Consider the following 72089-nt stretch of genomic DNA (forward strand, 5'->3'; position numbering starts at 1 on the left):
TGTTTTCCAAAATCATATTGCATACACCTTATGATTATGCTATGTTTCATGCTATTCTCTTGATTATGATATGCCATGATAAGGTATGATTATGTTATGTTCATGCTATACCTTATAGACATGTTTCGGCCATGGATATGTTGATGCTTGATATATAGATTTCGGCCATGGATATGATGATGCCTTGATGTACATGTTCGGCCATAGTTATGATGCTTTGATATACATGTTTCGGCCATGCTTTGATATACCATGATACTTGGTTGTTATGCCATATCTAGCTATGTTTTATGCAATGCACTAGGTATATGTTTCGGCCATGATGATGTTTGATATGCCATGACTAGTGGTGATTATATTATGATGCATGATATGCTTGAATAGAATGCTAGGTTATGCCATGATTAGTTGAGATTATGACTTGTTGATACATTCTTGATTATGTGCTGATTTTTGGTTTTAGTGAGTAGGAAAGGAACTTACTGAGCCATGAGTGCTCATAACTTACATTCCTTGTACCACAGATAAAGGAAAAAGCTGGATGAGTTAAAGGAGCAGCAGGAGGGGCAACGAAAATGTGTGTGACGGTGGCTAGGCAACTAATTAAGAACCTGCTTTAAAACCTTTAAGAACTATGCTTTGGTTTTGTGAAATGTAATACACTATTGGTGACTTGATGTTAAGTTTTTATTGATTTTGTTATCATGTTATGAAATCATGTTAGTGTAGTTCGGTTTGAAATAAGTTAAGAAAAAATAATTTTTTTTAGTCTTCCGCTGTAATACGTACTTAGAGTATCGTAGCCCCGTCCCTTAGGGTTAGCAGGGAGGGCGGGCGTTACAGGTTGGTATCAGAGCCAAAGTTATTGCCAGCTCACTACACACACATCAAGCCTCCTACCTGCCGCTCCAAGTAAGAATGTTTATGTTAAATTTATTTGTTATATGTTTATATTTGATTTTCTTGTCATATGCTTATGCTTTATTTTCTTTACTACATTACTTATGCTTTATTTCCTTATGTTACATTATTTGTCATTATATTCCTTATTTATCCTTATGTTGTTTATGCTTTAGTTCATGTTTTACTTGCTTATGTTTGATGCTTTATTCTATACTTTTAGTTATAAATTAGATTAGGATTACATATTGGTAGGTTAGGAATAATACCATAACAAATAAATAAAAACAAACCAGTACGTTAGATTGGCTAAAATCGATAACCACTTACACTAGTCTATTTCTTTTAGATAAACATGGTTAGGACACGCAATGCCCGAACCGGAGGGACAGTGACTCCACCAGATCTGACGCAGGTAGTCGCAGACCTCCAGCATCAGATCGCAGAACCACAACAGCTAATCACTACCCCACCGGTGAATCGACTACCTGTTGTACCTACAGCCGCACCAGTGCCCCCGGCAGCCCCTACTCCGATGGTCCGACAAGAGGCCTATCTACTTCAGTGGCAAAGGCTTAAGCCGGAAGCATTCTCGGGAAACTGTGAACCATGGGATGCGCAAGCCTGGCTCAAAACCGTGGAGAACATAATGGAACTATTGGATTGGCCTGAACACGAGAAGGTCAAATGCGCGTCGTTCTGTCTTACCGGAGATGCCCGGATGTGGTGGGACAGAGTAAAGGCGAAAAGGCAAATAAACCAAATGCAGTGGACAGATTTTGAGACAGAGTTCTTAGAGTAATTTTTCCATATGCAAGTGACCAACAAGCACTATGACGAGTTCACTGAGTTCCGGCAAGGTGATCTGTCAGTCAATGAAGCCGTCAAGAGGTTCAACCGCTTAGCTCGATTGTGCCCAGAACTAGTCCGTACTGAAAAAGAAAGGGTCCGGTTGATGTTAAAGATGCTCCGACCCGAGATAGCTCTGAACGTAGCCGGCGGAGTTAATAGACCGCAGACTGCAGAGGAGCTGGTCAGCAGCGCCCTGATTACCGAGCACTATCAGGAAGCAATGAATAAGGGCAAGAACCAAGCACTGACCGGAGGACAAAAATCGCACAGTACCAGAACTGACTGGAAAGGAAACTCAGGTGGAAAGAGGAAACAGTGGAATAAAACAAAAGGTGGTCCGGCCAATAAGCAGACTAAGTACCCTCAGTGTGCCACATGTGGGAAGATGCATTCTGGAGTATGTCTTCTGAGCACCAAAAAGTGCTACAACTGCGGAGGGGAAGGTCATTTGGCGAGAAATTGCCCTACTCAGTCTCAAGCACCACCTTCGCAGAACTTCCAGAACAGGAGTGCCCCCGCACAGCTTCACCAGATGCAAGCTGCCATAGCAGGGACTTCAATCAGCCAAGGAAGATTGGAGGCCCCTCCCACTATGACCAATGCCAGAGTCTACTCTCTCGCTCAGGATGATGTGGCGAACGCCTCTACTATCGTCACAGGTCAGATATCTAATTTCAGTTAGTATGCTAGAATTTTATTCAATGCTGAAAGCGAACTAATAAGGGAATCCATCGAGAAACTGAAACATGTTTCATATCCATTAGTTGAAACCATGTCCGGACAACTCTCTACCCTCACCATAACACCGACGTTATTCGAGAACATGTTAGAGAAGCAAACCAGGGACCCGAGCCTTCAAAGAATTAAACAAGAGACCGCAGAAGGAAAGAGTGACGGGTTCCGTATCGCAGACGATGGAATATTATACCTCAGGGATCGATTATGTATTCCAGAGGATCCAGAGTTGCGAAAGAAGATACTGGAAGAAGCCCATACAACGCCTTATGCAATGCACCCGGGTTCCACTAAGATGTACCAGGACCTGAAAAAAAAATTTTGGTGGTCTGGTATGAAAAGAGAAGTACTTGTCTGACGTGCCAAAGGGTAAAAGCTGAACACCAGAGACCCGGCGGATTATTACAACCTGTCCAAATTCCAGAATGGAAATGGGAAGAAATCTCCATGGATTTCATTTCAGGTCTACCCAAGACAACAAACGGGTATGATGCTATATGGGTGATCGCGGACAGACTGACGAAGTCTGCACACTTTTTGGCGATCAAGATGACTTATTCAACTGAACAACTAGCTCAGATATATGTTAAGGAAATCGTCAGATTACATGGTATCCCTAAGACCATTATTTCTGATAGAGATGGACGTTTTGTCTCGCACTTTTGGGAGTGTGTTCAGAAGGCCCTCGGCACGAAGTTGTTGTTTAGCACAGCCTTCCACCCACAGACTGATGGGCAGACTGAAAGAGTAAATCAAATATTGGAGGATATGTTAAGAGCTTGTGCCCTGGACTTCAAGGGGAGCTGGTGCCGATATTTATACCTGGCAGAATTCGCCTACAATAATAGCTACCAAGCTACTATTGAAATGACACCTTACGAAGCTCTATATGGGAGGAAGTGTAGATCTCCTATATGTTGGTATGAAAGTGGTGAAAAGAAGGAAATGGGGTTCCGAACGGAACTTATTGATGACACCACCCAGCTATACAAAAGATCCGTCAACGAATAGAAACTGCTCAGAGTCGACAGAAGAATTATGCCGATAAACGGCGCAGGCCGCTAGAATTCAACATCGGAGACTTGGTATTCCTTAAAGTATCCCTCATGAAAGGGATAATGAGGTTCGGAAAGAGGAGCAAGTTAAGCCCCTGATACGTAGGACCGTACCGGATTTTAGAGAGGGTGGGCCAAGTCGCATATAGACTAGAACTACCTCCAGACATGGCAGCCATTCACAATGTGTTCCATGTATCGATGCTCAAGAAGTGTATTCCCAGCACAGATCAAGTAATTGAGCCGCTGTCGGTACAGGTTCAGGAGGACTTAAGTTACGAAAGTAAACCTATCCAGATTCAGGACCGAGAAATCAAGAGATTAAGGAACAAAGAAATACCCTTAGTAAAGGTCTTGTGGCGGAATCAACGATTCGAAGAAGCCACCTGGGAACGCGAGGACGATATGAAACAAAAGTACCCGGAGCTACTTTAAAGTTCGAGTAATATAAATTGACTCAATGAATGTAATACCCACTAAGCTTGTAAGATAAATATATGAATGTGGGATTTTGCCTCAGAAAATAATAGGAAGTGAGTTGAACCAAAAAGGAAATAAAAAGAAATAAAAATAGGGAGAGGTCAAGGATTGAACCTTGAACCTCTTATATTATATTTCATAGAATTAATGGGTAATAACCAGTTGATAGCAAAGGAGGGAAACTTATGATAAAGATGAGAGTAAAAGCTAGCCAAAAGGAAACAAGAAAAGAGCAAGAGAAAGGCAACTTGTCTTCCTCCCTTCCTCTCCCTCTTCCTCTTTGATTTTGCCGAAAACTTAAAGAGAAATTAAGGGGATTCATTCACCCTTATTTCACCATGAATGATGAGGATAAATAAATAAATAAAAATAAAAATAAAATAGAAAAAAAAACTAAGGGAGAAGGAAAGCAAAAACTAAGTTTGCTACCTCTTCCTCCTTAACTTAAAAGAGAATATGTAAAGAGAAGATTTTATTTCTTTCTCTCATTTCTCTCATTCACCCTCTCCCTCACCGAGAACACCACAGTCCCCTCTCCTCCATCTTCGGCCCCAAAGCCAAGTTTTTCCCTAAGAAAGCCTAAGATACAAGGAGGACTTAGCAAAGGAATCAAGGGAAAGGAACTAGAAGAAGAGACTACTTCTTCTTCACCATACCTTAGATCCACAAGCGAAAAGGAGGTAAGCTTCCCCTCACCTATGGTACAAGGCGTTTTAAGTGTTTTTCGGATTTTATGAAGATTTTAAAACCTAGAAACAAGTTTGAGAAAATTCGGCCAAGAAGGGCTTTCAAAAATCTAATGATGTTTAAACTAGTCTTCACTACATGATAGATTTTTCTATGCTATGTAGAGGGGTTCTTCTTCATGCTTTTATACCTATATGATGCTTGATCAGAGGAGTACTGAACCCTAGAATTTTGGCCAAAAATATTCTTAAGAGGCTAGGGAAATTTATTGTTTTACCCAACTAGTACAAGGTTCTCCCTATGAAATATTAAGGATCACGTATTAGTTTTTCTTCCTTAGAAGATATTTGAAACTAAAAGAAAACCCACTCATATGATTCGGTCAAGAAAGGGTTTAGGGTTAGGAAGACCTTTAAATTTAAATAACCATGCTCATGTGATAGAATACAAAGATCTTAAAGGATTTGTATGCTTGAATATTGCTAGAATTTCATGAACTCCTTCTTAGGGTTTTTCGGCCATGATGAGATGGATAGCTTAGAAAAGCTTAAACAAAATTTTAATATGCTCAAGACCTCTGTACTGTTTAGATATGAAAGTTGTTTAATGCCCTCATGCTTAATTAGGGTGTAGAAAAATTAATTGCATGACATATAACATATATGACCACAAGGGGTCCTAGCTTATTCATGAACCAATTTGTATATATGTTTCTTAGTAACTTTTGCCATGAAACTTACTTAGGTTTTTTCATGCTTTAGGCCACTTAAGAACCTAGCTAAAGAATGGTAGGTTTCGGCCATGAGAAAAAAATAAAAGAAAAAGAGAAAAAGAAACCTAGAAAGCCTAAGACACAATTCATATGTATACTCATTATGCTTGTCTTTACATATGCTATGAAACTCGTATGACTTCATATGTTTTTATGTTATTTGGAGCAAGTTTAAACACTGATGAGTTTCGGCCAAGTAGGGTTTAAATGACCTAGAGGCCTTAGAATTTAAACCAAAGGTGTTAAAATGCTTCTTATGAAAATATGATAACATATTGCTTGTGTCACATGCTTGTATAATTTTTCCATGACCTAAATGGACCATTGTAAGTCTCGGCCATGAAGGTTTAGATACCCTAGGGACCCTAAGACTTAAATTAAATATGCTCATGTCACTCTACATGAAATATGGTAAGTAGAAAGCCAAGGTTCAATTGCTATATGTTGTTTTATGACCTAAAATGATGCTAGGGTATGTTTTCGGCCATAACTATTGTATGATGCCTTGTATGAATTTATACATAAGGTTAGTCCAAGTTCACATGCTTGTATGCTTGTTTGTAGCCCTAATGAGAACTTGTTAAATTTCGGCCATGACATATGTTAAGGGCTTAAAGAACTTAGGAACTAATTCAAATGTGTCAAATGTGTTACCTTGTTCCTTGGTAAAAATGTTATAAATATGATTTAAAGTTGTCCATGTTTTTATGTCATATGGAACCTTGTTTCACACCTTAAGGTTTCGGCCACATAAAATTAGGGACTTGAAGAACTTAGAAACTAAGTTAGTCATGTTTATAATGCTTCCTATGAAAATGTTATGATAATAATTTAGGTGCCACATGCTTGGATGTTGTGTTTAACCTAAATTAAGCTCTAAAGGGGTTTCGGCCACAAGGGTTTAGGAAGTTTAGAACCAAGATGAATATGATACCATGTTTCCTATGATAGGATAATCACAAGATACACCCTTATGCTTAATATGTATGCTTGTGATTTATGACTTATGATATGATATGCATGCTTTTATGATATGATATGCTTTGTGCTAAAAATATGCATGCTTATGTTATGATATGTGGTTAAATTATGCATGCTTTAATGCTATGATTAGTGCTTAAAATATGCATGCTTTCATGATATGCTATGTGGTTAAATCATGCATGCTTGATGATATGCTTTATGCTTAAGATATGCATGTTTTTATGATCTATGCCTAAGTGATGCATATTGTTATGACATGATGTATGCCTAAGTGATTCATGCCTTTTATGATGTGATGTATGCCTAAGTGATGCATACCTTTATGACATGATGTATGCCTAAGTGATGCATACCTTATTATATGATGTATGCCTAAGTGATGCATACTTTTAGGACATGATGTATGCCTAAGTGATGCATACCTTTATGATATGATGTGTGCCTAAGTGATGCATGCTTTTATGATACATGATATGTATGACATATACTTTACTTTATGTGTGAGTGGCTTGTACCAAGGGTGGGCTCCATAAGCGCCCCGGGGACTAAGGACCTCGTTAGGGATGGGCTCCTAAGTGCCCCTAGGACTAAGGGCCTAGTATGTTTGCCTCGTAGGGTTCAAGACTTGCTACCTTGGACCTACAAGGTTGCGCGCAATATGTAAGTGGTACATAGCCGGGATCCCCCCTTATGTTGAGATTTTTTTCAAGTATATATGTAAAAGAAAATGGTTTTAAAGATCATGAGACATACACATGTTTATCGGATACATGTTTTCCAAAATCATATTGCATACACGTTATGATTATGCTATGTTTCATGCTATGCTCTTGATTATGATATGTCATGATAAGGTATGATTATGTTATGTTCATGCTATACCTTATAGACATGTTTCGGCCATGGATATGTTGATGCTTGATATATAGATTTCGGCCATGGATATGATGATGCCTTGATGTACATGTTCGGCCATAGTTATGATGCTTTGATATACATGTTTCGGTCATGCTTTGATATACCATGATACTTGGTTGTTATGCCATGTCTAGCTATGTTTTATGCAATGCACTAGGTATATGTTTCGGCCATGATGATGTTTGATATGCCATGACTAGTGGTGATTATATTATGATGCATGATATGCTTGAATAGAATGCTAGGTTATGCCATGATTAGTTGAGATTATGACTTGTTGATACATTCTTGATTATGTGCTGATTTTTGGTTTTAGTGAGTAGGAAAGGAACTTACTGAGCCATGAGTGCTCATAGCTTACATTTCTTGTACCACAGAAAAAGGAAAAAGCTGGATGAGTTAAAGGAGTAGCAGGAGGGGCAACGAAGATGTGTGTGGCGGTGGCTAGGCAACTAATTAAGAACCTGCTTTAAAACCTTTAAGAACTATGCTTTGGTTTTGTGAAATGTAATACACTATTGGTGACTTGATGTTAAGTTTTTATTGATTTTGTTATCATGTTATGAAACCATGTTAGTGTAGTTCGGTTTGAAATAAGCTAAGAAAAATAATTTTCAAGTCTTCCGCTGTAATACGTACGTAGAGTATCGTAGCCCCGCCCCTTAGGGTTAGCAGGGAGGGCGGGCGTTACTGGTTGGTATCAGAGCCAAAGTTATTGCCAGCTCACTACACACACATCAAGCCTCCTACCTGCCGCTCCAAGTAAGAATGTTTATGTTAAATTTATTTGTTATATGTTTATGTTTGATTTTCTTGTCATATGCTTATGCTTTATTTTCTTTACTACATTACTTATGCTTTATTTCCTTATGTTACATTGTTTGTCATTATATTCCTTATTTTTCCTTATGTTGTTTATGCTTTAGTTCATGTTTTACTTGCTTATGTTTGATGCTTTATTCTATACTTTTAGTTATAAATTAGATTAGGATTACATATTGGTAGGTTAGGAATAATACCATAACAAATAAATAAAAACAAACCAGTACGTTAGATTGGCTAAAATCGATAACCACTTACACTAGTCTATTTCTTTTAGATAAACATGGTTAGGACACGCAATGCCCGAACCGGAGGGACAGTGACTCCACCAGATCCGACGCAGGTAGTCGCAGACCTCCAGCATCAGATCGCAGAACAACAACAGCTGATCACTACCTTAATGGGTCAGCAAGGAAACCCAGTTACCCCACCGGTGAATCCACTACCTGTTGTACCTACAGCCGCACCAGTGCCCCCGGCAGCCCCTACTCCGATGGTCCGACAAGAGGCCTATCTACTTCAGTGGCAAAGGCTTAAGCCGGAAGCATTCTCGGGAAACTGTGAACCATGAGATGCGCAAGTCTGGCTCAAAACCGTGGAGAACATAATGGAACTATTGGATTGGCCTGAACACGAGAAGGTCAAATGCGCGTCGTTCTGTCTTACCGGAGATGCCCGGATGTGGTGGGACAGAGTAAAGGCGAAAAGGCAAATAAACCAAATGCAGTGGACAGATTTTGAGACAGAGTTCTTAGAGGAATTTTTCCATATGCAAGTGACCAACAAGCACTATGACGAGTTCACTGAGTTCCGGCAAGGTGATCTGTCAGTCAATGAAGCCGTCAAGAGGTTCAACCGCTTAGCTCGATTGTGCCCAGAACTGGTCCGTACTGAAAAAGAAAGGGTCCGGTTAATGTTAAAGATGCTCCGACCCGAGATAGCTCTGAACGTAGCCGGCGGAGTTAATAGACCGCAGACTGCAGAGGAGCTAGTCAGCAGCGCCCTGATTACCGAGCACTATCAGGAAGCAATGAATAAGGGCAAGAACCAAGCACTGACCGGAGGACAAAAATCGCACAGTACCAGAACTGACTGGAAAGGAAACTCAAGTGGAAAGAGGAAACAGTGGAATAAAATGAAAGGTGGTCCGGCCAATAAGCAGACCAAGTACCCTCAGTGTGCCACATGTGGGAAGATGCATTCTGGAGTATGTCGTCTGAGCACCAGAAAGTGCTACAACTACGGAGGGGAAGGTCATTTGGCGAGAAATTGCCCTACTCAGTCTCAGGCACTACCTTCGCAGAATTTCCAGAACAGGAGTGCCCCCGCGCAGCTTCACCAGATGCAAGCTGCCATAGAAGGGACTTCAATCAGCCAAGGAAGATTGGAGGCCCCTCCCACTATGACCAATGCCAGAGTCTACTCTCTCGCTCAGGACGGCGTGGTGAACGCCTCTACTGCTGTCACAGGTTAGCTATCTAATTTCAGTTAGTATACTAGAATTTTTATTCGATGCTGAAAGCAAACTGATGAGGGAATCCATCGAGAAACTGAAACATGTCTCGTATCCATTAGTTGAAACCATGTCCGGACAACTCTCTACCCTCACCATAACACCGACGTTATTCGAGAACATGTTAGAGAAGCAAACCAGGGACCCGAGCCTTCAAAGAATTAAACAAGAGACCGCAGAAGGAAAGAATGACGGGTTCCGTATCGCAGACGATGGAATATTATACCTCAGGGATCGATTATGTATTCCAGAGGATCCAGAGTTGTGAAAGAAGATACTAGAAGAAGCCCATACAACGCCTTATGCAATGCACCCGGGTTCCACTAAGATGTACCAGGACCTGAAAAAGAAATTTTGGTGGTCCGGTATGAAAAGAGAAGTGGCTCAGTACGTCAATACTTGTCTGACGTGCCAAAGGGTAAAAGCTGAACACCAGAGACCCGGCGGATTATTACAACTTGTCCAAGTTCCAGAATGGAAATGGGAAGAAATCTCCATGGATTTCATTTCAGGTCTACCCAAGACGACAAACGGGTATGATGCTATATGGGTGATCGTGGACAGACTGACGAAGTCTGCACACTTTTTGGCGATCAAGATGACTTATTCAACTGAACAACTAGCTCAACTATATGTTAAGGAAATCGTCAGATTACATGGTATCCCTAAGACCATTATTTCTGATAGAGACGGACGTTTTGTCTCGCACTTTTGGGAGTGCGTTCAGAAGGCCCTCGGCACAAAGTTGTTGTTTAGCACAGCATTCCACCCACAGACTGATGGGCAGACTGAAAGAGTAAATCAAATATTGGAAGATATGTTAAGAGCTTGTGCCCTGGACTTCAAGGGGAGCTGGTGCCGATATTTATACCTGGCAGAATTCGCCTACAATAATAGCTACCAAGCTACTATTGGAATGACACCTTACGAAGCTCTATATGGGAGGAAGTGTAGATCTCCTATATGCTGGTATGAAAGTGGTGAAAAGAAGGAAATGGGGTTCCGAACGGAACTTATTGATGACACCACCCGAGCTATACAAAAGATCCGTCAACGAATAGAAACTGCTCAGAGTCGGCAGAAGAATTATGCCGATAAACGGCGCAGGCCGCTAGAATTCAATATCGGAGACTTGGTATTCCTTAAAGTATCCCCCATGAAAGGGATAATGAGGTTCGGAAAGAGGAGCAAGTTAAGCCCCCGATACGTAGGACCGTACCGGATTTTAGAGAGGGTGGGCCAAGTCGCATATAGACTAGAACTACCTCCAGACATGGCAGCCATTCACAATGTGTTCCATGTATCGATGCTCAAGAAGTGTATTCCCAGCACAGATCAAGTAATTGAGCCGCTGTCGGTACATGTTCAGGAGGACTTAAGTTACGAAAGTAAACCTATCCAGATTCAGGACCGAGAAATCAAGAGATTAAGGAACAAAGAAATACCCTTAGTAAAGGTCTTGTGGCAGAATCAACGATTCGAAGAAGCCACCTGGGAACGCGAGGACGATATGAAACAAAAGTACCCGGAGCTATTTTAAAGTTCGAGGACGAACTTTTTATGAGGTACGGGGTACTGTAATACCCACTAAGCTTGTAAGATAAATATATGAATGTGGGATTTTGCCTCAGAAAATAATAGGAAGTGAGTTGAACCAAAAAGGAAATAAAAATAGGGAGAGGTCAAGGATTGAACCTTGAACCTCTTATATTATATTTCATAAAATTAATAGGTAATAACCAGTTGGGATAGGAATAATATGTTGATAGCAAAGGAGGGAAACTTATGATAAAGATGAGAGTAAAAGCTAGCCAAAAGGAAACAAGAAAAGAGCAAGAGAAAGGCAACTTGCCTTCCTCCCTTCCTCTCCCTCTTCATCTTTGATTTTGCCGAAAACTTAAAGAGGAATTAAGGGGATTCATTCCCCCTTATTTCACCATGAATGATGAGGATAAATAAATAAATAAAAATAAAAATAAAATAGAAAAAAAAACTAAGGGAGAAGGAAAGCAAAAACTAAGTTTGCTACCTCTTCCTCCTTAACTTAAAAGAGAATATATAAAGAGAAGATTTTAGTTTTTCTTCCTTAGAAGATATTTGAAACTAAAAGAAAACCCACTCATATGATTCGGTCAAGAAATGGTTTAGGGTTAGGAAGACATTTAAATTTACATAACCATGCTCATGTGATAGAATACAAAGATCTTAAAGGATTTGTATGCTTGAATATTGCTAGAATTTCATGAACTCCTTCTTAGGGTTTTTCGGCCATGATGAGATGGATAGCTTAGAAAAGCTTAAACAAAATTTTAATATGCTCAAGACCTCTGTGCTGTTTAGATATGAAAGTTGTTTAATGCCCTCATGCTTAATTAGGGTGTAGAAAAATTAGTTGTATGACATATAACATGTATGACCACAAGGGGTCCTAGCTTATTCATGAACCAATTTGTATATATGTTTCTTAGTAACTTTTGCCATGAAACTTACTTAGGTTTTTTCATGCTTTAGGCCACTTAAAAACCTAGCTAAAGAATGGTAGGTTTCGGCCATAAGAAAAAAATAAAAGAAAAAGAGAAAAAGAAATCTAGAAAGCCTAAGACACAATTCATATGTATACTCATTATCCTTGTCTTTACATATGCTATGAAACTCGTATGACTTCATATGTTTTTATGTTATTTGGAGCAAGTTTAAACACTGATGAGTTTCGGCCAAGTAGGGTTTAAATGACCTAGAGGCCTTAGAATTTAAACCAAAGGTGTTAAAATGCTTCTTATGAAAATATGATAACCTATTGCATGTGTCACATGCTTGTATAATTTTTCCATGACCTAAATGGACCATTGTAAGTCTCGGCCATGAAGGTTTAGATGCCCTAGGGACCCTAAGACTTAAATTAAATATGCTCATGTCACTCTACATGAAATATGATAAGTAGAAACTCAAGGTTCAATTGCTATATGTTGTTTTATGACCTAAAATGATGCTAGGGTATGTTTTCGGCCATAACTATTGTATGATGCCTTGTATGAATTTATACATAAAGTTAGTCCAAGTTCACATGCTTGTATGCTTGTTTGTAGCCCTAATGAGAACTTGTTAAATTTCGGCCATGACATATGTTAAGGGCTTAAAGAACTTAGGAACTAATTCAAATGTGTCAATTGTGTTTACCTTGTTCCTTGGTAAAAATGTTATAAATATGATTTAAAGTTGTCCATGCTTTTATGTCATATGGAACCTTGTTTCACACCTTAAGGTTTCGGCCACATGAAATTAGGGACTTGAAGAACTTAGAAACTAAGTTAATCATGTTTATAATACTTCCTATGAAAATGTTATGATGATAATTTAGGTGCCACATGCTTGGATGTTGTGTTTAACCTAAATTAAGCTCTAAAGGGGTTTCGGCCACAAGGGTTTAGGAAGCTTAGAACCAAGATGAATATGATACCATGTTTCCTATGATAGGATAATCACAAGATACACCCTTATGCTTAATATGTATGCTTGTGATTTATGACTTATGATATGATATGCATGCTTTTATGATATGATATGCTTTGTGCTAAAAATATACATGCTTATGTTATGATATGTGGTTAAATTATGCATGCTTTAATGCTATGTTTAGTGCTTAAAATATGCAAGCTTTCATGATATGCTATGTGGTTAAATCATGCATGCTTGATGATATGTTTTATGCTTAAGATATGCATGTTTTTATGATCTATGCCTAAGTGATGCATATTGTTATGACATGATGTATGCCTAAGTGATGCATGCCTTTTATGATGTGATGTATGCCTAAGTGATGCATAGCTTATGATATGATGTATGCCTAAGTGATGCATACTTTTATGACATGATGTATGCCTAAGTGATGCATACCTTTATGATATGATGTGTGCCTAAGTGATGCATGCTTTTATGATACATGATATGTATGACATGTACTTTACTTTATGTGTGAGTGGCTTGTACCAAGGGTGGGCTCCATAAGTGCCCCGGGGACTAAGGACCTCGTTAGGGATGGGCTCCTAAGTGCCCCTAGGACTAAGGGCCTAGTATGTTTGCCTCGTAGGGTTCAAGACTTGCTACCTTGGACCTACAAGGTTGCGCGCAATATGTAAGTGGTACATAGCCGGGATCCCCCTTATGTTGAGATTACTTTCAAGTATATATATGTAAAAGAAAATGGTTTTAAAGATCATGAGACATACACATGTTTTTCGGATACATGTTTTCCAAAATCATATTGCATACATCTTATGATTATGCTATGTTTCATGCTATGCTCTTGATTATGATATGCCATGATAAGGTATGATTATGTTATGTTCATGCTATACCTTATAGACATATTTCGGCCATGGATATGTTGATGCTTGATATATAGATTTCGGCCATGGGTATGATGATGCCTTGATGTACATGTTCGGCCATAGTTATGATGCTTTGATATACATGTTTCGGCCATGCTTTGATATACCATGATACTTGGTTGTTATGCCATGTCTAGCTATGTTTTATGCAATGCACTAGGTATATGTTTCGGCCATGATGATGTTTGATATGCCATGACTAGTGGTGATTATATTATGATGCATGATATGCTTGAATAGAATGCTAGGTTATGCCATTATTAGTTGAGATTATGACTTGTTGATACATTCTTGATTATGTGCTGATTTTTTGTTTTAGTGAGTAGGAAAGGAACTTACTGAGCCATGAGTGCTCATAGCTTACATTCCTTGTACCACAGATAAAGGAAAAAGCAGGATGAGTTAAAGGAGCAGCAGGAGGGGCAACGAAGATGTGTGTGGCGGTGGCACATGGGTATGCATTGGAGAATGTATACTAAATGACCCGCCATGAAAAAGTATCATGGATCGTTATATGAGTGTCATATACTTTCTCATGTGGCTATTAGTATTACTATTAGTCGTTGGACCTGAAATCACCATGGTTCCCTACATAATGAGTTACATACTATGGATTCGTCAAACGTCACCCGTAACTGGGTGGACTATAAAGGCGATTACTGGGTATGTAACAAATTATGCAGAGGGATGTGAGTGATGTAGATGGGATCTATCCCTCCTATATGACGGGAGAGACATCATTATTCTTGATAGAGTGAGACCACTAAGTGCATGGTCATGCCCAAATGAGTCAATATGAGATGTTGAGCTCATTTGATTGAGTGAGTCTACTTGGAGTTCAAGATTTAGATTGATTAGAGGATGACACGGTGTATGCCTCACATTGATCAATCTAGATGTCTAGGATAGAAGGACACTTGTCATATATTGTGAGGAGTCACAATTAGTAGTCACAAGGTGATGTTGGATCTCAACATTCTTGTAACTTGGGTAGTAATGATGTATTGCTAGATACCGCTCATTACTTATGTTTCTAAATGAGTTTAGGGGCATTGCCAACGTTACAAGAACCTATTGGGTCACACACAAAGAACAAGTGGATGGAGATTAGGTTCATATGATGAACCAAGAGGATTAGATTCATTTGTTGAATCAAATTGGATTAAGAGTAATCCTAATTGGGCTAATTGAGTTGGACTCAAGTTGATTCATGTGTTCAATGAGTCTAATTTAGATTATGACTCATTGAATCAATATAATTAAATGAATTAGATTCATTATATTAAATTGGCTTAAATTAAATGGTTGGATTAGATCAACCATGAGAGAGATTAAGTCAAGTTTGACTTGACTTGAGAGGAAGATGAAGAGTCAAGTTTGACTTGACTTTATGCCACCTCATTGGTGAGTTGGCATTAAGTGGACCAATGATGATGCTCCACATCATCATGGTTATTTAAGTGTAGTGACACCTCATGGGAGTTACCAAGAGTTGTGACCTTTGGTATCCCATGGAGGTTACAAACCACTTAATTAGATGAAAAGAGTTTCATTTTGCAAGTGTAACTCTCATTCAAGTGATCTTCCTCCTCCTAAGCTCTCTTCTTGCTCCTTCTCTTCTCTTGGTCATGGGTTTCAAGCAAGGGAGAAGAAAGGAGAGTAAATCTAATCCAAGAAGAAAGGTTAGTGAAAGTCACATAGAGATTTTAGAGGAGTGTGTTCTCTTCTTTACCTTTCTTCTTCTTCCAATCCTACCCGAGAGCCCTAGAGAGTGCTAGCACACTTGTGGTTCTCTCTTCTCCATCCTTGAGTGTTAGAGAACACTTCTTATTCGTGTGGATATCACTAGAGAGTTGTCTACATTGACAACTTCGAGATCCGGCATACCGTTGGACGAGCGGGATTTGCGAGGGCACGCTTCAAAGGTATAAAATGTTTTTCCTTTGTAGATCTACTGTAGATCATAGTTTGAAACTCATATTCGTATTTTCAAAAGTTTTTCTTCGCACTAGATCCAGTGGCATGGGTGATTCGGGGTTTCCGCGACGCGAAAAATAATTTTCGCGGCCCGAAAAACCCAACACGCATGGATCTGATCCCTTATGCTTCAGCCATAGGATCTATCATGTACATCATGTTATGTACTCATCCTGATGTCTCGTATGCTTTGAGCATGACGAGCAGATACCAGTCAGATCCAGGTGAAAGTCACTGAATAGCGGTCAAGAATATTCTTGAGTACTTAAGAAGGACTAAAGAATATTTCTTGATATATGGAGGCAATGATGAGCTAGCTGTAAAGGGTTACAGTGATGCCAGCTTCCAGACTGATCAAGATGATTATCGATCGCAGTCAGGGTTCGTGTTTTACATAAATGGTGGTGCTGTGAGCTGGAAGAGTTCGAAGCAGGACACAGTCGCTGATTCTACAACAGAGGCCGAGTATATTGCTGCATCATAAGCAACAAAGGAGGCAATTTGGATCCGCAAATTCATCTCTGAACTTGGGGTAGTTCCTAGTATCGCTGACCCTATTGAGCTCTATTGTGACAACAATAAAGCTATAGCACAGGCTAAGGAACCTCGCTCACATCAGCGAACAAAACACATACTACGGCGTTTCCATCTCATTCGAGAGATTATCGAGAGAGAAGATGTGAAGATTTGCAGAGTACCTACAGAGGCTAACATCGCAGATCCCTTGACCAAGTCTTTGGCACAGAGAAAACATGATGGTCACACTAGGTCATTGGGGCTTAGAGCCTACACTGATTGACACTAGTGCTAGTGGGAGATTGTTAGTTAGAGCCCTAGAGCCAATCATTTGATGATTGTTGTATGGACTCATTGTATTATATTCTTGTATATTAATAAAGGCATTTGTTTTGATTATTATACTTACTTGTATTGATGTCAAATAACTAAGTATAGTAGCGTCCTTGAGTAGAAGGTTCTTACCTATATCAATCAATTGGTTGAATCGATAGTGAGATGATATAGGGAACACTACTCTTAATCATTTCTAGTCGAGTATTAAAATTCAAGGACAATGTTAATGCAACGAGACAAGCATGTAGGTCAACTCGATGACTTGATCTCACAAGTCATGGATATGGAGACATCAAGTTGACACATGGGTATGCATTGGAGAATGTATACTGAATGACCCGCCATGAGAAAGTATCATGGATCGTTATATGAGTGTCATATACTTTCTCATGTGGCTATTAGTATGACTACTAGTCCTTAGACCTAAAGTCACCATGGATCCCTACATAAGGAGTTACGTACTTTGGCTTCGTCAAACATCACCCGTAACTGGGTGAACTATAAAGGTGATTACTGGGTATGTAACGAATTATGCAGAGGGATGTGAGTGATGTAGATGGGATCTATCCCTCCTATATGACGGGTGCAACATCGATATTCTTGATAGAGTGAGACCACGAAGTGCATGGCCATACCCAAATGAGTCAATATTAGATATTGAGCTCATTTGATTGAGTGAGTCTACTTGGAGTTCAAGATTTAGATTGATTAGAGGATGACACGGTTTATGTCTCATATTGATCAATCTAGATGTCTAGGATAGAAGGACACTTGTCATATATTGTGAGGAGTCACAATTACTAGTCACAAGGTGATGTTGGATCTCAACATTCTTATAATTTGGATAGTAATGATGTGTTGCTAGATACCGCTCATTACTTATTCTTCTAAATGGGTTTAGGAGAATTGCCAACGTTATAAGAATCTATAGGGTCACACACAAAGGACAATTAGATGGAGATTAGGTTCATATGATGAACCAAGAGGATTAGATTCATGTGATGAATCAAATTGGATTAAGAGTAATCCTAATTGGGCTAATTGAGTTGGACTCAATTTGATTCATGTGTTCAATGAGTCTAATTTAGATTATGACTGATTGAATCAATTTAATTAAATGAATTAGATCCATTATATTAAATTGGCTTGAATCAAATGGTTGGATTTGATCAACCATGGGAGTTATAATGTCAAATTTGACTTGACTTGAGAGGAAGAGGAAGAGTCAAGTTTGACTTGACTATTTGTCACCTCATTTGTGAGTTGGCATTAGGAGGACTAATGATGATGTGCCACATCATCCTAATTGGCACATGTGTGTACCACCTCATGGAGGTTACAAATCTCCTCTTTAATGACCTCCACATTAAATGAGAAGGGGGTTACAAGCCATTATGTGGCCGGCCACGTTATGCTCTTGTGTGAGTTTTCATTTTATGTGTAACTCTCATCTTCTTCCTTGCTCTCATTCTCCTCTCCCTCTCCTCCTCCTTGGCCAAACCACATAAGGTGCTAGCACACCTTCGTTTGGTCTTCTCCACCTAGTTTGTTCATGTGGATACTTCTAGAGGATCGTACGCTTGACGATCTCGAGATCCGACGAACCGTTGGACAAGCGGGATTGCGAAGGGCATCGCGTCGAGGGTAAATTCCTTCTCCTAGTGTAGAACTAGGCTTTAGTAAACTCGTACATGAAATTTTGTTTTATAAATTTCGCACGGATCCGGTGGCATGGGAGATTCGGGGTTTCCGCAACGCGAAAATGTGATTTTTGCTGCCCGAAAATCCCAACAAATCATATGCATGTTAACAACAAAATCTGGAGAACAATATCATCTTGTAACATATCAAACATGTGGACATTCTAGAGTCCATAACGTGACTTGATATCTACCCCTTGAAACATAATACATGCTTTTTTAACTAGAGCATAAAGTGTCCAATATGAAACTAACATGGATATTATTCTCTAGAGTTCATGATAACTAACAAAGTTTCATGCAATAGGAAATAGTATAAGTTCACATGCAAAAGTCTAAAACATATATAAGTCTTGAAAACATAGACAGATCACTTCCACCATGCCACTGTCACACACGCACTTGCCCTTCCTGCTACTCCCCTTAGTTTATCCATTCTTTACCCTTTTCTGCAGTACAAGAAAATTAAACTATAAGCACATAGGCTTAGTAAGATCCCTTTCCTACTCACAAAACCATGAATCATAACGTGAAAGGAAAAGAACATAAAAACATGGACAATAAACATTGCATGTGAGAGCATAAGCATAAAGTAATAGCATGTTCATCTAGGCATTTTAGACATAGCTCAAGGGAGTATGGAAACATAGTGTATGAAAGCATAAAGAAAATTATATAGCATGTTCATATAGGCATTTTAGGCATCACTCAAGAGAGTATAAAAAACATAGTATATAAGAGCATAAAGAAAAACATATAGCATGTTCATATAGGCATTTTAGACATCACTCAAGAGAGTATGAAAACATAGTATATAAGAGCATAAAGAAAACCATAAAGCATGCTTATAGGCATGATGTTCTTTTGAAAACTTATGATAATGCATATATGCAAGATGTTCCTTTGAAAACATATATTACATAGGTACTTAAACATAATCTCAACATGAGGGCCCGACTTTGAACCACATACATAAATTTACGCGCATCCTAAATAAATCCGAGGTAGCTAATCTCGAACCTATTAGGAACTAGGCCCATTTCTTTGACCATCAACATAGGGGCAACTTAGGAGCTCATCCCTTACTGGGCCCATTTCATTGACCATCGACCTAGGGGCAACTTAGGAGCCCATCCCATGGACCATTCTTAGGGTCCAGTACAAGCCAATACAAAAGTCAAATAGCATGTTCTTGTCATATCATAAAGCATAGCATGTTCTTGTCATGTCATAAGGTATATCATGTTCTTGTCATATCATGGAGCATAGCATGTTCTTGTCATATCATGAAGAGTGCTCTTGATCGCAACTTATAGGAAAGCAACTCTTATAGCATATCATCATACATATGTCTTGCATAAACATAACATGGTAATCATGAAGTTCACATTTCATATAGCATATCATAGAGAGTCATTATCATGCATAGTTGGAATCCTCTTTTTTTTTTCTTAGAACTTTCTACAAACCCTAATCATGACTTGACCGAAACTTGCAAGGGTTATGGTCTTGAATCTTAAGCAACATTTTAAACAAGGAAAGCATCACATTAGTAACACATGGTACTTATCATAACATAGGAATCTTTAGCAACATAAACCCTAGTTTTCTTGGTTTTGGCCGAAACCTACATGTCATGGTTCTAGGTTTTTCAAGCAACATTTAAACATGGCTCAATTATCTAATGTTTCATGATACATAGCACCACATGCGTGATTTTTAGCAAACACAAACCCTGTTGGTTGCTACTCGGAAACCTATAGGTTCCACTGTACAAAAATTTTGTACAAAGGTCTGAACCTTTTCCTAGCTACCATGTGTTCTTTTAAATTAAATTTTGGATCGCCTGCGGAACTTAACACGTTTGATCCAAAACTTAATCTATTTGTTCTTTTAGGTTTTGACTTGGATCTCCTGCGGAACTTAACACATTCGACCCAAATCACCTTAAGTTATTAATTCCATTAAATATTAATTTCCATAATCGGTTCCCAGTACTGACGTGGCGAGGCACATAACCTTCTTGGATATGGGAGCAACCACCACCGACTAGACAAAACCTTTTATAAAAATCTAATATTTAATTTCCTAAAATAACTTTAGGTTAACCGAAGAGAATAATCAAATCACAAGGAAAAGAAAAAATAAAAGAACACAACATCGAAAAACATATTCGAAATTCTAGAACGTAAGCCTCTTGTATTTGGTATTATTTCCATAAATAACTAGTATGATGCGGAAAGAAAAATTACTAGTTATACCTTGTAGAAAACCTCTTGATCTTCTACCGTATTCCTCTTCTATTGGACGTCGTGTGGGCAACGATCTTCCAAGATGAGAAACCACCAACCACCTTCTTCTTCTCCTAGCTAGGTTTGGCCACAATCAAGAAGCTTCACCAAGGAAGAAGATCAAACACCAACCAAACTCCAAGAGATGCTAGCTTTCTCTCTTCTTCTTCTCCAAGTAGTATCCGCCACCACAAGAGCTCCAATGGAAGAGAGAGGTTCGCCACCACAAGAGGAAGAGAGGGAGATGATGATGGCCGGCCACAAGAAAAAAGGGAGAAAATAATAGAGATTGTGTCTCGAAGGCACCTCACCCCTTCTTTTATATTCCTTGGCCTAGGCAAATTAGGAAATTTAATTACAATAAAATTTCCTTAATTTCCTTGACATGATTTAATTAAGAAAAATAAAATAAAATTTCCCCAATTAAATTCAAGTGGTCGGCCATATCATGAAGAACAAATTGGACAAGTTTCAATCAACAATTAAAACTTCCTAATTTGTTTCCGAAAATTTTAAAAAATAAAATTTCTCTTCAAAAATCTCTTCATGGTTGATAAAAGGAAATTTCTATAATTTTAATTTTATCAATATGTGAATAATTTTAAAGAGAAAATAAAATATCTCATCAATCTACAAATAAGGAAAGAGATCTAATCTCTTTCTTTAATCTTTTGTAGATCTTTTTTAAGAGAGATATTTTAATTTTAATTCTCTTTAATAAATTATTTCTTCCACATAATAAAAACTAAAATTAAAATTCCTTTATAATTTAATTTGGCCGGCCCCCACTAGCTTGGGTTCAAGCTAGGGCCTACCACCCATACCTAGACCGGCCCTAGCTTGTTCCCAAGCTAGCTTGGCCCGCCCCATTGAGTATAGAAGGTGGGTATAGGTGGGTATAGTACTCTATAAATAAGAGGCTACGATAGGGACCGAGAGGAGGAATTGGTTTTGGTCTCCCGATAAAATTAAGCATCCCGTGTTCGCCACGAACACACAACTTAATTTTATCAATAATAATTCATTCCACTAGAGAATTATTATTGAACTACCGCACCAATCCCAAATTACATTTTTGGGCTCCTTCTTATTATGAGTGTGTTAGTCTCCCTGTGTTTAAGATATCGAATGTCCACTAATTAAGTGAGTTACTGACAAATCATTTAATTAATATCTAAGTCCAAGAGTAGTACCACTCAACCTTATCGTCATGTCGGACTAAGTCCACCTGCAGGGTTTAACATGACAATCCTTATGAGCTCCTCTTGGGGACATTATCAATCTAGTATCTCTAGGACACAGTTTCCTTCTATAATCAACAACACACACTATAAGTGATATCATTTCCCAACTTATCGGGCTTATTGATTCATCGAACTAAATCTCACCCATTGATAAATTAAAGAAATAAATATCAAATATATGTGCTTGTTATTATATTAGGATTAAGATCACATACTTCCATAATAACCGAGGACTTTGTTCCTTTATAAAGTCAGTATAAAAGAAACAAACTCAAATGGTCCTAATCAATACACTCTGAGTGTACTATTGTAATTATATAGTCAAGATAAACTAATATCTAATTACACTACGACCTTCTAATGGTTTGTTCCTTTCTATTTTAGTCGTGAGCTACTGTTTATAATTTATAAGGTACTGATACCATCATCTTCTGCATGTGACACCACATACTATGTTATCTACAATATAAATTATATGAACAACTACAAACAAATGTAGACAATTTGACCAAATGTGATTCTTTATTCATAATGAATGTTTACAAAGCTTAGGCTTTCAGTATACACTCCAACAATCTCCCACTTATACTAATGACTAAGCTGTCATATCTTCTACCATACATTTGATTCTCATTCCCTCCACATGCCGATCGAAAGCTTTCGCCGGAAGGGCCTTAGTGAAAGGATCTGCTAGGTTATCCGCTGATGTAATCTTGGCGATGACAACTTCTCCTCGCTTCACGATATCTCGACGTGGTACTTGCCTTATATGTTTACTCCTTTGGGCTCGTGGTTCCTTCGAGTTCAGAATCAGCATACTATTATCACAATAAATTGTGATGATTTGGGCAAACCAGAATCACATCTATGTCCATTAGAAAGTTCCCGAGCCATACCGCTTTAACCGCCTCAGAGCTGCTACATACTCGACTTCCATGGTTGAGTCCAAACGATTTCGCTTAACACTCCTCCATGAAATGGCTCCACCTCCTAAAGTAAACACATAGCCCGATGTAGACTTATGTTGTCCCTATCCGATTGAAAATCAATCCGTGTAACCCAGGAGCGGATCGTCCGCTTGGTAAACTAGCATATAATCTCTAGTCCTTCTCGTGTACTTTAATATATGCTTTACCGCACAATGTCCTTGTCAGGTTACTCGATATTCACGCCACGCCTACCAAGAAAATGTATATCGTGTCTCGTGATAGATTGCATACATTAGGCTTCCTACACCAAGCATAAGGAACTGCTTCATCTCCTCTATCTCTTTCGACGCCTTCGAGACATCCTTTAGATAGAGCTACTTCATGTCTACAAGGTAAAAACCTTTCGAATCCTGCGTACTAAAACGAGCAAGGAATGTATCTATATACGAAGCTCAGGGATGACACAACATTCTTTTCGCGATCCCTTATCACTTTGATCCCAAGAATGTGTGCACACTCTTCTAAGTCCTTCATATCAAATTGTTTGGACAACCATACCCTTACGCGATAATACCTTAACATTGTTGCCAATTAACAAAATATCATCTACGATAGTACAAGAAATACCACCACGCTTACACTTCTTGTATACACAAGACTCATCCTAACACTGAATAAATCCATAGATCGGATTACTTCATTAAACCGATATTCCAAGACATTGAAGCTTGCTTCACTCCATAAATGGACTGAGCTTGCACACTAGATGCTCTTTGCTTTTTCAATGAACCCTTCCGGTTGCATATGGATGTTCTCTTCAAGACTTCCATTAAGGAAAGTCGTCTTGACATCCATTTGCCAAATCTCATAATCCATATGAGCGAATGGATAAGAGTATCCGGATAGACTTAAGCATGACTACCGGTGAAAAGGTTTCTCATAATCGATTCCTCTTTCCGAGTGTACCCTTTCGCAACAAGCCTAGCTTTGAAGGTTTCTACCTTCCGTCGTTCCTCTTTTCCTTTTGTAGATCCACTTGCATCCAACGGCTTTTACACCATCGTGGTTCTACAAGCTCCCGACCTTATTAGAGTACATAGACTATTTCGAATTCATTGCCTTTTGCCAAGATGCCGCATCTATATCTTGGAGTGCTTCGTCATATGTTCGTGGATCAGGTTCATGTTTACCCGGGATCAAGTCCGAAGACTCTCCCAAAACATGAATCTCTCAGTCGCCTCACAACCCTCCCACTACGACGAGGCACTGTCTGTGGTTGTGTATCATGTGTGACACGTGTTGCGGTCTCTTGTGGTACTTCATCTTGTACTGTTGGTACTGAAGTAGACGTGTCCTCTCAAGTTCTTCTAAAACAACTTTACTACTGGGCTTGTGATCCATTATATAGTCTTCTTATAAAACTGGCATTGGTGCTAACAATGACCTTCCGTCTTTAGACTATAAAATAAACCTCCTTTCGTCTGGGATATCCCACAAACACGCGAACTTTTATACGAGATTCTAACTTATCAAGATCTCGATTTTAGCACGTGTCTGGACTACCCCAACCGAATATGTCTTAGACTGGGTTTTCACCCATTCCACAATTCTACGGGAGTAGAAGAAACCGATTTAGAAGGTACTAAGTTCGAACGATACGTTTCCAGAGCATATCCCCAAAATGAATTTAGTAATTCCGAATAACTCATCATTGATCTAACCATCTCCATAAGAGTCCTATTCCTTCGTTCCGCTACACCATTCTGTTGGGGTGTTCCAGGTGCAGACAATTGGGATTGAATCCCGACTTCTGATAAGTAATTCCTAAACTCTCCTAAGAGGTATTCGCCACCACGATCAGATCGTAGTGTCTTGATACTTTTACCTAATCGTTTTTCCACATCAGTCTTGCATTCTTTGAACTTATCAAAACACTCGGACTTGCGGCGCATTAGGTAAATATATCCGTATCTTGAATAATCATCTATGAAAGAGACAAAATATTCAAAACCTCCTCTTGCCTGGACAGACATAGGACCACACAAATCAGAGTGAACCAATTCTAACACTTCTTTGACTCTATACCCCTTGGCCTTGAACGGCCTCTTGGTCATTTTACCTTCTAAGCAAGATTCATAAGTTGAAAAATTTTCCAACTCAAATGAACACAAAAGTCCATCGGCTATAAGCCTCTGAATCCTACTTAAGTTAATATGACCAAGCCTTAGATGCCAAAGATATGCTTGGTTCATTTCTGAAGGTTCTTTTCTCTTATTAGAATTAGAAGATGAGTTATAAATTTCCATGTTTTGCTTTGTGGAAGAAATTGGATTTAAAGTATACAAATTGCCAACTAATGCACCAGAATAGATAATCACTTTATTTCTTTTAATAACTACATCGTTACCAAAGGAAACTGAATATCCATCTAAAAATAATTTAGAAACTGAAATTAAATTCTTTCTAAAACTGGGTACATAAAGACAATTTCTTAAAATCAAATTTCTATTTCTACTAAAAGATAAGTAGACGTCTCCCACTGCAACAGCTGCCACCACTGTATTACCCATGTAAACGGTAATCTCTCCTTCATATAGTCGCTTTCTCGAACCCCGCAGAATTGCAGACATGATCGGTGGCTCCGATTCACACACCAGTCTTGGTAGATAACACCGCTAAACATGTTTCACCAACTAGAGCATGAGATATACCATTGTTTTGGTTCCTACGAGGATAGTCCACTTTCCAATAGATGAAGCATTTTCCCTTCGACTTCTTCACTCCAACTTTTAACCCGTACACTGAGATTTATTCACTTTCTTTCGAATCATCTGCTTTCTTCTTCTTTCCTCTCTTGTAAGGTAACCATTTTCAAAGATAGTGAATTTAAGCATCGTGATTGAAATAATCCTTCTTGAAGTTACAAGAGTTCCGCTTAATGAATAAATCCTCTTATTCATATTATAGTTCAAGCGGAAACTAAGTAGCGTTTGGAGAATCATATCGATCCGGGTTTCCCATCAATTTCTCCTCCAAGGATCTGTATCTCGTTCGGATAAGCCATCATCTTTAGGATACGATCCTCACAGGAGTACCCTCTCGCTGGTGGCCGCCATTATCTTTCTCATGGCTTCTTGCCTAGAGCCCTATCCCGACGACTAAAGAGTTCCTCGAGATTGTTCATAATATCATAGGTTGTTGGTAAATCTGATCGATGTTGAATACATTCGACATCAAGCCAAATGTAACACCGCCGCCATCTCATCCGCTTACCCATTTCCTATGATATTCAATCTCCTCTTGGGTAGATTCACCAAGAGGTGCTTCAGGGCACTGCTCAACCAGATAAATTTATAGCTTTCAGAGATAAGAACAATGTCTAAGTTTCTTTTAAATCTATGTAATTAGGTCCAGTAAGTCTATTCTATCAAGTATGATGGACAATGGGTTGAAAGTCATTCTAAGAATCACAAATAACTTTTGGTCGAACTCTAAATTTAGAATAATATCGATTCCTCAAACAATACTATTTTAAATTAACCAACACTCATAACACCGTGAATTTTGTATGTCACGTTAGTGTGGACGATACAAATTCAACATTCGTAAAAGGAGGGTTTTAACCCATCGATTATATTATCTTGTCAACCTAACTTTGACAAATAAAATTAATAGTTGGTATTATTCGTCACACAAATAATAGCGGTGACTCCGATGGGGAGGATATCGATGTGTCAAGTGTATACCATTACTTGACACCAAGTCCATTAATAAGATTATGCCCTTCCGGTGGGGAAGATCACACGCCTTAATTAACTTCCTATAGTCATCCAAAATGGAAGTCTGCTCTAGTGATCCGCAAACAAGCTTATCCGATATGGAGGAAGGCACTCGGAGCCGCGCAAGCTTGTTTGCATCACTTACAAACCAAGTAATGGAGACCACGGGATTTACTTAAAAATCCTCTCCCACTTAGTTATTTATAAATGAGAATTTTAACTATGTTAGCCTACTAAACTTGTAAACTAACACGCATATATATAGGACAATATAAAAGCAATAAATAGAAAATCTAATTTTCAACTATTATGGCTTTTATCTCTAGTTGTCCTCCGTGTGTTGTCATCCCAAGTCGCCGCCATATTTGGCCACCGCTACCGGGTCTAGCTGTCGCATCCATCTTGCTCCTTGTTCCGCTGCGCCTCTGGTCCTTAGAAGGTTCCACGCTTTGCAAGATTCGCTACATAGAATTTTACATTTTGATCCTATATTCCATAAAAGGAATGTACATGTATCTAGATCAAAAATAAAATCCTAATAAAACTAAATACAGCTCCTGCTGTATTTTAATACAATCATGCACACACATATAAATGCCCTTGACATGTCCAAGGGTCCAATCACACACATAATAACTAAAAGCCATAATAGTTGGATCCTGCATCCACAAACTTAGCACATCCTACTATTAACCTGCCTAAATTATGTATGACATGTGCTTAATTAACCTAATTGTAACGCCCCGGCCCGGGCGGGCCCCACCGAACCGAACCGGGAACGCCACCACAGTTGCCCATCGGGTTGACGACTAGCTCCACAGACCACCGGAGGTCCTTTCAGCGTGATTTGTCCTCACTCGCACGCACCCTGGAAAACTTCCCAGGAGGTCACCCATCCTCAGATTTCTCCAAGCCAAGCACGCTTAACTTTGGAGTTCTTAAGTTTGGGCTTCCGAAAAGGAAGGTGCACCTTGGTGATATGGATAGTACAATCTAACCTTTTAAGTCATATTTAACCAGAATCTCAAAACTAAGGTATTACAATCACCCCCACTTAAAGACACAACGTCCTCGTTGTGTAACCAAGAATCACACCACAAACAAATCCCAGAATCTCCCTCGCTAGGTAGTGCCCTGGGTGCTCCTGCCACAGGCGCACTCACGGTCGCAAGGTTGCTCTGATACCACTAAATTGTCACGCCCCAGAGGAGTCTCTGTCCGAAGAAATTTCGGCAGCATCTCCCCTGTACGGCGGACAAATCTGAAACTTTTCTACAAGCACTATATACCTCAGCCACATGCGGCTGGAATAATACAATAAAAGAAAGCAAACACCACGCAGTTAATAATAAAGCAGCCCACTCGGCTGTACCAAAAACCAAAACACAAAACTGCTAGCCGGCTAGGCTTACACAACCAATAACAAATGCAAAACACCACATAACAACATCAACTCTCCAAAAATAAACCAGAGTACAGAGCTAAACAAACTGATACATAAAACAAGCAAAACATACGTGAAACCGATAAGTCTTCTGATGTGACGTGGGGACCAGCAGACAGGATGCTCCAAGCGACACCATAAATAACCTGGTAAAGATAGTGTCAACGGGGTGAGTTCAACAACTCAGTGAATACCAATGGATATGAGTAGTAAGATATATCTAATAGAACAAACATGGAATACAACTTCCTAATCATATATAGGAATACGCAGTCGAAGGTAATCGAGGAAGTCAGATCACCAGAACTCCTATCCGCATAAAAAGAAGTCGCAAACCGAAGTGTCAATAATCCGATATGCGCAGTCAAAAGTACGATTCAACCAAACGCAAAGAACCAAACGCAGAAACACAATCATAAAATATAAACGATCAACGATATGATGCAACGACGCGGCCTCGTCACCCCGACGCTACTACCATCTCACACATAAACGGTGAGACCGAGCGGGGGTAGGGACAACCAGACACTGTCGTCCATCGCTCTCCGATATGACCGAGCGGACGGGATCTTTGAGTACTCCGCCCCGCGACCCCAAATCATAAACGGGAGCTCAACGCCTCAACTCCCGACATCACGACGGAGGAATCCTCGCTTAACACGCCAGGTCACACTACCCACGAATGACCAACGTAGCTAAACAAAGTCCTCGCCAGAACACATACGCCTCGAATCGACCACTAACCCACGAGTGGTGGTGCAGATCCACGAATCGCGATGTGCTCAACAACAACGGAGTCGATTATCGACAAGATGCAATCACGATGCATGACACTAAGCATGGCAAAAACCGATCAACATAACCATATCCATACATACAAAATGGGTATATAAAAGCGATGGTCACATACCAAGATCTAGAGTACACAGTCGATAGAATATCAATAACCCTACGTCCCGAACATAATAAGTATGGAATATCCCGATCAAGAAAAATCCATATATACATAATGTGGGTACCACAGGATCAGTAGGTCAAATCCACGGATCTAGGGCATACAGGTCCTCTATGGTATAAGAACCTAGATCCTAAACATATCTCCTTCCATAACATATGTACCAACAATATGCATATATCAAGAATCAAGGTCTAGGTACACGAATCATATATGATATACAAATAGAGGTACACAAGTCGGTCACAGATAAAACCTAAGTATCAGATAATCTCGATACACATGACCGAAACCAAAAGTCCGTAACCTAGTCCTAACCTCAGTAAAACATGGTATGTCACTTATTCTAGAAACTAAGATACTCATGGTAATACAAAACTCATGGCAATAAATCATATGATATAAGCACGGATACGTCACAGGCGATAAACCTAACATGCTATGGATATCAAACAATGACATACCAAAGACAAACATGTTCATTGCTTGTAGTTATAAAATACTATGCATATCTAAAGACAATATCATAAAAAGATAAGTCAAGAGGTACCCGCCTCCAATATAGATCGAATCGAATCCAACGTCCAAATCTCGAATCATAGTCCTGTAACAACAAGATATATGGATTTAGCTAATTACATATAAATTAATTAGCTAAATCATATCCCCGAGAAACTAACCTAAATCCAAATCCAATTATATATATATCAATTCATACCTAAAACAACATGTATCAAGAGCGTGCCAACTCAATCCATACACCAAATCCTTACCTTACTTCTTAGCTTAATCCTCGGCCCAAAAAGAATTGCTGCCGGAAAGGAGAGGCTACTGGAAGAATGTAACTGCTGCTGGAAACACAACAGCTCTTGTCGAACACCTCTTCACTGCCCAGATCCAAAAAGGAAACAATATGATGCTTCAACCAATTGCTAATGCAAACTAACATATAGACCAAGAGTCTAACAATTCTTCAGAAGCAAACACGGATCAATGCACTAGCACTATATGCTTAGAATGGCAGAATTTGACATAATGCACTTTGATTCCCAGTTGCCTTCCTGTTGGTAGACAATATGAACAGATGAGTGTATACAGTGACTCAATTTGGAAAAATCTCTACCTTTTGGTCCCGATGGAAGCTTGAGACTACTCTCTTCCGGTGACGACGATGCCAAGCAGTGGCTGCATCAGAAGCCAGTAAGCATGCAGGAGACGGCTAGAGCACAGGGTATGGTCGGCACTGTAGAGAAGCGACGGTAAAGGTGTCAGCGTTGCTCCCTTCGGCCTCATGTGGTGGCGCCGTCCGGTGGGCTCGGAATCTAGGGCACACGGAAGGAGAGGCCGGAGAGGGCAGCGACAGTGGCGTCGTCGGCGTCGGAAGAGGAGAGGGTGGCAGTGGGTTTGCGGCGCCGGTTGGGCGACGGCGGCGCCGTAGGGCACGGATCGGTGAGGAAAAAAAAAAAAAAGGGGCGCGGGTTTAGGGAAAGGAAAAAGCGTTTAGGGAAAATAAGAAAAACAAAGAAAATGTATTTATAATAAAACTTTTCCTCACTTAAACGGGTATCCTCAACAGGCTTTATTCGTACCCATAAATTCGTCCCCTCAAAACCCAGCGTACGTGCTCCGAAAAATTTCCAGAAAATTCCTAAAAATTCTGGAAAATTCCCCTATCGTTATCCGACATTTTTTCCGATATTTTACATTCTCCCCCACTAATAAAAATTTGGTCCCCAAATTTCATTATCTACCATCAGCAAGTATCAACAACAGATATAAAGCATAAATGCTGAACGGTAAACAAATCACATACCTCAAGTGAAAAGATGGGGTATCGTGCTCGCATAATATCCTCGAGCTCCCAAGTTGCCTCCTCGTCTATATGATGCTGTCATCCGACTTAAACCAGCCGAATAGTCTTGTTTCGCAACTAACGCTCCTTCCGGTCCAAAATCCGTACCTGAATCTCCTCATAAGTGACGTCATGAACGCCTACTCTGGACGGTGGTAGTATCAGCTGGTAAGCTACTGCTCCAAACCTCTCCAAGCTCTGGAAAGGTCCAATATATCGCACAGCTAGTTTACCTCTGAGGTCAAATCTCTTCACCTCTATCGTGGGTGAAACTCGTAGAAATACATGATCGCAAATGGAGAACTCTAAGAGTCTCCGACTCCGGTCAGCACAACTCTTCCGGCGCCTTACGCCCGACATTCTCCGCCTGCACGGACTAACTCGCCTCGCCGGGCTCCCATGAGGTCCCAACAATCGGCCTCCCCAACCTCATCCGAGAGGGTGGGTCCGACAAGGCCTACCATACAACATTTCAACAGTGGCATTTGGATAGTCGAACGCAAACCATCACAGGTTAACTCACCAATGGCAAACGATCCTCCCAACCGCCTCCAAAATCCATTACACAAGACCTCAAGAAGTCCTCTTGAGTCCGAATGGTCCACGTGACTATCCATCCGTCTCGAGGACGGAAAATCAGATCAAACAGAGTCGTGCCCAAAGCTCGCGCAGACTCAAAAACGAGACGTGATTCGGTCTCTATTCGAAATGATAGTCAAAGAAACACCATGTAATCGATGATCTCCCTGAAAACAGATCTACCAATCGATCCAGAAATCTGTTCTCCAATTAGCTAAAACGTGCGCGATTTGGGTAATCGATCAAAGATTACCCAAATCGCGTCATGGTCTCGTCGTGTCCTCGGCAAACTCACCACAAAGTCCATAGTAATATATTCTCATTTCCACTCGGAAATAGGAATCATCGAAATAAATCGATAGATCTCGGTGCTCAGCCTTCTCTTGCTGACATACAAGACATCTAGCTACAAAATCCGCGATGTCTCCATTCATGTCGCTCCACCAAAAGAAACACCTCAAATCTTAGTACACACGAGTACCGCCTGGGTGGACAGAAATCATGAACGATGAGCCTCCTAAGTAACTCCTATAAGACCGGATGAGACTGAAGTACGCATAATCGCCTCGGAAGTGTATAACACCCTCCTCGTCTCGTGTGAACTCGGCTCGCACCCGGCTATCCGCCGCAATAACCCGCAACATCGATCGAAATTTCGGCTGTAAATAAACTGCAAATACTGATCAGCAGCCTAGGGCTCTCGAATCCTCGTCCTGATCGACGACTAAGCAACCATGGTAACAAGAATACCTTGCTCAGTCTGTGACCACAACTCGGTGGCAAGCTAAAGTCCCTCTGGACTTCCTGCTAAGTGCATCGGCAACCACATTAGCTTTTCCTGGGTGATAGCTAATGGTACAATCAAAATCCTTCAGAAACTCCATCCATCTTCCCTGTCGGAGATTAGATTCCTTTCTAAGTGAACAAATATTTGAGACTCTTATGGTCCGTGAGAATCTCGAATGTAACACCGTATAGATAAGGCTGCCAAATCTTCAAGGCACAAAAATAATGACGGCCAGCCACAAGTCATATACTGGGTAGTTCTACTCATGCTCCTACAACTGTCGAGAAGCATAGGAGACTACTCTATCGTGCTGCATCAGAACAGTGCTCAAACCCTGAATAGGTGCGTCGGTGTAGAGGACATATCTGTCCTCTCCAGAAAGGTAAACCAAAATCGGAGCCGACACTAGTCTCCGCCTCAGCTCCTAAAAGCTGGTCTCGTAATCCTCGAACCACGTAAACTTCACGCTTTTCCTGGTCAAGCGTGAAACCCAACGAATCATTTGTCATATCGATCCAAACCAAGGAAGTTGCGAGTCTCCTTTATAGACTACAACTACTCCCAACGATAACAACCTCTATCTCCTGTGTAACCACGGTATACTCCTACTAGTGACCGTGTGTCTCAAACATCTCACAGAAGACAACCAAAATATGCACTACTGATCTTCATATGTAGATGTTTTCGTCGAAACATCTCTAGAACTATGCAAAATGGTGTGCGTGTCTCACCGCGGATCCGAAATAGATCACAACATCGTCAACAAGACAATGGAAACCGATCCAAACATCCTGGAAATACTAAAATCATCAAATCTCTGAAAACATCTAAGGCTCCGCAATCTCTAATGGTAACACTAAGACACATCATGTCTGTATCACAGGCATTCCTAACCATAAGATCCTCAACAATAAATCAGGAATCCGATCACCCACAATATAAATCACCTAGGAAAAGATCCTCCAGTGTGGGAGCAACGCTCTACCACAAGAAATCCTCCATATGTGGGAGTAACACTCCACTACAAATAATCCGAAATATGTATCTATAATCAATACGGGAGAATACTCCGCCACAAGCGATCCGTAATATGTGGAAGCTATAACGATCCATAACACGTGGGAGCTACACTCTACCACAACAATACATAAGTGCCCAAAGCACCTAACTATCTAGCTAGAGACTGCACGAGATCCTCTACCACAGATCACTGTGGGTACGCCTAGGGTATAACCACCCAGTAAGCAAATCAAATCTATAGTCAACTCTATCATCCTCCTAGTGGGTCGGTCACCCACTAATGAGAGAATTAGTTGACAAGGTAATACAACCAATATCATAATGTAGACATTTAATATTCTACATTTTACATAGGTAGAATCATCATGATGCTACCAACCATACATCTGACACACGTGCACACACAACATATGTATGATCGACATAATCCTCCAATTAGTACACACCAAAAATACTCACATCATAGGTATAAATCACCGTGATACCTCCAACAATGTATACCGAACCCGTGTGCATATATCATCGTAGGTAAAATCAACAATACCCCTCAAACAATACTCACATGACAAATATACACATATGCCAAGAGTATAATCAACATATACTTCCAATAAGACATACTAAACCCAGGTGCATTCACAAATCACACATAATCAACAAGATACCTCCAATATGTCAATCAGACACGTACAGCTAACTAAGAAGCTATAATCCATAAGGAACATACAATAACCATATCTAGATGTGAATACTCACACTTCCTGCAAATGAACTAACCATCAGAGAACTCCTATAACTCATTACAATCATATGTACACGAAACAAAGCTAGGGATAATCAACATATTTGACCCAATCAACCTGACATTCTGAAACGGTAGGGTCACCTTCTAAGTTATCCCACTAGATACATACAGTCAAAAATTAAAGTCCACATGGAATAGGATACATCGATCCTCTATAGACTGACACAAATCGACAATGGTATACTACTAATTCAGTCTTTTCCCACGTCAGTAACAGTCATGTACTCCAATGTGCTCATAATATCCAACTAAGTACGAAAAATCAAAAGATTCGAGTCTCTAAAAATAGAGTATAATTGTCCTCTACTGATCAAACCAACAAAACTAAATCAATCATCTTCTAACTAATCAAGAATACCTTAATCCTCCACAAGCAACTAAGGTATATCAATATACGACTACCCAAATCAATAAGTGTAAATCAGACTCCTACTAACTGATCTAACAAGAGTAAATCAATATTTACTGATGAAATTACTAAGATAACATGATATACTACTGGCTAGGTCAACATAAATAGGTAAATACTATCCACTACATAACTAATAAAGAGGCTGGTATTTGCCTCAATCTGCTAACCAAATAGTAGTAACAGAAGCTAAAGCTACTAGGGTATAATATGTAAAATCACCAAAGCTTATAATCCTTAATCTCTATTAAGGTCAATCACGATCAGTGGCTAACCCATCACATATAATATATGCTACAACAACCAGACAGGTACTAGTAAAGAGTGCTAATACATGTCATAGACTGTAATAATGAACAGGGCATAAACTAATCAAAAAGGTAGGATAACATATACCAACATACCTCCTATAGCTTGGAGATGTCCCTTCTGCCAAGTCCCAAAATCCAAAAAGTCACATCGAGAAGACTAAAACATGAAATCCGAAACACGAGAAATAAAACTCGTAAGCCGATCTCTGATACCAAATAAATTGATATCAGATAAATCTCGAAAATCCAAAACACATAGCAAGTATCGTATACCTGCTCTGATACCATATGTAACGCCCCGGCCCGGGCGGGCCCCACCGAACCGAACCGGGAACGCCACCACAGTTGCCCATCGGGTTGACGACTAGCTCCACAGACCACCGGAGGTCCTTTCAGCGTGATTTGTCCTCACTCGCACGCACCCTGGAAAACTTCCCAGGAGGTCACCCATCCTCAGATTTCTCCAAGTCAAGCACGCTTAACTTTGGAGTTCTTAAGTTTGGGCTTCCGAAAAGGAAGGTGCACATTGGTGATATGGATAGTACAATCTAACCTTTTAAGTCATATTTAACCAGAATCTCAAAACTAGGGTATTACACTAATACCAAATACACAGAGGCAAAACCCTAACTCTGATACCAATTGTTGGTTGCTACTCGGAAACCTATAGGTTCCACTGTACAAAAATTTTGTACAAAGGTCTGAACCTTTTCCTAGCTACCATGTGTTCTTTTAAATTAAATTTTGGATCGCCTACGGAACTTAACACGTTTGATCCAAAACTTAATCTATTTGTTCTTTTAGGTTTTGACTTGGATCTCCTGCGGAACTTAACACGTTCGACCCAAATCACCTTAAGTTATTAATTCCATTAAATATTAATTTCCATAATGGGTTCCCAGTACTGACGTGGCGAGACACATGGCCTTCTTGGATATGGGAGCAACCACCACCGACTAGACAAAACCTTTTATAGAAATCTAATATTTAATTTCCTAAAATAACTTTAGGTTAACCGAAGAGAACAATCAAATCACAAGGAAAAGAAAAAACAAAAGAACACAACATCGAAAAACATATTCAAAATTCTAGAACGTACTTGTATTTGGTATTATTTCCATAAATAACTAGTATGATGCTGAAAGAAAAATTACTAGTTATACCTCTTAGAAAACCTCTTGATCTTCTACCGATTCCTCTTCTAACCTCGGATGGGCAACGATCTTCCAAGATGAGAAACCACCAAACCACCTTCTTCTTCTCTCCTAGGTTCGGCCACAATCAAGAAGCTTCACCAAGGAAGAAGATCAAACACCAACCAAGCTCCAAGAGACGCTAGCTTTCTCTCCTTCTTCTTCTTCTCCAAGTAGTATCCGCCACCACAAGAGCTCCAACGGAAGAGAAAGGTTCGGCCACCACAAGAGGAAGAGAGGGAGATGATGATGGCTTACCACAACACCAAGGAAAAGAGAGAGAGAAATAATAGAGATCATGTCTCATGAAGGCACCTCACCCCTTCTTTTATATTCCTTGGTAAATTAGGAAATTTAATTACAATAAAATTTCCTTAATTTCTTGACATGATTTAATTAAGAAAATAAAATAAAATTTCCCAATTAAATTCAAGTGGCGGCCATATCATGAAGAACAAATCGGACAAGTTTCAATCAACAATTAAAACTTCCTAATTTGTTTCCAAAATTTTAAAAATAAAATTTCTCTAAAATCTCTTCATGGTTGATAAAGGAAATTTCTATAATTTTAATTTTATCAACACGTGAATAATTTTAAAGAGAAAATAAAATATCTCATCAATCTACAAATAAGGAAAGAGATCTAATCTCTTCCTTTAATCTTTGTAGATCATTTTAAGAGAGATATTTTAATTTTAATTCTCTTTAATAAATTATTTCTTCCACATAATAAAAACTAAAATTAAAATTCCTTTATATTTAATTGTCGCCCCACTAGCTGGGTCTGCTAGGCCTACCACCCAATTTATACTAGGCCTACTTAGCTCGTTCCCAAGCTAGCTCGCCTACTGTGAGTATGAATGGGTATAGTGGGTATAGTACTCTATAAATAAGAGGCTACGATAGGGACCGAGAGGAGGAATTGGTTTTGGTCTCCCGATAAAATTAAGCATCCCGTGTTCGCCCCGAACACACAACTTAATTTTATCAATAATAATTCATTACACTAGAGAATTATTATTGAACTACCGCACCAATCTCAAATTACATTTTTGGGCTCCTTCTTATTATGAGTGTGTTAATCTCCCTGTGTTTAGGATATCGAATGTACACTAATTAAGTGAGTTACTGACAACTCATTTAATTAATATCTAAGTCCAAGAGAAGTATCACTCAACCTTATCGTCATGTCGGACTAAGTCCACCTGCAGGGTTTAACATGACAATCCTTATGAGCTCCTCTTGGGGATATTATCAACCTAGTATCTCTAGGACACAGTTTCCTTCTATAATCAACAACACACACTATAAGTGATATCATTTTCCAACTTATCGGGCTTATTGATCCATCGAACTAAATCTCACCCATTGATAAATTAAAGAAATAAATATCAAATATATGTGCTTGTTATTATATTAGGATTAAGATCACATACTTCCATAATAACCGAGGTCTTTGTTCCTTTATAAAGTCAGTATAAAAGAAACGACCTCAAATGGTCCTACTCAATACACTCTGAGTGTACTAGTGTAATTATATAGTCAAGATAAACTAATACCTAATTACACTACGACCTTCTAATGGTTTGTTCCTTTCCATTTTAGTCGTGAGCTACTGTTTATAATTTATAAGGTACTGATAACATCATCTTCTGCATGTGACACCACATACTATGTTATCTACAATATAAATTATATGAACAACTACAAAAAAATGTAGACAATTTGACCAAATGTGATTCTTTATTCATAATGAATGTTTACAAAGCTTAGGCTTTCAGTATACACTCCAACAAACCCTAGTTCCTTGGTTTGGCCGAAACCTATATGTCATGGCTCTAGGTCTTTAAGCAACATAAGCATGAAGAACTTAAACCACATCATATGGAAGATCATACATCATAAGAAATCATGAACAAGCATAGTTAGGTTTCAAAATTTTTCTCTAAACCTTTTTATCTATTCTTGGTCGAAACCTACATGTCATGGTTCTAGCTTTTCAAGTAACATATGGCATGAAAACTTAAACTAACATCATCTAGGAGATCATACATCATAAGAAGTCATAAACAAGCATAGCTATGTTTCAAAACTTTTCTCTAAACCTTTTTATCTATTCTTGGCCGAAACCTACATGTCATGGTTCTAGCTTTTCAAGTAACATATGGCATGAAAACTTAAACTAACATCATTTAGGAGATTATACATCATAAGAAATCATGAACAAGCATAGTTAGGTTTTAAAACTTTTCTCTAAACCTATTATCTATCCTTGGCCAAAACCTAAAGGAGATGTTTCTAACTTTTCAAGTAACATATAGCATGAAAACTTAAACTAACATCATTTAGGAGATCATACTTCATAAGAAATCATGAACAGGCATAGTTAGGTTTCAAAACTTTTCTCTAAACCTATTATCTATCCTTGGCTGAAACCCTAAGGAGATGTTTCTAACTTTTCAAGTAACATATAGCATGAAAACTTAAACTAACATCATTTAGGAGATCGTACTTCATAAGAAATCATGAACAAGCATAGTTAGGTTTCAAAACTTTTCTCTAAACCTTTTATCTATCCTTGGCCGAAACCTAAAGGAGGTGTTTCTACACTTCTTAGGCAACAAGTAGCATGAAACTTTTAACAACCATAGATAATCTCTTATCCTTATCTTGGCCGAAACCTAAAGGCAAGACCCTAGGTTTTTCAAGTAACATTTAAACATAGAAGCAAACGTAAGCTACTTGTACTGCAGGTGAGGGGAATACTTACATCCTTTCGCTTGGTTTACTAAGGAAGAGTACCCTTGCTTGAGAAGTTTTTCTAGGAAGAAGGCTCTTAGCTTGATTTCGGCAATGAGGGAAGAAAAGCTTGAATTTTCGGTGGAGGAAGGAGAAGGAGGAAGGAAGAAGAAAAAAAAATGAAATTTTCCTTTCCTTTCTCTTATTTATGCTAAATGAAGGAAGAAGGCAAAACCATCTTTTCATTGGGAAGGAAGAAGGAAACTCAAACTTTTCCTTCTAAGTGAAGGGACCTTCACTTTCACCACCCTTAACTACAATCTCCCTTCTCTTTCTAACAGCACACCCCTGCTAGGGATACTGGTTATCACCTACAACCACTTACCAAGAGGTTCAAGGTTCAAACCTTGGTCATGCCTCTTTTTGATTCTTTTTGCTCTTTATTTTTGAAAAGTCTACATAAAGCCTATTTTAATCATGCAATAATTTATATAAAATTACTAGGGATCCTATGGGTGTTACACCCTGCTACTCGCAACTCCAACTACCACCAACTGCAAGTGGCCGAGTGCGGCACGATAAGACAAGCGACATCATCTCTAGCTACCTCTCTATCGAGTGGCCGAGGATGCAGCCCTGGTCAACGACTCTCTCGACCGCAAGGGAGAATTGGTCATTGACATGTCTGCCATGATATGATGCACCAAATGTAACAGTCATCATATATATATATATATATATATAAACAAGAATCAGGTATGCTACATGAAGTCAGCATGCTCAACACAAAACAGAACTAAACAACAATCAAAACATGCAAACATGGTATCCAGTATCTACTAAATATAATAGATGACAACAAGAGATTATATGGATATAGAAATGAATAACTCAAAGGTTTGAATGGAAGTATCAAGTGCAAGAAAATAAGAGTGGAGTCAAGGTAAAACGGTCCTTATCCAAAAATAGCTCATGCACCAAGTTCAAAGAACTAAAGAGACAAAGTAAGAAGTATCCGCCTTTATACGTAGACCGTGCTAATTAATCCCACATCGAGATGCTTGTCTCGAATCAAAATCCTGCAAATCACATGATGTACAGTTTAGCTAATCATGTTATACATCAACTAACTAAACCTAGTTCCCAAAACTGATAAGGTCACTCTCCATCACAATGATTATTAATCAACACTAATCGTCGGTTTACCTCGATTAATCCAACCAATAAATTCTTAATTAAAATCCACACCATCTAAATATATCCCAAGAGGAACCAGAATCACTAAAGGTAGAGACTGAATCACAGAATTTAAACTAGCATTTAAGGAAACTAACGTATACAAGCCTAACCCATAATTAGCAAAGTAGAGAATGGATTACAGAAGTTGGAGAAATAACCTATCCCATAACAGAGCATCAATTCAGATTAGAGTAGCAATTAATACTATAAGCAGCAAGCCCTAACTACCCTTACCTAGTATTCCTCATGCAGAATTACAACATACTAAGGAAGTATAAATGACCCACCAAATCTACACCAACACCAAATCCATCAAGAAGAAACCGAACAAAAAGACAAGTCCAATTGTAAACCCTAAATCCAGTGCGGGACCTAGAAGCATCACCAATGAAAGCAAAAGCATCAAGGAAGAAATCAATCGCAATTCATTCAACTCCTCCACCAAATTGAAATCAGAATTCATTTCAACAAGGAAATCCTGTGCGTGACCCGGCTCTATCCTAAACTCCCAACCTGATTCCAGAAATCTAAAGGAAATTTCACGATACGGAGAAATCAAACCCCTCACCATTCTTCAAGATAGATCATCCTCAGCTTAGAACCACACAAAACCGATGACATCCCATTAAATCTGTGCAAATTCCCCAAAAATTTATAAAACTCGAGCAAAAGAAACCCTAGCGTCGAATAGGGCAACACCTGAATCCTTATGCTAGCTTACCAAATGAAACACTCATCCATACCTACGAGGGAGAGATCGTCGGCGTGATGGCTCGAGGGAGAAGAGATCACCAGCTGTGCGGGGCTCGTGCGAGGAGGAGAGGGAAGGTCTGCTACCCGTAGCTCGTGGCCGAAGGATGCTGGTGGAGCTAGGGCTCGCTGGGGTCGGCGTCGAGTAGAGGTGGTCGGCGGCGTCTGTGGTGGAGACAGCAAGGGAACAACTCGGAAAGTAGAGGGTCGGCGGCTCTGCTGCTCGCGTGCGGAGGAGAGCCGGCGGTGTGTGGGATCTCACTCGAGGGAGAGGGAGAGGGAGGTGCAGCGGTGGAGACAGTCATGCGGAGGCAGCGGTCACGCGGAGAGGAGGGCAGTCGGCGGGTGAACGGGGAACTAGGGCACGGGTAAAATAGAAAAGAGTGGAATTATAAACTTAGTTATTTTTTTATTAAGCCCTAGATTAGTTCTCAATCAACTCCCACCTCCAGGTATTCCAAACAAACTTTTCTCGGACCCATTAATGCATCACATCTAAATACGTCATACGAGCTCCAATTAAATCCTAGAAAATTTTAAAAAAAATTTCTAAAAAATCCCTTAAAGCTATTAGCCTAGTAAACCTTATTATTTAATTATTATTTGATTTGATATTTTACAAATAGCTACTATCTTATGATAGTTAGCTTTGAAAAAAGATTGGACATTTCATCATAAGGACCTCTTTTCCTTAGTTTACCTAACTATACTTGGACTTTTAGGATAAATATTAATTTTAGGAGGAGCTAGTTTCAAAATTCTGTTTCATCTTTCTTGGATTCTTTTTGAAATTTTTTCTTTTTCTTTCGAAAATGTTTACAATTATTTAGACTTTTAAAAATTAGTTTTGAAAATTTGTTTTAAATTTTTACTTCATAAAAATTCAAAAGGGCTTTCGAAAATTCTTTCAAAATATGAACCTTAGTAAAAAAAAATTCATATATTTTAAACGTGTTCAATATTATTAACACTTAGCAAACTTTTCAAGACATATAAAAATGTTCAAAATTACTTTTTGAAAATTCTTCAATATTTTAAAAATTCATTTTTATTTTTGAATCTTTTAAATGTGTTCAAAAGGGCTTTTGAAAATTCTATCAAAGAAATTTTTGAACCTTAGAAAACTTCTTTTATAATTTTAGAACTTTAATTATTAAAAAATTCTGTAAAACTTAAATTTCTATGCCTTGAATATTTAATTTACAAACAAAAAGATTAACTATATTCCTTCTATACTTTACGATCTTTTAGGTTTTCCTAATTCGCACTTCCTTTTACTTGGTTCTTATGTCTTCCCTTATTTTTGATGTGTGTCAAAGGGGGAGAAATAGTGAATTCAGGGGGAGTTGTTTGACTCAAGGGGAGAAAAGCCAAATTGTTTGTTTATTTATTTGTTGCATATTTTTAACTTAACTTTGAATCTTGGTTGCCAAACATCAAAAAGGGGGAGATTGTTGGTGCAAGTTGCACCAAAATCAAACCTGAGTTTTGATGTTGTCAAAGGTTCAAGTTAAGTCTTGTTATGATCTAACAAGTTGACTGAGTGTGCAGGATGTTTACTCAATCGAGAAAGACCTAGTTGAAGACTAGGCAGAAGAAATCTTAGCAGATCGTGGAACCCAGGTGCAAGTCCAAGAAGGTCTAGGGGACCTGAAGCTTGGCAGTGTGATCGAGAGGTCTGGAGGACCTAAGATCAAGGGAAAAGTCATGGCGAGTCGATCAAGGCTGAGTGAAAAGTCCAAACTAGATCTGGAGGTTCAAAGTTTGGCAAGTAGGTTGAGGTAAACAAACTGGAGGAGCGATAGTGAGGTCGGGTTCCTGAAGGGAACAACCTTTGGTCGCTGAGCCAACTGAAGAAACCGGGAAGCTTTCAAAGTTGAGATCAAGACAGTTCTACTGTCTTACACTTTATTCCTGCTTTATATTATTGCTCTAACATCTGTTTTGCTGGAAAGTTTTTTCGTAACACTGTGCTGTAGGTTTGATTGGATCAGTCAACTGAACCAGTGGTTCGGTCGACCGAACAAAGCAAACTCAAAGCAGTAATTCAATTCAGAACAGATTAGACCAGAATCCAGTCAAAGCATGATCGGTCGACCGAAAAGTAAAATTGGTCGACCGAACCAGGGTGACTCAACAAAGGACAGATCATCAGCAGCGATCAGCAAGAAAGGAAAAAAAAGGCTTATCGGTCGACCGAACCAGAGGACCGGTCGACCGATCCAATCAATATTAATGCTGCAATAAATAAAGATCTCGGCTGATTTCAACGAACAAGGAAAAAGCTTGTTCGGTCGACCAAAAGGCATGATCGGTCGACCAAACCATTGAAGGCCAGTTAATGCAGAATATCGAGCCAGCGTCAAACTCCAACTGGAAGGGATCGGAGCTGGTTCGGTCGACCGAACAGAGGGATCGGTCGACCGAACATCCATCATACCTATAAATTGAGGCTCGAAGTCAGAGGCCGTAGAGAATTTTCTGATCAACTCTTGTGCTCTTCTGCAAGCTACTCACGATACACGTCGTCATCAAGTTTGCAAGCGACTTCATCCAATAGTGTCGACCAAGCTACGATTTACTACTTTTATTGTCAGTATATATTTTTTAGTACTATACTTAATTTCTGTAAGATAGTAGGAGTGTTACTATCTTACATATTTGTAATTGTACGATTCACTTCTTTCTTAGGATTTCGGAAAGAAGGATTATAGTGCTTTGCCCATCATTGCAGTCAATGACCGCGGGCCTTCGAGTAGGAGTCGAGCTAGGCTCCGAACGAAGTAAACGCTTTTGTCTCTCTTTATTTTCCACTGCTTAATTCTGACTTTAAAAGATAAAGAATAGTTTTAAAAAGACACGATATTCACCCCCCCTCTATCGCACTACTCGATCTATCAGAAAATTGCCAACTTCCTAAAGAATGCTTGTAGAATTTTTAGTTTAACATGCTTGATAGACTTAAAGCTTGCCAAAATCTTACATAAAGCTTGCAAAAATCTTACAGAAAGCTTGCAGAATATTTGCAAAGAAAGCTTGCAGAATAGACTTAATATTCTGCCATTCATCACAATGTCGATGACCGAACCCATAATGACTTAGCATGAATTAAGGGCAACAAACTGAAGACAAAAAAGTACTCCAATGTATCTGAGCTACTATTTAATTGTTGCCCATGTAATTTTTTAACTACTGCTGATGTGGCTTGAGCCAAGTAGGAAAAAAATGATCTAGAGTGTACGAACTGGAGCATCTCCCACCTAAGTGACTAGTCACCAATGATAATTAGATTGTGTACAAAATAGAACTTATCCATACTAGAGTGTCATTGTGTTAATTAGAACTGGAGCATCTACATCCAAGCAACTAGCCACTAGGATTGATAAGAAGCCACTAATAAGTAGTAGTGAAAATTAATAAGCTGGAGAAACTATTGCTCACAAATCAAATATATTTTACTAGGAAGTCAAAAGGATACCACTAACTGGAGCAGTTTAAAGAAAAAGTAATATTGAAGACTCTCACTGCAAGATAAAGAAAAAGTAATTATAAACTATGTCCAGCGAAGTGTAGTAGGGGTTTAGACAAATAAGAGTATTCCTAAATGAACTTTCACCAATAGCTTTTAGTCCAGCGAACTGTATAATAGCATCAAACCTGCAAAAATAAACAAAATGATGTCATGCAATGTTAAAAAGGATATCCAAACAAAATCGGAAGTAGACAGTTAAATGACAACAAAATAATAAGCAACAAAGGTCTAAATCACAGTGTTTTAGGCTTGGCAGCCTCAGCATGCAATGGCAAACAAACATCAGCATGCAACGCCAAACAAAGGTCTACATCACAGTGTATTAAAGAACCATAAATAACTATTCAAACAAATAATAAGAACCTTCACCATGCAACGCTAAACAAACATCCACACAGTTAGCAGGATTTGGTCACTCGCATTAACTAAACCATTCAGTTTCTTGAAGCAATATCTAGTGTTCTAGTATAATTTAATATTTTATTTACCGGCAATTACATCTCACGGGAGCACATCTCTTTTAAAAAGCAGTTGAACATTATACTAATACTAGAAATAAAGATATATACTAAATTAACAACTTTAGCAATTTTGAGCTGGAAGATGAATCTGAGGTATGTAACTCCTATGGTCAGTTTATGTAATTCAGTTAATGAATTATAAGAAATGTATTGATTGACCAAGAAGACTCTTTATCACAGATTAAACTGAGAATAACAAATAAGGGTAGATTGCATCTCAAAGCTGAAAATGGATTCCAAAGAAGCAAAAAGTTGCTTCTTGCTAAAGATAATGAACTTACATAAACTTTAGCTAAAATAAGGTAATGAACTTACATGAACTTGAACGCACCTACTCATAAATATGATCTTGTATACATTCTGCCAACTCCGATCACACCTCATCAATTTCTTCTCGAGAATACTCTGCTCGTGTGAACTGTGAACATTAATGAGAAAAAAAAATCAACATTACCTTTGAAAATTTTAAATAGTTTATTTCAAATAATTTGAGACATAAGCAAGTAAACATTACTATAGATCATAGTGAATCTCTTTCGATAATTTCAACTTCTTCAACAATTTGTCACATAAATCGCATCACATAGTAACCACATTGTTTGGAATCTTGTTGTCGAGGAGCCTATGGTAATTAGAAACAAATTATTAATGATAAACATACACATTAAAATATATGTTATATATAATTACACATACCTTTACTATTACCAACATAGCCTTTGGTCTACCTTTCCTTCCCTTGTTTGAATTAAACAATCTTAAGGCCCTTCATACGTTAATGATTTTTTTATATATGAGTTTTGTATTGACATAAATGCTTAATAAAAAAGAAATATGAACTCACATTTCCACTATATATTTCCAATCCTCATCATGAATGCGGTGCCTTAGAGAATCCAACAAATAAATAACTTCATTGTAAGGGTCAATGACAGTGAGAATCCAATGGAAACTATGCATCAAACACATAATTAGTGCATATAATTCAATAACTTATCAAAAGACAACAATTGAAAGTGATGTTTTAATTCTTACTTACCAGATATTACATGGCACCAATACTAGTTGATCTACAGATGCACCACTTAGCCTGCCTGCCAAATGACTTGCCCTTTGGTTTAGCCTTTCAAGCTTACCTTTTTTGTCATGTGCAGTGTTTGCCATATATGGGATTTTATGTGGATTCACAAATCTGAATTTCTCTTTCTTGTTATCTTTCAGCATTTTTTTATAAGGATGTCTGCCATTGCAAACATAATAAAACGAAGAGGTAGATTGAAAAATGAAAGTTATTCACAAAATGGATGATTATCATATATTACAATAACCCTGCTAAAATTATATTTAAATTGCTAAATCTAAACACTTACCATATGTAGCCAACTACACAATTGGCTGAAAGGGGCTCCAAATGATACAAAGGAATGATGTCCTCAAGGTGCAGAACAAGTTCATAATCATCATCAAACACGTCATAATCTAAACTCACTGATATATATCTGCCATCATCTAAAGCACGCTTACTATAACAATATAACATATGTAATGCTCTTGGGGCACTTGTTGACAAAGTATGTTTCTTTTTTGGTTCTTCAAGCTTCTTCCTTTGAGGCTTTTAATAATTTCAAATGATGACAGTTAGATAGAATGATTAATAAAAAAAGTGACAATTTAATTTGAAATAAAATCTAACAAATGGTTCCTACAGCATCACCAATTACTTCAGATTCACTTGGAATTGGATATGGCAAAGGTGCTTATTTTTATACTGTTTCATCAATGGAGACTCGCATGCAATTATTAGGAAATGGAACACCATGGAGCATTTTATCAGATACATTGCCACAAACAATTGTACCATGTGCAACAATATTTGTGCTAGATTCCAATGTCAATGCAACTGGTTTTCCCTAAAATGTAAAAGTTGTAGGTCACAAAATCTATAGGTCACAATTAATATAAATGCAACTAGTGTTATACCTGCAAAGCATCAGCTTGGCACAAAATTTGTAGGTCATCATCATCGTTCTTCATGTCATCTTCAATCATGGGTTGCAACTTTACTAAGCAACTGCCTTTTTCATCAATCGAATTGTCGCTTGCACCCTTTTTATCCACCATTCCTTCAAGGTTTTGTATACGTGCATCTTGTTCTAAAATTTTCTTCCTCGCCTCCATCAGCTCCCTTTTATGCTCAGTGATTACATCAGCATGCTTCCATGTTCTACTAGAATTGAAATATATTGTTGGAGTGATATGACCTCCAATACCCCTCATACGACCATTATATTCTTCAGTGTAAAGTGCTTTGGTAAGTATATCCTCTTTGGTTCCTTCAATTTTCAACTTACCCTCCCTCTTTTGTTGAATGTAACCATCTTGTCAGGCACATTAAAAACCATTATTACTAAAACAGTTATCAGTTCAATAAAATTGGTACTTTTATGTATTGTTATTTTTCTTACAATCTGTTGTACTTTTTTTTATCAAATCCTCTCCTACAAAGCCATCTTCTTTGGTGACTCGTCCTTTCTTCCACATAATAGCTCTATTAATGTCATCATCATCACATAATTTAGTAGCCTACAACAAGAAAATTCCAATAACACTTAAATGCATAAAATTAGTCATTAAATGAAACACACTCGCAGGAATTGGTCATCAAATTGCAGCACTAGAACAATCAGGAATGTGATCAGGATTAGAGCCAACTGAAGCAGCACATCTCGTAGAGGTACAATAATTAAATGAAATGGGAAATCAAGGAAAAGCTTTAAGGCATGGGGTACCAAATGTATCACTAACTATCAACAACTTGCAGCAACAAGCCAGCCCGCTGCATACTCAGTTTCAGACTCAGGTGCTGAGTATGCGGTACCAAAGGTGGTTTGCTCCTGCATAGAACTTGCGTCTACTGCATAGAACTTGCGTCTAAGCAACAACATTGATAGTGAAATGCCACCAAATTGTAGGGAATATGGGAAAATAGTAAGACACAATCAGTGATCCCACTAGCACAGTGAAAATTCAAATAATTTTATGTGAATAAATTGGAGGGTTCATAAGAAAATATGCTAAAAAGATACTTACTATTTCTTCCGCAAATCGTGCATATCCTTTATGTGAAAGTCGATGAGGATACATGTGTTGTTTTCTTCTTTCTTTTTGTTGATCACTTAGTTTCTAGTTAGTGAGGATACATGTGTTGTTAAACTTGAATATAAATAAACTAGTTTTAAAAGAATAAATTACAAATCTTACCATGAAGTCGTTAGACATGCGACTAATCACAAATGACCTCCAAGTATCTCTTCTAATACCATCGTCAGTAGGAGGCTCATCCAACTCCTCAGGTTTATCAAGCTTACTTAAAATGAACATCTTAGTGAGATAACTTTTGTATTGATGCCACTTATTGTTTGCTGATTTCAAACAATCATTCTTCCACTTTGGGTCATCATTGTACATCAACTGTAAATCACAAAAATGGAAATATGTTTAAAAAAATTAATACAAACAGTCAATATATTATAAAAATCGATAAAACATGCTAATTTACTTACATTAACTGATTCCCAGATCAGTTCTTTAACATCACTTGGAAGATATTTCCAAGTCTTGTAACTAATTTGAACCTTTTCTTGAGCCATCACACCAATATAACTTTGCATTGCAATAGCTGCTTCTCCTATTGGCTATCCAAGTTTATTAAATGCAACATCCTTTCTAACTCCTTGAATCCTTTGCTTAGCTAGCTTATCTAGGTGTGTACGACCTCTAGATATTCTTGTTGTTTGGGTGTTTGTAGAATCCAACTCTATGTTACCATCCCAACTCTCGGTAGTGGCTGGAGTTGCAATTTTTTCCTTACCCTTACCTTTTTTTGCAGGCTTTCTAGAGGCTTCCATAGAGTCCACACCTTCTGCTGATCACAACAACATTATAAAAATAATCATAGAAAAAGTAAATAGACAAAGTGATAAAACATGCTAATTTACTTACATTAACTGATTCCCAGATCAGTTCTTTAACATCACTTGGAACATATTTCCAAGTCTTGTAACTAATTTGAACCTTTTCTCGAGCCAGCACACCAATATAACTTTGCATTGCAATAGCTACTTCTCCTATTGGCTATCCAAGTTTATTGAATGCAACATCCTTTCTAACTCCTTGAATCCTTTGCTTAGCTAGCTTATCTAGGTGTGTACGACCTCTAGACATTCTTGTGGTTTGGGTGTTTGTAGAATCCAACTCTATGTTACCATCCCAACTCTTGGTAGTGACTGGAGTTGCAATTTTTTCCTTATCTTTTTTTGCAGGCTTTCTAGAGGCTTCCATGGAGTCCACACCTTCTGCTGATCACAACAACATTATAAAAATAATCATAGAAAAAGTAAATAGACAAAGTGATAAAACATGCTAATTTACTTATATTAACTGATTCCCATATAAGTTCTTTAACATCACTTGGTGTTGGGTTTTTCGGGCCACGAAAATCGCTTTTTCGCGTCGCGGAAACCCCGAATTACCCTAGCCAACAGATCTCGTGCGAAGAAAAATTTGAAAACATACGAGTACGAGTTACAAAACTTCTAGATCTACATGATGAAGATCTTTACCCTTGTTGCGTATCCCGCTCGTCCTCGGTACGCCGGATCTCGAAGTTGTCAATGTAGACAACTCTCTACACGTATCCACACGAACACACTAGGTGGAGGTGACCAAAAACCAAGGTGTGCTAGCACCTATGTGGTTCGGCCAAGGAAGGAGGAGAGGGAGAGCTTGAGAGGAAGAAGATACAAAATTCCACACTTGAATGAATAATCAAATCAATTCACACCCCATTCAAAATGTGGCCGGCCACCTTTCTCATGTGTAACTCCCCTCATTAATGCATTAAGTTGTCATCAAGGAGAGAATGTAACCTCCATGAGGTGACACTCACTAGTAACTCCCATGAGGTGGCAACCATGATGATGATGTGGAGTAACATCATTAGTCCACATCAATGCCAACTCACCAATGAGGTGGCATAAAGTCAAGTCAAACTAGACTTTTAATCTTCCTCTCAAGTCAAGTCAAACTTGACCAAATCTCTTCCATGGTTGATCTAATCTAACCATTTGATTCAAGCCAATTTAATATATAATGAATCTAATTCATTAAATTAAATTGATTTAATGAGTCATAATCTAAATTAGACTCATTGAACACATGAATCAACTTGAGTCCAACTCAAGTTAGCCCAATTAGGATTACTCTTAATCCAATTTGATTCATCAAATGAATCTAATCCTCTTGGTTCATCATATGAACCTAATCTCCATCTAATTGTCCTTAGTGTGTGACCCTATAAGTTCTTGTAACGTTGGTAATGCCCTAAACCCATTTAGGAGCATAAGTAATGAGCGGTATATAGCAACACATCATTACTACCCAAGTTACTAGAATGTCGAGATCCGACATCACCTTGTGACTACTAATTGTGACTCCTCACAAAATATGACAAGTGTCCTTCTATCCTAGACATCCAGATTGATCAATGTGAGACATAGACCGTGTCATCCTCTGACCAATCTAAATCTTGAACTCCAAGTAGACTCACTATATCAAATGAGCTCAATATCCCATATTGACTCATTTGGGCATGGCCATACACTTCGTGGTCTCACTCTATCAAGAATACCGATGTCTCTCCTGTCATATAGGAGGGATAGATCCCATCTACATCACTCACATCCCTCCACATAATTTGTTACATACCCAGTATTCGCCTTTATAGTCCACCCAGTTACGGGTGACGTTTGACGAAACTAAAGTACATAACTCCTTATGTAGGGATCCATGGTGACTTCAGGTCTAAGGACTAGTAGTCATACTAATAGCCACATGAGAAAGTATATGATACTCATATAACGATCCATGATACTTTCTCATGGCGGGTCATTCAGTATACATTCTCCAATGCATACCCATGTGTCAACTTGATATCTCTATATCCATGACTTGTGAGATCAAGTTATCTAGTTGACCTACATGCTAGTCTTATTGCATTAACATTGTTCCTGAATGTTCATACTCGACTAGGAATGATTAAGAGCAGTGTTCCCTATATCATCTCACTATCGATTCAACTAATCGATTGATATAGGTAAGAACCTTCTACTCAAGGACGTTATTATACTTAGTTTATTTGGCACCAATACAAGTAAGTATAATAACCAAAAACAAATGCCTTTATTTATATAGAATATGATGCAATAAGTCCAAAATACAATCATCAAATGATTGGCTCTAGGGCTCTAGCTAACAATCTCCCACTAGCACTAGTGACAATCAGTGTAGGCTCTAAGCCCCAATGACCTAGTGTGACCATCATGCTTCCTCTGTGCCAAAGCCTTGGTCAAGGGATCTGCGATGTTAGCCTCTGGGTACTCTGAAATCTTCACATCTCCTCTCTCGATGATCTCTCGAATGAGATGGAAGCGCCGTAGTATGTGTTTGGTCCGCTGGTGTGAGCGAGGTTCCTTCGCCTGTGCTATAGCTCCATTGTTGTCACAATAGAGCTCAATGGGATCAGCTATGCTAGGAACCACCCCAAGTTCAATGATGAACTTGCGGATCCAAACTGCCTCCTTTGCTGCCTCTGATGCAGCAATATACTCGGCTTCTGTTGTAGAACTCTTCCAGCTAACAGCACCACCATTTATGCAGAACACGAACCCTGACTGTGATCTATAATCGTCCTTCTTGGTCTGGAAGCTAGCATCACTGTAACCCTTTACAGCTAGCTCATCATTGCCTCCATATATCAAGAAATATTCTTTAGTACTTCTTAAGTACTTAAGAATATTCTTGACCGCTATTCAGTGACTTTCACCTGGATCTGACTGGTATCTGCTCGTCATGCTCAAAGCATACGAGACATCAGGACGAGTACATAGCATAGCGTACATGATAGAGCCTATGACTGAGGCATAAGGGATCTGATCCATGCGGTCTATCTCCTCTCTAGAAGAGGGACCTTGAGTCTTCGAAAGACTCACGCCATGTGACATCGGTAGAAATCCCTTCTTGGAGTTCTGCATGACAAACCGAAGGAGTACCTTGTCAATATATGTACTCTGACTTAGGCCAAGCAATCTCTTAGATCTATCTCTATAGATCTGTATCCCTAAAATGCGGGATGCCTCACCTAAGTCCTTCATTGAGAAGCAACTCCCTAGCCAGGTCTTGACAGACTAAAGCATAGGGATGTCCTTCCCAATGAGTAGTATGTCATCCACATACAATATGAGGAAGACAACCATATCCCCTACAACCTTCTTGTAGACACAAGGCTCATCTTCGTTCTTGATGAAACCAAACTGTTTGATTGCATCATCGAATCGAAGATTCCAACTCCAAGAAGCTTGCTTTAGTCCATAAATGGACCTACGCAGCTTGCATACTCTGCTAGTATGCTTTGGATCTACAAAACCCTCAGGTTGTGTCATGTACACATCCTCGAGTAGGTTTCCATTCAGAAATGTGGTTTTGACGTCCATCTGCCAGATCTCGTAATCGTGGTAAGCTGCAATAGCAAGCATGATCCGAATGGACTTAAACATCGCTACTGGAGAAAAAGTTTCATCATAGTCAATACCATGAATCTGCTTGAAACCTTTAGCTACCAAGTGACCCTTATAGATAAGTCCACCCATGTTAGTCTTTCTCTTAAAGACCCACTTACACCCAATGTGTTTTACCCCTTCAGGTGGATCAACCAAAGTCCATACTTGGTTGGTGTACATGGATTCCATTTCGGATCTCATGGCCTCTAGCCATTTCTTGGAATCTGGTCTCATCACAGCTTCCTGATAGGTGATAGGCTCATCCTCTATGAGCATAACGTCTTCATGGTCAAACAAGAGAAATGAGTATCTCTCAGGCTGACGACGTACCCTATCAGACCTACGAAGAGGTATGTCTACTTGAACTGGTTGTTGTTCCTCAACTCCTTGTGGAACAACATCATCCACAACACTTTGTGGTTCCAGTTCAATTTCCATCGAGGCATCAGTGCTATTGTTCGCATCTTAAACTTCTTCAAGATCGAACGCGCTCCCACTAGTCTTTCTAGAAACAAAGTCCCTTTCTAGAAAGACCCCAGTCTTTGCCACAACTACCTTGTGTTGACTGGGAATGTAGAAGTAATATCCCTTAGTTTCCTTGGGATATCCAATGAAAAATCACTTGTCGGATTTGGGTCCTAATTTGTCTGAGACTTGACGTCGAACGTAAGCCTCACAACCCCAAATCCTCATGAAAGACACCTGGGCATCTCTCCCAGTCCATATCCTATATGGTGTCTTTATCACGGCCTTGGATGGAACTCGGTTGAGTATAAAAGCTGCCGTGTCTAGAGCATAGCCCAAAATTATGTCGGAAGATCTGTGTGACTCATCATAGATCATACCATATCTAATAGGGTACGATTCCTCTTTTTAAATACACCATTCCACTGTGGTGTTCAAGGAGGAGTGAGTTGGGATAGAATCCCACACTCAACTAGATAGTCACGGAACTCATGGCTAAGGTATTGTCCACCTCGATCGGATAGAAGTATCTTAATACTCTTGCCAAGCTGGTTCTGTACTTCATTCTTGAATTTTTGAACTTTTCAAAGGATTCAGACTTATGTGTCATCAAGTACACATAACCATATCTACTGAAGTCATCAGTAAATGTGATGAAGTATCTATAACCGCCTCTAGCAGCAACATTGAAAGGGCCACATACATCACTATGTATGAGTCCTAACAAACCAGTTGCTCTCTCGCTGTGCCCACTAAAGGGAGTCTTGGTCTTCTTGCCTCATAGGCATGACTCGCATATCTCATATGATTCAAGATCAAATGAGTCCAACAAATCATCCTTATAGAGCTGGGATAAGCGCTTGTCATTTATATGACCTAAGCGACAGTGCCAGAGGTAGGTTTGGTTCATGTCATTTTACTTGAACCTCTTGGTATTTACGTTATAGATAGGGCTCTCTAGGTCTAGAATATAGAGTCCGTTTATCAGAGGTGCACTATAATAGAACATATCGTTTAAATACACTGAACAACATTTATTCTTAATAGTAAACGAGAAACCTTTCTTGTCCAAACAAGAAACTGATATAATGTTCTTAGTTAATGCAGACACATAACAACAATCGACTAACCCTAGTACAAGCCCAGAGGGCAGAGATAGACAGTAAGTCCCTACAACAACAGCAGCAACCCGTGCTCCATTGCCTACTCGCAGGTCCACCTCGCCCTTTGTCAATGCCCTGCTATTTCTCAGTGCCTGCACATCAGTACAAATGTGAGAAGCACATCCAGTATCTAATACCCATGATGTAGAAATAGATAGATTGACTTCTATAACATATATACCTAAAGTTGAAGTCTCACTTCGCTTCTTCTTAAGATCCTCCAAGTATACCTTGTAGTTCCTCTTCCAGTGCCCGGTCTGACCGCAGTGGAAGCAGGTAGCATCCTTGGCGACCCCTCCTTTAGGCTTCAGTGCCTTGCCTTTGCCCTTGGCTTGGGACTTTCCCTTGCCTTTGGGCTTGCCCTTGCCCTTATGTTTCTGAACCATCAGAACAGTGTTGGGCTTAGCCTTCTTAAGGTTTAGCTCAGCAGTTCTTAACATGCTAAGCAGCTCGGGCAGTGGCTTGTCAATTTCATTCATATTGTAGTTTAGAACGAATTGACTGTAGCTATCCAGCAAGGATTGCAAGATTAGGTCAGTAGCCAGCTCTTGGCCAAGAGGGAACCCCAACCTTTGTAGGTTCTCTATGTACCCAATCATTTTGAGTACATATGGGCCTACGGGAGCCCCGTCTGACATCTTGCACTGAAACAGTGCCCTTGAGATCTCAAATCTCTCATGCCTCGCTTGTCCTTGATATAGCTGACGAAGATGTTCAACATATCGTAAGCGCCCATTAACTCGTGTTGCTTCTGAAGCTCAGAGTTCATGGTCGCGAGCATTAGACAAGACACATCTAATGCGTCATCTTGATGCTTCTTGAAAGTATCTCGATTAGCTCGCGGGGCAGTGGCAGGAGGAGCCTCCGGAATGGGCTGCTCCAGAACGTACAGTTTACGTTCTTGGGTGAGAACTATTCTCAGGTTCCTGTACCAGTCCAGGAAATTTGCTCCGTTGAGCTTGCCCTTCTTAAGGACAGATCGCAGGGAGAATGTGTTCGTATTCGACGTCATGGTAATCTACAACAGAAATAAAAGCAGAAATAAATATCATATTCTTAATCATTTAATTAGGCCTTTAACTAAATGATGCTCCCACTGAATTCTATAATTCATGTGGGACAAGATCCACATCATACTAACCCTTGAGTTAGCTTTGGCTAATATGCCCAAGACTTAGTATGATCGGTAGGTAACGATTACCAATTACATCTCTATGCAACTCTTGTTTATAGAATCAAAATATGCATTTATATTAAAACTCAAGTTAGCTTTGGCTAATACGCCCGAGAGTTAATATATATGTGATTTTGACCTAACTTTCCAACCGTTGGAAGAATGCCTATAGTTACACTCGATCCAACCGAGTTAACTAGGAATACTCAATCTAATTGAGTTGTACTCACCCATGCGTTGATAGGCGGGACCAAGATTGTCCCTCCGTACCCAACCAAGATAGTATGTGTTGCTCTGCTTTTGCAGATTCAACAACTACATGCGATCGAGGTAGTGGTAGGTATCACGGCATGGTAGGCATTACGAGTTGATGTGATTTAGATCTAATCTAAACGATGATGCATATCAAATACTTGATTTAGATCTAATCTAATCGTGGGGTGCATCATGTGCACGATTTAGATCTAATCTAATCGCTAGGCACTAATTAATTACTTAATTAAACATGCATCACATACACAAGTAATTAGTTAAATTTTGTGATTATGTCATGGCCCCTACTACGATCTTCTCAAGCCAATGAGAAGATCGGATGGTCAACCTAAGGTCAACTTCTCAAGCGCCTTCCTTTTGACCACCTTGTGCTGCTCGCGTCTTCCTCGTAACTCCGTCTTGAGTGGACCTTCCACCGCTCCAATTTTGTACATTACAATTTTGAAACTCGAGTTATATTCAAGTCTAAATCTAATTTACAACAAGAATATAATCAAGGAAGGCACGACGCACAGGTCGCGAATAAAAATAAAATAAAATAAAATACAGCACACACATCACATAACGGCACGCAGGTCGTATTATGAATTACAACACATTTCCAAATCTAATTTGGGTCGTTTGGGCCATGACTATCACAAAATTAATATATAATTCAAAATTATATATTTCTGTAATTTTTCATAATTTTACAGATTTTATGAATAAATTTTTCCCGGCGGTCCCGATTAGCGATTTCGGGCGCAATCGCGGAGCAAATCCCCTTGCGGGGTTAGGGGCAGTACCCCTACCCGCGATCTAACCATCGCGAGTTGCTCCTAAGCGATCCAAGAGCGCCTTATCCCGCTGTCCCAAAAAGATTTGGGTCAAAACGATGCCGTTTCAGAAAAAACTTCTCGGTAGTCGAAGCCTACAAGTGTATAAACACTTGTGCTTCGCTTCTACGAGAAAAATTACTCTTAAAACTATAAAAACCATAAATTTACAGAAATGTACAGAAGCTTTAATTTTTCATAAAAATCAAATTAAACTCATATAAGCTTCGCATGTGGCTCTGATACCACTGTTGGGTTTTTCGGGCCGCGAAAACCGCTTTTTCGCGTCACGGAAACCCCGAATCACCCTAGCCAACAGATCTCGTGCGAAGAAAAATTCGAAAACATATGAGTACGAGTTACAAAACTTCTAGATCTACATGATGAAGATCTTTACCCTTGTTGCGTGCCCTTTTGCGTATCCCGCTCGTCCTCGGTACGCCGGATCTCGAAGTTGTCAATGTAGACAACTCTCTACACGTATCCACACGAACACACTAGGTGGAGGTGACCAAAAACCAAGGTGTGCTAGCACCTATGTGGTTCGGCCAAGGAAGGAGGAGAGGGAGAGCTTGAGAGGAAGAAGATACAAAATTCCACACTAGAATGAATAATCAAATCAATTCACACCCCATTCAAAATGTGGCCGGCCACCTTTCTCATGTGTAACTCCCCTCATTAATGCATTAAGTTGTCATCAAGGAGAGAATGTAACCTCCATGAGGTGACACTCACTAGTAACTCCCATGAGGTGGCAACCATGATGATGATGTGGAGTAACATCATTAGTCCACATCAATGCCAACTCACCAATGAGGTGGCATAAAGTCAAGTCAAACTAGACTTTTAATCTTCCTCTCAAGTCAAGTCAAACTTGACCAAATCTCTTCCATGGTTGATCTAATCTAACCATTTGATTCAAGCTAATTTAATATATAATGAATCTAATTCATTAAATTAAATTGATTTAATGAGTCATAATCTAAATTAGACTCATTGAACACATGAATCAACTTGAGTCCAACTCAAGTTAGCCCAATTAGGATTACTCTTAATCCAATTTGATTCATCAAATGAATCTAATCCTCTTGGTTCATCATATGAACCTAATCTCCATCTAATTGTCCTTAGTGTGTGACCCTATAAGTTCTTGTAACATTGGCAATGCCCTAAACCCATTTAGGAGCATAAGTAATGAGCGGTATCTAGCAACACATCATTACTACCCAAGTTACAAGAATGTCGAGATCCGACATCACCTTGTGACTACTAATTGTGACTCCTCACAAAATATGACAAGTGTCCTTCTATCCTAGACATCTAGATTGATCAATGTGAGGCATAGACCGTGTCATCCTCTGACCAATCTAAATCTTGAACTCCAAGTAGACTCACTATATCAAATGAGCTCAATATCCCATATTGACTCATTTGGGCATGGCCATGCACTTCGTGGCCTCACTCTATCAAGAATACCGATGTCTCTCCTGTCATATAGGAGGGATAGATCCCATCTACATCACTCACATCCCTCCACATAATTTGTTACATACCCAGTATTCGCCTTTATAGTCCACCCAGTTACGGGTGACGTTTGAAGAAACTAAAGTACATAACTCCTTATGTAGGGATCCATGGTGACTTCAGGTCTAAGGATTAGTAGTCATACTAATAGCCACATGAGAAAGTATATGACACTCATATAACGATCCATGATACTTTCTCATGGCGGGTCATTCAGTATACATTCTCCAATGCATACCCATGTGTCAACTTGATATCTCTATATCCATGACTTGTGAGATCAAGTCATCTAGTTGACCTACATGCTAGTCTTATTGCGTTAACATTGTCCCTGAATGTTAATACTCGACTAGGAATGATTAAGAGCAGTGTTCCCTATATCATCTCACTATCGATTCAACTAATCGATTGATATAGGTAAGAACCTTCTACTCAAGGACGTTATTATACTTAGTTTATTTGGCACCAATACAAGTAAGTATAATAACCAAAAACAAATGCCTTTATTTATATAGAATATGATACAATAAGTCTAAAATACAATCATTAAATGATTGGCTCTAGGGCTCTAGCTAACACTTGGAACATATTTCCAAGTCTTGTAACTAATTTGAACCTTTTCTCGAGCCAGCACACCAATATAACTTTGCATTGTAATAGCTACTTCTCCTATTGGCTGTCAAAGTTTATTGAATGCAACATCCTTTCTAACTCCTTGAATCCTCTGCTTAGCTAGCTTATCTAGGTGTGTACGACCTCTAGACATTCTTTTGTTTTGGGTGTTTGTAGAATCCAATTCTGTGTTAACATCCCAACTCTCGGTAGTGGCTGGAGTTGCAAATTTTTCCTTACCCTTACCTTTTTTTGCAGGCTTAAAAGAGGCTTCCATGGAGTGCACACCTTCTGCTGATCACAACAACATTATAAAAATAATCATAGAAAAAGTAAATAGACAAAGTGATAAAAACTAACAACATATCAATATTGTCCACAACATGAGAAACAAAACATTTCATTATTGTCCACAACATATCATTCTTCAAAGGTAAATAACATATCAATTTAAATTATTTACAAACTTATCTTGAAAAGTAAAAAGTTTAGCAGTTAAATATTGTCAACTCAATTCCCATCACAGTCATCCCGAATGCATGGTGGTTCATTATCATCTTCTGCGTCAACATCCATTGGTGGTAACCCTCTGCTAAAACATTTATACTGGATTGCAGTTTCTTCAAACTCTGTACCATTTATGTATTCAAAGTACTCTCTGCTTGGAGTTGCAAGTACAACACTCCATAAAGGATCTTCTTGATCTTGGATGTAAAATACTTGCTTTGCTTAACTAGAGTCGGATTTGAATCCAATTCGATTGAAGTTTACCAATGTGAAACCAAGATTATCAACTTTAATACCATTATTATTCTCCACTCAATTACATTTGAACATTGGAATTTGAAATTTGGTGTAATCAACTACTCATATTTCTTCTATAACTCCATAAAAAACCATATCTGACACAATATGTTTTTTACCCTTTGCACTAGCAACTTGCATTATCTTTGCGACTAAGCTAACTCCGGAGTTTTGTACAACTCGTATATCATCACGCTCTTTTGTAACATAAGTAACCCCATCAATCAAATAACTAGAGTACTTTAAGATTTGCTTGTTAGGTCCGCGCACTATCCATTTCAATCTTTCTGATACTTGATGAGTGGAATGGTCTACACGTGCAACCTATATTTTTTATGTGATAAATTGTTAATTATGCATAAATATGATAATGAATGTATGCCAATACGTAATACTAAAGGAACTTACACGATCATGTAACCAAGTAGTAAGCGTTCGGTTATGCTCATCTTGTAACCACTTCTTGGACTTAGCCCTTTGACGAAATCTTGCATTCAAATATGCCATGTGTTCCCTAATAAAATTATTAGGAATAAATAAACCAATAGAATGTAAGCTAACCAAATGAAAGTATTAATAAGTTGGAAAAATTACTCGATATAGAAATCAATCTCCGCATCATTTGCCAATACGTAACGATGTGCTTGCTGCAACTCATCGTGACTAGTGGAGTGCACCACAACATCCAATAATGGCTTAGTAAGTTCAATTTGTCGATGACTTAATTGTATCGCAATTGTGTGCACACTACAAAGAAAATCTGAGCAAAATTCAATAGCCTCTTCAACAATATAACATTCAGCTATACACCCTTCAAGCCAATTACAATTTTTCACATAACCTTTCAAAATCTTCATGTATTTTTCAAATGGGTACATGTACCTATACCAAACTGGTCCACATAATTTCACCTCTCGTACAAGATGAGCAGTTAAATGAATCATTATATCAAAAAATGATGGGGGAAAATACTTTTCAAGTAAACATAATATCGTCACAATCTCTCTTTGCATATCATCCAACTTTGAGACATCTATCACTTTATTGCATAAACCATTGAGAAGAAACACAATCGAGTGATAGTGTGTCTGACATGTTTGGGCAAGACACGACGGATGACCATTGGAAGCAATTGTTGCATTAAAGTATGGTTGTCATGTGACTTAAGGCCAATAAGTTTTAAATTTTTCATCGACATAAGATTTTTAAAATTAGATAAGTAACATGTCGAAAGTTGTATTCCAAACAAAGAATTCAAAATCTTTCTTTTCTCATCCTTACTAAGTGTATAACAGGCTGCTAGCAAAAATGTTCTCTTCTCCCCCATCCTTGGTGCCAAATCTATCCTCACATTCATTTCCAAAAGGTATAATCTTGATGCTACTCCATCCATTGTTTTTCCTGAAATATCAAGTAACGTACCGATGAGACTTTCACAGACATTCTTTTCAATATGCATCACATCAAGAACATGTCGAGCGTGTAGATGTTTCCAATACTGAAGTTCAAAGAATATTGATTTCTTTTTCCAGCATGATTTTACATCATTCTTCTTTGACTGAATATTCCCACTGATTTTTCCCCAATGACAATTAATTCTTTCAAAAACTTCGTCGTCACTCAATGGTTTTGGTGTAGGGGTAAATTCTCTATTGTGAATTCCAAACTAATACCACAAGGAACAAATTTTGCATTGTTCTTGAATAATATCATCTAAAAGGCAATTCAAATAATGATTGTAGAACAGTGAAATGACAGGCAGAATCAAATTACAATGGAAGACGATCCTAAACTGAAAAAAATATCCTACTTAAGAGATAATTTATACAAGTCTCAGCTTTTCATTGTTAGAAGGGCAATAAAGGATAGAAAAGAACATCAAAAAAAGGTTGATCCTAATGAATGGAATTGTGAACAAAATTTCATTTCGCGATGGAATCATCTCCACCTCGTTTATAAATAGTTTTGTCTCCAAGAAGGAGACTTTCAGATTATTTATAAAAACAAAGAAACCCTCGGGTAATGCACCTTACAGAATCATCCGGAGAGTGCTCCCCTCAAGTCAAAATCAGACAAAGAAACAATAAACTAGAAAATCAAAAGAACCAAAGTGACAGAACAATTAGATCCTCTGCATTCTACCGGAAATCAAAGAGCTGGAACAAACAACACCATAGAAAAATAATCTCATACTCTAAAATCCTGCCAGCTGCGGAATCCCTGCGGAAAAGAATCTGTTGGAGATTGAGCGCAGAAGAAGAGCCCAAAGGCGGGAGGGGAGGGAGGAGAGGGAGGGGAAGAGGTAGGTGCGGTGGGATCGATCTGTCATGGTCGATCGCCTCAGCATGGGATCAACCGCTTGAGAGGAGGAGTTGGATGGAGAAGGTCGGTGTGAGATTTAGATGAGAACTAGGGTGTGAGAGGAGGAGTTGGGAGAAGGGTTCAGGAGGGTGGGCGTGTGAAACTATGGTTTTCGGCTCCTTACTTGATCCAACGGTTTATATTAATCTAGATTTAGATAAGGACTTGGCAATAGACAACACTTTTTAAAAAACATTGTCTTTGACCCATAAAAATCACTAATATACAATGGTTTTAAAAAAAGCGTTGTCAATTAATATGAAAATAAAGAAATACACAACGGTTTTCACTAAAAGCATTGTTAAAAAAAAAGACAACGCTTTTTTTAAAAAACGTTGTCTTTTAAGTGTTGTAGAATCCTAATTTTCTTGTAGTGACCATCAAAATGGTACTAGGCTTTGACTTCTTAAGGTTGATTTCAGCAGTTCTCAACATGCTAAACATCTCAGGCAGTGGTTTGTCAATTTCATTTATGTTGTAGTTCATGACAAATTGACTATAGCTATCGGGCAATGATTGCAAGATAAGATCAATGGCTAATTCTTGGCCTAGTGGAAATCACAATCGCTGTAGGTTTTCTACATACCCAATCATTTTAAGTACATATGGCCCTACGGGACTTCCTTCTTGCATTATGCATTGAAACAACACTTTAGAGATCTCAAATCTCTCATGCTTTGCTTGTCCTTGATATAGTTGTCTAAGGTGTTCAACCATAACATAAACATCCATGTTCTCATATTCCTTCTAAAGCTCAGAGTTCATGGTGGCGAGCATAAGGCATGATACATCTAATGTATCATCTTGATGCTTTTTGTAAGCATCACCTATCAGTTCTTGTGGCAGTAGCGGGGGTGCTTCAGGAATAGGCTGCTCAAGGATGTACAATTTCCGTTCTTGCTTAAGAATAATTCTCAAGTTTCAGTAACAGTCGAGAAAGTTAGCTCCATTGAGCTTGTCCTTATCAAGGACAGATCGTAGAGAGAGAGTGTTCGACATATTTGATGACATAGTAATCTACAACAACATAATGCAGGACTTAGTATCATATATCGATCATTTAATTAGGCCATTAATTAAATGATTTTCCCACAAAATTATAAATCTTGGTAGGAGTGAGTCATGGTTGTGGTTTTACTCACACTACTAGCTTCAAATCCGATCACAATAACATTCATGTGCGACAAGATCCATATTATACCTCATCTTGAGTTAGCTTTGGTTAATCATCCAAGACTCGTATAATGTAGGTAGGCATCATATACCAATTTCATCAAATACAACTCTTGTATAGCTAGATGAACAATACTATTTGTTCATTTGCCCATCTTATGAAATTCATATTATAGCTCATCTTGAGTTAGCTTTGGCTAATTGCCTAAGATTAGTACAATTTGAATTCCATCTTATGGGATGTACCTATAAGCTCTCAATCTAAATGAGAAAACTTAGTTTAGTCATACCAAAGTTTAATACTCACTTCTAGCTCGATCAATTGTAGTTAGGTTTAACAAAGTAAAGTGACTCAATTTATCTTGCTAGAGTGCGACAGGATAATTGTGATGTCTGACGATTAAACTTGGGTTCGACTTAACTAAGTTGTCTCATTTATATTGAGTGCTTAGAGGCATATCCCATAAGATGGAATTCAAATTGTACTAATCTTGGGTGATTAGCTAAAGATAACTCAAGATGAGCTATAATACGAATTTCATAAGATGGGCAAATGAACAAATAGTATTGTTCATCTAGCTATACAAGAGTTGCATTTGATGTAATTGGTATATGACGCCTACCTACATTATACGAGTCTTGGGCGATTAGCCAAAGCTAACTCAAGATGAGGTATAATATGGATCTTGTCCCACATGAATGTTATTGTGATCACTAAACACACTTATGTGCAGCAAAAACCATCTAGTTCCTCCAAGAGATCCATGCGAATGGAAAGAAAAATATACTAATTTTTCTAAATGAGCATGAAAAAGGTTATACCTTTGGTGCACGCACACAGACTCCAGACAGCTTGGATTACAGTACGATCACACATTCACACCTCTATGGTATCCACACGAACAAGTCTTGCCTTCATTTGTCTCACAAGTAGGAGAAGGAAACCACCTAAGGTTTTGCTAGCAACCTAGAGAAAGGGATTTTGGCCAAGAGAAGAGGAGAGGAAGGAGAGAGTGAAGATAATGGCTAGAATTAAAAAGAAAAATGCTTAAGTATTTTCATCCAATGAAAACACTTAATGAGCATTAATTCAATTAATGAGCCTTAATGTGCATTTACACTCCATTAAGGACCACACTTGAAACTCCTCATTTTAAATTCAATTTCAAAAATTGAAGTAAATGATTCATTGAATTTTGAAATTCAATGAATATTTCCATTAATCCTCACTTGAGTCTAACTCTAGTCTAATTCACTTAAGTCTAACTCAAGTCTAATTTAATCGAGTCTTACTCAATTAATCTCATGCAATTTCAAATTCAATGAATCACATTTCATTAATTTGAATTAACTCCTTGAGTCTAGTTTGAATTGGACTTAATCCAATAATTAGATCCAATTGTGTTAAACTCAATAAGTTCAATTCGGATTAGACTTAATCCAATGATTCATCATATGAACTCATCTCCAAATCTAATTATTCTTTGTGTGCGACCCAATAGGTTCTCATAACATTGGCAATATTCCCAAATCAACATTTAGATACATAAGTAATGAGTGACATCTAGCAAGGGATCATTACTACCCAAGTGATGAGAAAATCGAGATCCGACCTAACCTGTCCGTGGCTATTATTTGTATAACTTGGTCCCTCTATCCTTGATATCTAGATTGATGAATGAGGCATTGACCGTGTTCTCTTATTATCAACCTTTGTGTTTCTTGATCTCGAAGTAGACACACTCAATAAAATAAACTCAATATCTCATATTGACTTATTTGAGTATGACCATGTTTTCTTGTGTCCGACTAATCAAAGGGCCCATAGATATCGCTTCCATCATATGGAAGGGATAAATTCCATCTACATCACTCACATCCCTCCACATAATTCATTGCATACCCAGTGATCGACTTTATTATCCACCTTGTTACAGGTGACGTTTGCCGATACCAAAGTACACAACTCCTTATGTAGGGAACCGTGGTGACTTCAGGTCTAAGAACTATTCATACCAATAGGCACATGAGAATGTTTATGACACTCATATAACGATCCATGAAACATTCTCATGGTGGGTCATTCAGTATATATTCTCTAATATATACTCATGTAGCAACCTGATATCTTATATCCATAACTTATGAGATTAAGTCATCTGTTGACCTGCATGCTAGTCTCAACGCATTAATATTATCCTTGTATATTAATGCTTGACTATGAAGAGTTAAGAGTAGTGTTCTATGTATATCTACAATATCTCACTATCAATTCAACTAATTGATATGCTATAGATATGAACCTACTACCCAAGGGCATTATTATTCTTATTCAATCGACACTGATCTGAAATAAATAAAATAACAACTTTACCTTTTTATTAATAATGAAATATGATACAAAATGAGCTCTTTACAATCATCGCATAATTGGTACTAGGGCTAATACTAATAGCTATGTCTCAAGAATTGAGACAGATATTATCGGAAACAATAGAGGGCTAAGGAATCTGAAATTGGAAGCAAGTTTGAAACTTTAGAAAATGTTGCTCAGACAAAAATAATTAGATGCAAATAAACTGATGCAATCAAAACATGGTAGAGTACAGCTTGGTATTTCATTGTGAAACAAAGTTATTCACAGGTTAGAAAAATCAAAGTGTTAGGACCCTTGGGGGCTGGCTAGAGGGGGGATGAATAACCCTGCTCCCCAAAGCTAAACACAACAAGAAAAAGAGAGAAACAACACTTGTAATTGATTTAGTTTCAGTTTATCTTTCTAGTTGTGAGATTTAACTGCTATAAGAGGCTTCTCCGCCCAGAGGAGAATTTTAGTGAGCTTTATATCTTCCTTGGATTAACAACCTCCCCAGTTGTAACCAAGTAATTTCTTTGTGCCTTGTCTCTTTTATTCTTTTAATTATTTTATTCAAGTGTTGATAATTTAATTTATTTCTTTGTCACCACAAAAACTACCTTGGCATTTCCTTTGTGCAATTGAAACGCCGAATGGAGGTATTTTTTAAAATGGATTTTAAGATTCTGTTAATCATAAAATATTATTTTATAGCCTCCAAGGACCAACATGTAGCTGGAACGGAAGAGTGTTTATTGACCAAGAAAGAAAAAGCCAATTTTGTGGTGAATGGCAAAGCAGAGTTCCATCTGCTGAGCGTCCTTCCACCCCAAGAGGTCAATCGAATCAGCAACTACGACTCCACTAAAGAGCTCTGGGAGAAGTTCCTAGAACTCCATGAAGGTACTTTGGAAGCATAGTTAGCAAGGAGAGACATCCTTCGAACCCAGCTAACCGACCTGCGGATGAACAATGGAGAAAAGGTAGTGCAACTCTAAGCACGGATCAAAGAACTCATCACACAGCTTAACAATTTCGAAGAATCGATAACAAACCGAGATTCAATCCATTATGCACTCAACGCCTTCCCAAGAACTCCAGAATGGTCATCCTTAGTAGAAGCATACTATATTTCTATGAACTTTGAGATAAGTACACTAGAGAATTTGTTTTTTTACTTTCGAACTTCATGAAAATCGATGTATAGATTCTAAAGAAATTAAAAAGTTGAACAACAATCTTGCCTTAAAAGCTAAGAAGGAAGATCCAAACTCTGAAGCATCGATTGATGAAAATGAAGCGTCACTACTAGTAAGAAAGTTTACTAAATTTATTAAAGCTAATAAATTTAAATAACAAATGAGAAAGTATTATCAAAACAAAAGGAAGGTCCAATGCTACAACTATAATGAAGAAGGGCACATCAAGGATGACTGCACAAAATTGAAGAACAAGGACAAGGAAAAGAATAAGAAGCTAGCTCGACCTAAGCATAATCTAAAAGCCACATGGGTGTTGGAGTGTATACTAAAAGCCTAGCTTTTGGTATAAACATTTATCTAGAAATAAGAATCACATTGGTCAAATTTCTACATTTATGATAAATGTAGTTGTTCAATTAATTTATATTGTAGATGACATGGTGTGTGGTGTCACACACAGAAGATCATGTTATCAGTACCTTATAAATTATAAACAGTAGCTCACGACCATGATGGAAAGGAACAAACCATTGGAAGGTCGTAGTGTAATTAGGTATTAGTTTATCTTGACTATATAATTACACTAGTACACTCAAAGTGTATTGAGTAGGACCAATTGAGGTCGTTTCTTTTATACTGACTTTATAAAGAAACAAAGACCTCAGTTATTATGGAAGTGTGTGCTCTTAATCCTAATGTAATAACAAGCACATATATTTGATATTTATTCTTTAATTTATCAATGGGTGAGATTTAGTTCGTTGAATCAATAAACTCGAAAAGTTGGGAAATGGTATCACTTATAGTGTGTGTTGTTGATTATAGAAGGAAACTGTGTCCTAGAGATACTAGGTTGATAATGTCCTCAAGAGGAGCTCATAAAGATTGTCATGTTAAACCCTGCAGGTAGACTTAGTCCGACATGATAATAAGGTTGAGTGGTACTACTCTTGGACTTAGATATTAATTAAATGAGTTGTCAGTAACTCACTTAATTAGTGGACATTTGATATCTTAAACACAGGGAGACTAACACACTCATAATAAGAAGGAGCCCAAAAAATGTAATTTGGGATTGCGTAGTTCAATGATAGTTCTCTAGTGGAATGAATTATCATTGATAAAATTAAGTTGTGTGTTAGGACGGGATGCTTAATTTTATCGGAGACCAAAACCAATTCCTCCTCTCGGTCCCTATCGTAGCCTCTTATTTATAGAGTTCTATACCCACCTATACCCACCTTCTATACCCACCCAATAGGGGCTGGGCCGGCCTAGGTATATTATTGGGTGGCCCTAGCTTGAACCCAAGCTAGTAGGGCCGACCAAAATAAATTAAAAAGAAATTTAATTTTAATTTTATTATTATGTGGAAGATATATTTTAAAGAGAATTAAAATTAAAATATCTCTCTTGTAAAAGATCTACAAAAGATTAAAGAAAGAGATTAGATCTCTTTCCTTATTTGTAGATTGAGAGATGTTTTATTTTTCTTTAAAATTATTCACATGTTGATAAAATTAAAATTATAGAAATTTTCTTTTATCAACCATGAAGAGATTTTAAAGAGAAATTTTATTTTTAAAATTTCCGGAAACAAATTAGGAAGTTTTAATTGTTGATTAAAACTTGTCCTCTTTGTTTTCCAATAATGTGGCCGGCCACTTGAAATTAATTGGGAAATTTTATTTTATTTCTCTCAATTAAATCATGTCAAGGAAATTAAGGAAAATTTATTGTAATTAAATTTCCTAATTTGCCTAGGCCAAGGAATATAAAAGAAGGGGTGAGGTGCCTTCACAAGACATAACATCTATTATTCCTCTCCCTCTTTTGTTCCTTGGTGTGGTCGGCCAACCTCTCCTCTCTTCCTCTTGTGGTGGCCGAACCCACCCTTCTATTGGAGCTCTTGTGGTGGCCGGATACTACTCGAGAAGAAGAAGAAGAAGGAGAGAAAGCTAGCATCTCTTGGAGCTTGGTTAGTATTTTGTTTTTCTTCCTTGGTGAAGCTTCCTCTTTGTTGGCGAACCTAGCTAGGAGGAGAAGAAGGTGATTGGTGGTTTCTCGTCTCGGAAGATCGTTGCCCACACAACGTCCGAGGTTAGAAGAGGAATACGAAGATCAAGAGGTTTTTCTACAAGGTATAACTAGTAAATTTTATTTCCGCATCATGCTAGTTATTTATGGAAATAATACCAAATACAAGTGGCTTACGTTCTAGAATTTCGAATATGTTTTTTCGAAGTTGTGTTCTTTTGTTTCTTTCTTTTCCTTGTGATTTGATTGCTCTCTTTGGTTAACCTAAAGTTATTTTAGGAAATTAAATATTAGCTTTCTATTAAAGGTTTTGTCTAGTCGGTGGTGGTTGCTCCCATATCCAAGAAGGCCATGTGCCTCGCCACGCCAGTGAACCTTTTATGGAAATTAATATTTAATGGAATTAATAACTTAAGGAGACTTGGGTTGAACGTGTTAAGTTCCGCAGGAGATCCAAGTCAAAACCTAAAAGAACAAATAGATTAAGTTTTGGATCAAACGTGTTAAGTTCCGCAGGCGATCCAAAATTTAATTTAAAAGAACACATGGTAGCTAGGAAAAGATTCAGACCTTTGTACAAAATTTTTGTACAGTGGAACCTCTAGGTTTTCTGAGTAGCAACCAACAATTGGTATCAGAGCTAGGGTTTTGCCTCTGTGTATTTGGTATTTAGTTTAATTATGCACATGTCATACATAATTTAGGCAGGATAATAGTAGGATATGCTAACTTTGTGGATGCAGGATCCAACTATTATGGCTTTTAGTTAATTATGTGTGTGATTGGACCCTTGGACATGTCAAGGGCAATTTATATGTGTGTGCATGATTGTATTAAAATACAGCAGGAGCTGTATTTAGTTTTATTAGGATTTTATTTTTGATCTAGATACATGTACATTCCTTTTATGAAATATAGGATCAAAAATGTAAAATTCTATTTATGTCGCGGATCGAATCTTGCAAAGCGTGGAACCTTCTAAGGACCAGAGGCGCAGCGGAACTAGTAGCAAGATGGATGCGACAGCTAGACCCGGTGGCGGTGGCCAAATATGGCAGCAGCTTGGGATGACAACACACGGAGGACAACTAGAGATAAAAGTCATAATAGTTGAAAATTAGATTTTCTATTTATTGCTTTTATATTGTCTGTGTGCATGTTAGTATACATGACTAGTAGGCTAGCATAGTTAAAATTCCTCGCTTATAAATAACTAAGTGGGAGAGGATTTTAAATAAATCCCATGGTCTCCATTACTGGTTTGTAAGTGATGCAAACAAGCTTGCTCGTTGGCTCTGAGTGCCTTCCTCCATAACGGATGAGCTTGTTTGTGGATCACTAGAACAGACTTCCATTTTTGGATGACTATAGGAAGTTAATTAAGAGCGTGTGATCTTCCACAACGGAAGGGGCATAATCTTATTAATGGACTTAGTGTCAAGTAATGGTATACACTTAGACACATCTAATAGTATCCTCCCATCGAGTCAACGCTATTATTTGTGTGACCAAATGAAACCAACTATTAATTTGTCATAAAACTAGGTTGACAAGATAATAAAATTAAAGGGTTAAAACCCCTCTTACAAATGATTGATTTTGTATACGTCCACACTAACGTGGCATACAAAATTAACGGTGTTTGAGATAATTTTATTTGTCATAAAGATACGTTGACAAGATAGTTAATGGGTAAAACCCTCCTTTTACAAATGTTGAATTTGTATACGTCCACACTAACGTGGCATGCAAAATTCACGGTGTTTGAGGTGTTGGTGAATTTAAATAATATTGTTTGAGGAATCAATATTTTATTTTAAATTCAAAGAGTTTTGACCAAATATTTGATCAAAGAAAGATCAACTATTAATTTTATTCATCATAAAGTAAAGTTGACGAGATAATAAAATTAATGAATAAAATCTCCTCTTCGATTTTGTATACACAAAATTCATGGAGATTTTAAGGAGTTGATCTTGACCAAATATTTTTGTGATTCTTAGGATGTTAGTCAATCCCTAGTAGTCATACTATAGAAAAAAACTTATTAGTCCCAATTGTAATGATTGGAAATAGGACTTGGACATTAAGGTAGACTGTCTTCTTAGAACTAAGAACAATTTAGATGTATTTAATTCATTAGTTGAAACATGTCCAGTGGTATTATCTACTAGAACCTGGAGTGTAGATACAAGATGCCATTAATCATGTCTGCAATTCATTGCAGGGTTCCAGGAAACCCGACAACTAAATGAAAGGTAAATCACCGTCCACATGGGCACTACTGTAAAAGTTGCAGTGGAAGATGTTTATCCTTTGATAAGAATAAAATATGGATTTTAAGTAATTGTCTTTACGTACCAAGTTTAGAAAGAACCTGATTTCAGTTTCTAAACTATTATAGATATTGTGTCTATTTTGATAACAAAGTTGTTATCAAGAAAAATAGGAAAGTTATCTATTCTGGTATGATGGTTGACAATTTATAATCCAATAACTCCCACGATGCAACAAATGGAAATTAGTAACACATCTTCTAATTTTAAGAGAAAGCAACCTTCGGAAATGAACCAATTATATCTTTGGCATATAAAGCTAGGTTATACTTGAGTAGGATTCATTGGTAGCTAATGAACTTTTGGGTTCATTGGTAGTGGAAATCTTTCCAACCTGCGAGTCTTACTTGGAAGAAAAATAACCAAGAAGCTTTTAAGTCCAAGGGGTATAGAGTCAAAGATATGTTGAAATCGGTTCATTCTGATTTGTGTGATCCTATGACTATCCAGACAAGAGGTAGTATTGAATATTTTGTCTAATTTATAGACAACTATTCAAGATACAAATAAATTTACTTAATGTACCGCAAGACTAAGTACTTTGATTAGTTCAAAGAGTACAAGGTTGATGTGGAGAAATAAAGTAAAAAGTCACTATGGAAGATCGTAGTGGCAAGTACCTCTTGAGAGATTTTAGGAGTCACTTATCAGAAGTTGATCCCAACTAACTGCATCTGGTACACCCCAACAGAATGGTGTAGTAGAAAGAAGGTAAAGAACTCTTATGAAATAATTAGATAGATGATGAGTTATTCAGAAAATTACCAAATTTGTTTTAAGGATAAACTCTGAAAATGAAAGTGAACATAGTGCCTTCCAAGTCATAACTCTCTACTCATATAGAATTGCTGAATAGGCGTAAGCCTATTTTGAAGCATATTCGGATTCAGGTAATCCAACATATATGTTAAAAAGAGATAATGATAAGTTGGATAGGAGTTCACTTGTTTGTAAGTTATCCTAGATAAACAAAAGTAGGTTTATAGGCTTAGAAATCAGAAGGTCATTGATAACATCAATGACTGATTTTTAGAAAAGGACTATATAATGAACCACGTGCTCATAAGTAAATTTGTTCTTAAGAAAATAATAAAAGACATGTCTAATCTAGTACCAACTGTACAAGATGAGATACCACAAGAAAACTGCAACACGTATCACAAA

General features: G+C 38.3%; 2 long non-coding RNA genes across 2 annotated transcripts; both read right to left on the minus strand.

Annotated features, from left to right (window-relative positions):
* Nucleotides 1–18772: 18772 nt before the first annotated feature.
* LOC122005652 lies at nucleotides 18773–28450 on the minus strand. Its single transcript, XR_006118449.1, has 2 exons — nucleotides 28396–28450; nucleotides 18773–19084 (listed from the first exon to the last, which is right to left on the minus strand). It is a non-coding gene; the product is annotated as an uncharacterized LOC122005652 (long non-coding RNA).
* Nucleotides 28451–29865: 1415 nt separating this feature from the next.
* LOC122005651 lies at nucleotides 29866–41324 on the minus strand. The gene is made up of 3 exons (XR_006118448.1): nucleotides 40955–41324; nucleotides 30051–30164; nucleotides 29866–29881 (listed from the first exon to the last, which is right to left on the minus strand). It is a non-coding gene; the product is annotated as an uncharacterized LOC122005651 (long non-coding RNA).
* Nucleotides 41325–72089: the final 30765 nt, after the last annotated feature.

Source organism: Zingiber officinale, chromosome 7B (assembly GCF_018446385.1).
Source record: "Zingiber officinale cultivar Zhangliang chromosome 7B, Zo_v1.1, whole genome shotgun sequence".
Lineage (NCBI taxonomy): Eukaryota > Viridiplantae > Streptophyta > Magnoliopsida > Zingiberales > Zingiberaceae > Zingiber > Zingiber officinale.